This window comes from Nicrophorus vespilloides, unplaced genomic scaffold (genome assembly GCF_001412225.1).
Source record: "Nicrophorus vespilloides isolate i.1.1-1 unplaced genomic scaffold, Nicve_v1.0, whole genome shotgun sequence".
NCBI lineage: Eukaryota > Metazoa > Arthropoda > Insecta > Coleoptera > Silphidae > Nicrophorus > Nicrophorus vespilloides.
In genome coordinates, this window is record NW_017095946.1 from 79,569 (window position 1) to 151,170 (window position 71,602).

At 28.6% G+C, this 71,602-nt stretch overlaps 12 protein-coding genes and 3 non-coding genes across 15 annotated transcripts; 10 read left to right on the plus strand and 5 right to left on the minus strand.

Annotated features, from left to right (window-relative positions):
• Window positions 1-1,338: 1,338 nt before the first annotated feature.
• Window positions 1,339-2,785, plus strand: LOC108568930 (endocuticle structural glycoprotein SgAbd-2-like). The gene is made up of 3 exons (XM_017930281.1): window positions 1,339-1,401; window positions 2,163-2,320; window positions 2,377-2,785. Exons 1-3 carry the CDS (start codon window positions 1,360-1,362, stop codon window positions 2,678-2,680), a joined length of 504 nt encoding a protein of 167 aa, XP_017785770.1. The 5' UTR covers window positions 1,339-1,359; the 3' UTR covers window positions 2,681-2,785.
• Window positions 2,786-14,759: 11,974 nt separating this feature from the next.
• Window positions 14,760-17,403, minus strand: LOC108568938 (endocuticle structural glycoprotein ABD-5-like). The gene is made up of 2 exons (XM_017930288.1): window positions 17,211-17,403; window positions 14,760-15,070 (listed from the first exon to the last, which is right to left on the minus strand). The coding sequence occupies exons 1-2, from the start codon at window positions 17,342-17,344 to the stop codon at window positions 14,836-14,838; spliced, it is 369 nt and encodes a 122-aa protein (XP_017785777.1). The 5' UTR covers window positions 17,345-17,403; the 3' UTR covers window positions 14,760-14,835.
• A 3,340-nt stretch (window positions 17,404-20,743) lies between these two features.
• Window positions 20,744-25,029, plus strand: LOC108568892 (endocuticle structural glycoprotein SgAbd-5-like). Its single transcript, XM_017930240.1, has 3 exons — window positions 20,744-20,863; window positions 21,564-21,676; window positions 24,708-25,029. Exons 1-3 carry the CDS (start codon window positions 20,834-20,836, stop codon window positions 25,027-25,029), a joined length of 465 nt encoding a protein of 154 aa, XP_017785729.1. The 5' UTR covers window positions 20,744-20,833.
• Window positions 25,030-25,335: 306 nt separating this feature from the next.
• LOC108568893 lies at window positions 25,336-26,524 on the plus strand. Its single transcript, XM_017930241.1, has 3 exons — window positions 25,336-25,458; window positions 25,525-25,631; window positions 25,933-26,524. Exons 1-3 carry the CDS (start codon window positions 25,336-25,338, stop codon window positions 26,522-26,524), a joined length of 822 nt encoding a protein of 273 aa, XP_017785730.1.
• A 5,109-nt stretch (window positions 26,525-31,633) lies between these two features.
• Window positions 31,634-33,616, plus strand: LOC108568933 (endocuticle structural glycoprotein ABD-5-like). The gene is made up of 3 exons (XM_017930284.1): window positions 31,634-31,693; window positions 32,796-32,911; window positions 33,197-33,616. Exons 1-3 carry the CDS (start codon window positions 31,685-31,687, stop codon window positions 33,459-33,461), a joined length of 390 nt encoding a protein of 129 aa, XP_017785773.1. The 5' UTR covers window positions 31,634-31,684; the 3' UTR covers window positions 33,462-33,616.
• A 4,262-nt stretch (window positions 33,617-37,878) lies between these two features.
• Window positions 37,879-39,978, plus strand: LOC108568943 (flexible cuticle protein 12-like). Its single transcript, XM_017930294.1, has 3 exons — window positions 37,879-38,035; window positions 39,523-39,641; window positions 39,696-39,978. Exons 1-3 carry the CDS (start codon window positions 38,027-38,029, stop codon window positions 39,943-39,945), a joined length of 378 nt encoding a protein of 125 aa, XP_017785783.1. The 5' UTR covers window positions 37,879-38,026; the 3' UTR covers window positions 39,946-39,978.
• Window positions 39,979-40,309: 331 nt separating this feature from the next.
• Window positions 40,310-40,874, plus strand: LOC108568894 (flexible cuticle protein 12-like). Its single transcript, XM_017930242.1, has 3 exons — window positions 40,310-40,315; window positions 40,433-40,551; window positions 40,607-40,874. The coding sequence occupies exons 1-3, from the start codon at window positions 40,310-40,312 to the stop codon at window positions 40,872-40,874; spliced, it is 393 nt and encodes a 130-aa protein (XP_017785731.1).
• A 2,091-nt stretch (window positions 40,875-42,965) lies between these two features.
• Window positions 42,966-43,830, plus strand: LOC108568942 (flexible cuticle protein 12-like). The gene is made up of 3 exons (XM_017930293.1): window positions 42,966-42,990; window positions 43,345-43,463; window positions 43,521-43,830. The coding sequence occupies exons 1-3, from the start codon at window positions 42,985-42,987 to the stop codon at window positions 43,789-43,791; spliced, it is 396 nt and encodes a 131-aa protein (XP_017785782.1). The 5' UTR covers window positions 42,966-42,984; the 3' UTR covers window positions 43,792-43,830.
• Window positions 43,831-44,364: 534 nt separating this feature from the next.
• LOC108568895 (endocuticle structural glycoprotein SgAbd-5-like) lies at window positions 44,365-45,903 on the plus strand. The gene is made up of 3 exons (XM_017930243.1): window positions 44,365-44,487; window positions 45,518-45,657; window positions 45,714-45,903. Exons 1-3 carry the CDS (start codon window positions 44,365-44,367, stop codon window positions 45,901-45,903), a joined length of 453 nt encoding a protein of 150 aa, XP_017785732.1.
• A 1,632-nt stretch (window positions 45,904-47,535) lies between these two features.
• On the minus strand, window positions 47,536-48,294 carry LOC108568896 (endocuticle structural glycoprotein SgAbd-2-like; the record flags this gene model as incomplete). The annotated part of the gene is made up of 2 exons (XM_017930244.1): window positions 47,536-47,830; window positions 48,212-48,294. Coding segments are annotated over 2 exons (378 nt in total), but the record flags the coding sequence as incomplete, so codon positions are not given.
• Window positions 48,295-52,018: 3,724 nt separating this feature from the next.
• LOC108568926 (endocuticle structural glycoprotein SgAbd-8-like) lies at window positions 52,019-55,658 on the minus strand. The gene is made up of 3 exons (XM_017930276.1): window positions 55,563-55,658; window positions 52,454-52,578; window positions 52,019-52,399 (listed from the first exon to the last, which is right to left on the minus strand). The coding sequence occupies exons 1-3, from the start codon at window positions 55,569-55,571 to the stop codon at window positions 52,087-52,089; spliced, it is 447 nt and encodes a 148-aa protein (XP_017785765.1). The 5' UTR covers window positions 55,572-55,658; the 3' UTR covers window positions 52,019-52,086.
• Window positions 55,659-62,616: 6,958 nt separating this feature from the next.
• Window positions 62,617-62,688, minus strand: Trnah-gug. The gene has a single exon. It is a non-coding gene; the product is annotated as a tRNA-His (tRNA).
• A 187-nt stretch (window positions 62,689-62,875) lies between these two features.
• On the plus strand, window positions 62,876-62,947 carry Trnad-guc. The gene has a single exon. It is a non-coding gene; the product is annotated as a tRNA-Asp (tRNA).
• Window positions 62,948-63,659: 712 nt separating this feature from the next.
• On the plus strand, window positions 63,660-63,735 carry Trnaf-aaa. Its single transcript has one exon. It is a non-coding gene; the product is annotated as a tRNA-Phe (tRNA).
• Window positions 63,736-65,971: 2,236 nt separating this feature from the next.
• Window positions 65,972-68,307, minus strand: LOC108568927 (endocuticle structural glycoprotein SgAbd-8-like). Its single transcript, XM_017930277.1, has 4 exons — window positions 68,235-68,307; window positions 66,737-66,966; window positions 66,303-66,576; window positions 65,972-66,240 (listed from the first exon to the last, which is right to left on the minus strand). The coding sequence occupies exons 1-4, from the start codon at window positions 68,244-68,246 to the stop codon at window positions 66,154-66,156; spliced, it is 603 nt and encodes a 200-aa protein (XP_017785766.1). The 5' UTR covers window positions 68,247-68,307; the 3' UTR covers window positions 65,972-66,153.
• Window positions 68,308-71,602: the final 3,295 nt, after the last annotated feature.

The window sequence follows — 71,602 nt, forward strand, 5'->3', positions numbered from 1 at the left end:
CGATTAGGATGGTTAGTGAACAACCTACGTAAGTTCAATTTACATAAACTACTTAATAACGTCCCATAATTTCCATCCGCAGAAGTTATTCGAACGCAAATTACTCTGTTTATAGAAAACTGATGCAAAACGATTGCAATAAAATATATATTTTTTGCATTTTTTGTAGCAAGGCGACTGAGAAACATCCTTTTGTTCAAATGGTTTAATAATATTTCGATTGTACTTTCGATAGATCGATCGTTTGTTATTATTAATTGTTACGTAAATTTTAGCAAGCCGAATGTTTATGCAGGGAATGGGTTGAGTTCGAGACCACCCACGAGACACAAGCAATTTGTCAATCTTTGGACATACCAAACGAAGATATGTCAAGGATCAATATTACCTTCTTTCCCGTACATTTATTGGAAAATTTTACGTGTATGATCGTTTTTTTATTCATTTTTCATAGTTATATTATGTAAACTTTTTAAATAGATTGCCGGTTTTATGTCATAGTTGAATACATTTTTTGTTAGTCATTGAGAGAAGTACGCATTTACACATGTTATTCAGAATTAATCAATTTGATTTCTTTTATGAAAGCAATAACGTTGTTTTTAGAAGTATATTGTGCAAGTTATATAATACTAATGTATTTAAGTATAATAGTTAGAAATACACTAAAGAAATTATCTATCAGTTTAATATAAATTTCAGCAATAAAAATAGTTTGAAGAAAAGATGTGTACAAACAATAATATGACTTGAATTCTGAATACATGATGCAAACTTTTGATACAGTTTACTTTAAATTTTAGCTTAGTTTCATTTCTTTCAATTACATGTAAAATTGTGATAAGAAAAACTAATAGAAATTTAATATATAGAAATAAACATTTAAAAAAATCTAGCTGATATTCATGTACTTCTAGTTAAGCCTTTAGAATTATCCTTTTTAAACAATTTAATGAGTATTTTTAGTAAGGGATGAATGAAAACTATTTGTAAATTAAGTTTTCGTAATTACATAATCCTTTGAACTGTAAAACTTTCTAGTGTATTGGATGAGTGTGTTAGAAATTCGATGACTAAAAACTGTGTAACCTTTCTCATGCAGAGGATGTGATTGTTCTGATGTATAAAATCCCATTCCAGTTGGTTTTTATGAAATGTGATCGTGTTCCGTTTTGATGAATTCCCCGCTTCCATTCTAGATCGTAGTTTTACGGTAATGGATGTGATCCGAAGAAGAGTGAATCGTAATAGCGATGGATGCAACCCTGACCTCCGAACCGCAGAATTCGTGTTCGGGGTGGGTGTGACTCGCGGAGCGGGAGTATATAAACTCCTAGACCCCTGACACTCCACCGACAAATGTGCTCTGGATACTCACACAAAATCAACAAAATGAAATTGGTAAGTTATTATTATTATTCAATTGCACTGTTTTATTATAATGTTACTTATTATTGATCAATGTTTATTGGCCCTAATACGGGCCAAAAATCTTATTAACTAATTTAACTTGTATTATTTTGTTAAGGATATTACTATTATGAAAATATACCTTTTGCTCTATGAAAATGAAATATGCAATTTACCATATAAAATATCATTACATTTCTCTTGACTGGAAAACTTTTTGATCGATGCAAAGTTAGGACTAAAATGTTGTACAACTATATTTTTTTGTGTATTTAATTCATTGCAACTTATATATTCTATAGTTAATAATGATTGTAATTGTAATTAATTTGGAAACATGTAGAAAACGAGAATCATTATTTCATGAAGAATGTAAGTGTTTATAAGAAATATGATCTTCTATTCTATTTATTTTGAGTTAAAGATGTGCCTGAAAATAGAAAATACATTAATATAAATGTATGTTATAAAATATTGAAATTAATAATGCAAACTAATAATTATCATGACACGTCATCTCTTCGATTTAGTTACAAAATAGTAGATCGTGGAGAGTATTGCAGTTATCTCAAAGTTGTGGTAAATCAATTGTTTTGTTGGAATTGCCCAATGGGTGTTGGTAAAGCGCAGCAGAGATGATCAAAAGAAATGCGTGGGCAGGAAATTACCATTTACGTAGCGCCAATTAATTCAACGCAATTATCGAATTTCAAATTGTTGACTCAGCTACAATTAATTGCAACATCTTTCAGTTCATCGTATGCTGTTTGGTGGCCGGTGCCTTAGCCGCCCCTCAAAACTACTACCAAGGTAATTACAACCAAGGACAGTACCAATATCAATCCAAGAACATCGTACCAATTGTCTCCGAAACCAATGAAGTGAATCCAGATGGCTCCTACCGCTACAGGTATTTACTTTAAAATTGTTAATATGCATCTTCTAATACTATTGATTCTTTTTTAGTTACGTAACCGGTGATGGACAACAAGCCCAAGCTCAAGGATATCTGAAGAATGCAGGAAACCCTCAAACCGAAGCTCAGGTATCACAAGGTTCTTACTCTTACACCGCTTTGGACGGTACTCCCATCACCGTAAACTGGGTTGCCGATGAGAACGGTTTCAGGGCTGAAGGTGCCCATCTTCCAACTCCACCACCAATTCCAGAAGCCATCCAAAAGTCGCTCGGACTTGTCAGCCAAAACCAGAGGTTCCCAACCCACCATCAACCTCAATACAATCAATACAACCAAGGAAGATACTATTAGATATTATTATGTTTTTCGATAACATTCTCAACATAGTTAACATTCATGCTCAGGCTACGTACCGTAACAAATCTGAAATTTTGATACCAGTTTTTTTATATGTAAAACCGAGAAGAAAAGAAAAAATGAAATAAAAAAGCATTAATAACAAATTGTACATATGTATTATTACAAAAAGCATTTATAATCGTTATCTTCGTAAATATGTTTCTTCGTAGCTGGGAAAAATTCTAAAAGTCTTAGGAAATCTTTTCTTCGGATACTGATTAAAACCGAAATCGATTCGGCTTTGTAGGTGTAGTAATGCCCAATATTTGGGTATATCAATTGCTGATATCCAAAGTGATCACCGCTCCCCAATATATGCTCAATGGTTTCGATGTAAAGTCCGTCTTTGGACAGGGCATGAATAGTTCCTTCTTCAATAAAGTACATCGTCCCATCCGTATCGCCAATGGTCAAAATGTAATTTCCATAATACGTTTCGGATCTCATCGTGGTTGCCAATTGTCTCAAGAAATCGGAGTGGCATTTCTTCAAAACTGAATGTTTGTGCAGGTGATATCCAAACATAGAGTAAAGAACGGCTTCTTTCAAATAGTAAGGAGCATTGTCCAAGAGCGTTGGATAATTCAACATGCGATTGTAGCTTCTCAAATAGGTATTAATGTAGTTCATTTCAGGAGCCGATATATCGAGCACTCTCAGCAATCCCACAAACTTCGACACTATCTTATTGAAATCGGATTTAATTTGCATCACGATCTGCATTGTCGATAGGAATCTTCCGAGCAACCAAATCATGAAAACCGTGTCCAGAAGTATGCAGAAGAATATAAAAATTGCGGTATTATTGCGAAATTGTTTTTGTATTGTGTTCATTGTTAATATCTTAGCGGCCATGTCGATGTCTGCAATTAAATTAAGTAGATTTTTATTCCTATCTTTCGGAATTAAAAAATCCTCTTCGATGAAATACAGCAAGACACATTGGAACTCCAATAAGACAACAACTTGAACTATAATATCCACCAATCTTACGAGAAAAGAGTTTACATTCAACTTTTTCGATAAAGTATTCATATAATGTAGTAGGTAAAAAACTCGCAAGAATCTGTTCAATCGAAAGATATTGAACAGAAACATTTTGTATTGCTTTTTAAATATCAAGTGCGTGAATATATCAAGCGGTAAGTTTGCGCACACATCGAAATAAAATCCGAAGTTCATGTTCATATACCTTTTAACAATTTGCTTCTTATCAAAAATGAGCATTCCGTACTCATTCTCAAATGCTATATGAAATTTCATGTACATTCTAATAAACCATAATAAATCTCTAAAGTAGAAAGTGAGGTAATCGTAATTATCCACTCCGATCGCTAACGTTATGACTTCGAAGGGTGTAGCATAAATGAAGTCGTATATGAACAATGCGATTTCGCAGTAATACAATAAGTTTGTTGGTTTGTATACTTTAAAGTATTTATATTTCTTAATATCAACTTCGTTACGGTGAGTAGTTTCACTATCGAATTGCCTTTTATTGGTGCTCTGTATAAAATCTGTATAAAGTGCTATATATCTTTTATAAATCTTATTGAATTCTGGAAACTGCGATAAAACTTTGTAAAAGTTCTCACTCCTGATTACCAATACTTCCACGTGTCCATTTGCTACCATCGTTAGCGTTTGTCTAGTGTTTCTGCATTTGTCCAAACATCCGAAGAGACTTCCAGGATACAACGTTTGTAATTTGTTAGAATCTGGACCGACAACTTCCACCAATCCTTTCCATAAATAAAATATCTTGTTATGTATATCGTTCACCTTGTAAATAATTCCAGTTTTCAAATAGGTCTCTTGATCCGAAATAAGCAAGATCTGTTTGATAAAAGATTTACTGGCCCTTGAGAAAATACTTCTGTTTTCCATTGAAGGTCCATACAGTTTATAAAGAATATTTAATTTGAGGCTCAACGGAAAATCGCTTATTACATGCATCATTGTGACTCCCATTCTTTTATTCCACGTGTATTCAAAATATTTAATAACTTCGTTTTTCACGTTCTTGTCGATTGGTCGATACGATAGGTACTTTACCAATTCTTTCATACCGTGCTGAAATTTAGTGATTTCGTCGTTTTTGAAAAGCGTAAATGAAATCACTTTTCCAGTGATAATTGTCAATGTGATTAAGCCGAAAAGTGACCAGGTGCTCAAAGACGCCTTCAAATACCATTGTCTGACATAATACTTGTTGACACCCATATTGAAGAAGGCGCTGGTGATAAGTAGTAAACTATCGTAGTACGTGTGAGTAAGTCCCAATGGACTCTCATATTTGGAAGTAGGAAACCATCCTCTGCAGATTACTCCCTCTTGAAATAATTTATGTCTTGGAATTAGGTATTTCTTGTTGAACGAGTAATCGCATTCATAGTAAATAGTGATACTGGCAAAGCAAACAATAGATAACATAAATAATAAGAATATCACGAAATATAGGAGAAATCCAATTTTTTGTATTTTATTTTCTTGGTATTTAGCATAACCTACCAGTCGATACATGTGCAATACTCGATTCATTCTGGTATAAACCACTTGTCCAGACATCATCAAATCAAATGGTATGCTTCCCAACAAATCTATAACGAACGAATGAGTCAAGTAATGTTTTATGGTATATTTATAATTGGTAATTTCGATTCCATTTTCATTATAATACGTCGTCATCAGTCTAATACTCATATCCACAATGTTGACGGCATCGAGAATATGAAATATCGTCATAATATAAAAATTATTGCCATTACTGATGAAATAGTTTGTTGAGCTGATCAAGCAATTCAAGTAGGCTGCAGTACATCGAAATAGTTCCCAGTAGAAAATTAAATTGCTATCCATATGTAAAGTTCTCTGGTGCTCAGATTCGTGCACGATAATCATGTTTTTTGCTATTATTGTTTCTATAGCGTAAATTCCAAGGTTTCGTTTAATAGGATATCCGGCATAATCATAAACCTTTTCATTCAGAACTATTCTGGATATATGCGAATGTTCATTAGATTTTACGAACGTTGTACCATCCAAGCATTTATCCAACATTTCTTTGATTGATGGATAAAATAGTAAAAATTGAACAAGGTGAGACTTCTCGATGCACAGCAGAATGCAATCGGAAACTGTTACAACATCAAATTGAATTGGAGCATCTAGAAACGCTTCTATTATTGCTATATTATCGCATTCTCTGATAGTTGTAAATCCGTCTACGTATCTTAGTTGACACATACCTTTTTCAATTATATAAAATTCAGTTACTACTTCGCCGACGCTGCATACAAATTGATCAGCTGGCAATATTTTTCTCTTTATGTAAGTGTAAAACTTCTTGCGACATTCTTCAGGAAAATTTGAGAAAACGGCGTTCCTGTCGAATAATTTGGAATAGTGTATATTTCTGAAAGTTACCATCAGATCCTCGTGCAACGGTATATCCATTCCTCGCATAGTAGTAAAATGCTGAAGATTCCAACGGAATTTTAAATAGTTATAAACCGTTTCATCGTATCCTAAATCCACATGCTGCATCGACTTAAATATGTTGATAATTTTCTCTTGATCCCTCAATATGCTCAATTTCTTCAAAGCGCTAGTTACAATAACGCTGGTCATAAAAAGCAAGTTCAGTATGATTATCATGAATGCAAGTACAGTGTACAATATGTATTGGAAGCTTGCACCAATCACCGGCATTTCGTCGTAGTGCGTGTTGCTCAATGTATTCTGCGTGATACTGAATGTGCTCAAGAATATTGCGTACCAGTTTTTGCTTCCGGATCTATTCAGGAAATATGTGTAATTTTTATTGCATTCGTACCCGGAGCAATTCAAACGATAAATTGCAATGCACGTGTAATAGTAGAACATGCACAAATGGAAACAGTATCTGAAAATTTCAACTATATTCATTTGTCCTGTGCTGCGTGTATAAATCATCTTGAAGAATGTTTCAACTCTGTAATATTTTAACAATCTGTTTGCTTGCAGGAGAGGATATATGGTGGGTTCAATGAAACCTTCGATGAAAATGGTTATAATTTCAATGGGCAAAAATGACAAACAATCCAAGATGAAGGAGACCTGACTCAACCGATGTACTGCAATTTCCTTGAACGTTATGAAAGTCGCTCCACGCGTTTTCACCGCCGTAAACAGTTGAAAATATATATCCATTGCGTATAATATGGTCACGCTGATTATAAAAAAATATTCGTATAGATCAACGGTGACGGAAAACGTGCAGAATATTGGGTAGAATATTACAAATGCCAATGTCACAACTAGAACGATCATCTCCCAGAACAACAGCAACGGCGAATTCGGTTGCAATATAAAATGGAATGAAGTCTTTATGAAAACCTTATCTTCGATTAATTCGATATCATCGGAAACTACGATTTTATCCAAGTGCACAACGTAAAATGATAAATCATCCAAGGAAGCTCCGTATATTTCTTCAACTCGATCCGGACTGTTTTCCCATATTGCGCATTGGAAATCTTTAATTTTTGCCAGAATCATATTCTTCGAATTCTTATTACCTCTAATTTTATCAATTAGCACCGCTTGATTGATCCATCTCAAAACGCATCCTCTCAAGTATTTGTAATGGCACGGATAGATTTTGATCATCTTCCTGAAGTTACTTAATGGAAGTACCACCAATTCGCAGTACGTTTGACATACTATAGTACACGATGATGGATATTGAAAGAACAGTGTACTTTCTCCGATGCAACTTCCTCCGGATATGGATAGTACTGATGTTTCGTTATCTTCTTGAGAAAGTATTTGAAGAACACCGTGCGTTATGTAAATCATGTTTGAATTTAATTCGCCTTTCCTTAAGATAATTTGCCCGGGAACCGCAAAATCAAATCTCACCAATGTCGATAGGTAACGAAGTAAATGATTATCTTGATGTTGGAAAACATGAGAGTGTTTTAAAGCATTGTAAGCGACGTCCGCGAAGATGCTGATCATTTGTGATCTTGGTAGTAATCGAATGGCCGTTATATCCAGCAAAGATCCATTCCTTTTCTTCAGCAGATAAGAGTAATAGTTTTTTAAAACGTGATATACAGATTGATCCTCGTACGTCCACACGTTTTTGTATTTATGTTTCAAATATTTGAAAGTCGAACAGATGTGCCAATATTCGTTCACATACAAATAAATATTTTCCTTTTCTTCCATAATCAGACATGTTAAAACTGACACCAAATAGGTTAAGAACAGTTTGAATATGATGCTAAAGAAACATCTTAGGTGAGACAGGTAACTGACTTTGTATAGATCGAGGAATATGCCGCACGATATCACACTATTCAAGTTGATGTGAAACATTGCCAACAATTTATTCCAATCTCTGAATTTACATTCTTCACCCGTCGGATTTTCGCAATATATAAAGTAATGTAAAATCATCAGTGCTCTTGTAAATTCCATGGTGAGTAAAATTGCTCGAAAAAGTACGATGCTTTTCGTCATGTAATATTTGTTTAAATTCAATAGGTTCTTGTATAATCTCACTAACCTTAGCAAAGAACGCAGACGTGCAAATACGATTACTTTTCGGTTCGGGAATCTCACGACATTACTATACATAATTTCGTACGGTATTATAGATATTAGATCGAAAATCAAAATTTCGCAAGGTTCTGAAGTGTATTGTAGTTTTTGATTTTTAGAACCGAACTTGTTGAAGGCCGTTTTCATCAGTATATCCACCAAATACGTATAATCCAGAATATAAATATATACTGAAAAATATTGAAATTTATGCCATTATTAATACAAATATGGAGGACTTACTGGATAAGTTTTCTATATTTATTTTCTTGCGAATATCATCATTCGCGACTTCGTAGAACAACGCGTCGACTAGAACGAGTGTATTGCTGATGTAAATTTGCAACATCATTATTACAACATAGCAAATGTCAAATTGGTATATAAGCATCGCCCTCCAACTGGTCGTTTCCACCGAAAACTTCTGCAAATAATCGTCGTCCACATCACCTTCTTTCTTATATTCCCTTTGAAGTCTGGTGATATGCTTAAATTCTTTATGACGTGTATTTTTCATTTTCCAGTTAGTTTTTCAATATTATTTTGAACTATTTATTTGCACGTTGTTATAACAACTGTTTATATAGAAATACAATAATGACATTAAGGATATTCGAGGGGTCTAACAAAAGTTCGCTAAGTTGACATTAATTCATTTGTTTCTGAGAAAAAAAGAGCGGTTTGTCAATTTGCTAAAGTCTAACAATATTTCATGTCAAATATAGTTGAAAGATCGGTAAGAATGGATAGGAGAAAATGCAGGATTAGTGATGTAAGGTTGGTAGAAATTCCACCATCAACATAGCAATAAAAGTGAAGATGTCGATATTACCATTGTAAACGTGGTAGCTGCTATTTCACTCGAAACTGGTAAAATGGTAACTGCTAAGTAGTACTCAGAAATTTGCTTACCACAATTTTCAAGAAATAGTTGAGAAACTAGAAAAAAAGAGGAACTTTGTCGTTTCTTTTTACATCACGATCCAGCTCACACGACCACTCACACTAATGAAATAACCAACAACTTTCTTGCGTTATCTGGCATCAATGAAATTCGCCCAGCACCTTATTGTACCGACCTAGCGCCTTGTGATTTCTGGCTGTTTCCGAAAATTAAAAAAAAATGAAGTAAGAGTCTTCAGTTTCAAAGGAATGCTTTGTATGGTGGCTCTACTGTCTTAAGAAATGTATTGAAATAAATGGAAATTATGTTGAGCAATTACAAAAGGATGAAAGTTAAAAAAATTAAAATAAAATTGTTATTATTTTGTTCTTTTCTAGCCAACTTAGCGAAATTTTGTTAGACCCCATGTATATATAAATTAATATTAGTTGAAATAATGTTTGTGTATGTTAAATAAATAAACTTGTTTATTGTTTCTTATGTTATTGCATTATATTTTTTTATTTAATTCATTATTTACGGATCCTCTGCACCAAGCCTCAAATTCAATCGTCTCATATCGCCGTCTTCGCTTTTTATCAATATATCAGCCTGAACCACAGCATCTGGATTTTTCTCTAAAATTTCGTTCACAAATCTCTGCACATCGTTTTGTATATCACCGGCGTCATCTTTCCTGAAATTGCAATGTTTATTTTTTCAAAATTTAACTATTATCCGTAGTTACTTACGTGTGTTTAGCGGAAATCAGAGCTACTCCAACGAAAAGCACAGTTATCAACAGAAATCCTTTTTTATACATTGTTTCCAATGTACTAAACTATAGCTTATGCCGCAAAAACTCACTCCTATTTATACCATTTTTTAACTTTAATTAACCTTTGTTTTTTTTTTATGTCCTGGAAACAATGATTCGAATTATTGTTTACACGTTTCTAAATTGAAAACACATTATAGTTATTAATAATAATTGAAATATTAATTGTTGAGACAGGCACACAATTTATTGTTATATATGATTAATTGTTATTGTTTTTAAATACTCAAATTAAGACTTTTGGTAGTTTTCTTTGAGCCAAAACGGAACAAATTGTAAATAAATTTATAAATAATACTTAATTTATGTTATATAAGTGTCTGCTTTTTATATATAGCAATAAAAGACATATGAGAGATTAATTCATATCGTTTGAAAATAATTATAGTATTAAAATTTATGAGAAAGAACATATTTCATTAATTTAAAATGTATGTGATTCAAAAGCTTCCATTTATGTGTTTGTGCGACAGATTTCCTGACATTAATACTAAATACAGAAATGAATGAGTCTGAAAACTGGTTTTTAAGAATTTTAATTACCTAAAAGTGTTAAAATATGGTTTAAAACTGGTTTATGAATGACTAAGCACATTACTTATTCATTTTCATAATGAAATTATACTAAATAATAAATTTGTTTGAAATATATTTACTTCTCAACTATAAATGAAACCTAATAATCAAAGATTTCATGGAAAACATATGATTTGTTCTTGTGAAATTGGCTTTTTTTGCTTTTAAAAATAAGTTAATTAAAACATAATTATTTGACATATTTTCATTATAAAATCTTTAAAATCACTTAAAAAAAATTAAAATATAATAAATATTAATTAAAGGAGCGTTCCTTTTTTTATTATAATGATTTAAATACATCTTATTATTGGTTATTTATCTATGTTTAACTGTTTCAATAATATTATCATTATTAATTAAGTTAATTATCTAAAAATGGGATATTTGAAGAGGAAACAAATAATTATGGAAAATATATAAATTTTTAAAATATTTATTTTATTTTGGTTGTTTATGGATAAAATTATGGATTAAATAATTTTATAATAAATCTTCGCACAAGATCCACAAGAATGTTGAGAATGGCATCGCTGCCGCTTCCAGCTATGGCTTCTATGATACCAGTAATACTAGATATTCCACGATTGAAGCCCACATCTCTAAAATATTAAAGGATACAAATAAATCAATGTATAATATTATTAATAACTAATATTTACCCAAGACTTTGTACTTGTCGTGCTTCGGACAAGGCGAAGATTGTAGCGAAGACTACGAAGAAGATTGCTACAAATTTCATGTTGAAGTTGTGGTTACTTCTGCAAGCGATCTAACCTTTTTATACTTACTTTAGCTGTGTTATCAACATTTTTTAATTATTGTATTGCCATTATTTTTTTTATTGTCAAAAGTATCGATAGTGGTAATTAATAATGATATTTCGTTGTAATTGTTTAAGTAGTAAAATATGTTAGCGTTAATTTATATGCGACATTATTCTGATATAAAAAAATATTGGGAAATTCAGTGAAATTAGAGAAATTTTATTACCATTTTCAATTAAATTGAGAATAATTTAATCTAGATTAAAAAAACTTGGTGTTTTTTATTAGCCTACTTTTTAATTGAAATTAGGTGTAAATAAATTTAGATCTTTATCATTGAAATACAACATTTTCAAATATCTGTAAATAAAATTGGATTGAAATTATTGTATAGATTTTACCTATAATTATTATTAAGGAATTATTAATAAACGATTGTTGTGTATAACATTTTATATACAAAGAGTTAAATTATAGTTTTGGTTATATACTTTATGGATGAAGATAACTTATTTTCTTTGTGATATATGTCTGGTAAATGACCTTCGTACGCATGATTGCTTTTCTCACGTTCTTCCAGCAGATTCTCATCAAGAACCGGTCATACACATATATTATTATGCACTCCTAATGATAATTTAGATAAACAGCACCGATACCGATTTTAATTCTAATGTAACAAGGTAATTACTGTATTCAATTATAATTTGAGCTATTACTACCATTAATAACCGTATCTATGCTGACGGTTTTTTTTTCTTTACACTTGCATTATTGATGAAAAATATCTCTACATTTGTATTAAAACAAATTTAATGTTATATAATTTTGAAAATATTTCTTTTCATTGATTATTTTATTGCTTTTCACAAAATTACTTTGTTTATTCGTAAAAAGTTTTTTTTAAACAAAGAACATTTTTATTAAATAAAAAGTCAACATTTCAGAATATGACATTAAACTCATACACATAACAATACTTCTTACTAAATCAGGATCATTTTCACATTTTTTAATCTTTATTTTTATTTCTAAGAATTCTGAATTCAATAAATTTCTAACATCCTCTTCATCTTATGAAACCTATCGTTAGAGCCATTTTTTATGTTTTTATTTTGGTGTTGGCCTTAAATTGGAATAATTCATTCTCAAAGGTAACAAAGTTAATAATTTTGTTCTTCGTCAGAATTTTGACCAATAATTATGTTATATTTAGGTCGACTAATGGCCGAATGGCCCTATCCACGGTTCCTTGGACGCCGGTTCAAATACTGGCCATGCCAGGACCTTTGTGAGCTCCCTCGGTGCTTGCAGCAATAGGGCCATCATTCATTATGAAATGGACAGTCAAATGAATGAGGTTCAGCATATGAACTTCCAGCCAAGTCGATGGACAATGACAGTGATAAAGGATAGCAGCAGAAACACAGACAAAGGAATAATGGAATCGCAGAGCATCAATATACTACTGAAGTTAACCTACAAGACGATAGCCAACCAACAAAGTTAAAAAATAAAATAATGGTAAAAACTTCCATTGGAAAGTTTATCAAAAAAATAAATGTCTACCACCATTAGATTTAATTAATGTTCGCGGGAATAGATTGTAAAATAAATATACTATGACATAAAAAAAAACATGTTATATAAATAAAAAGAAGTTTTATAGTAAAATCGTGTATTTCAATTTAAGCATTGTTTCCTGCAAACAGTTTCACTATGAAACGTCGCACCAGATTCACTACGATATTCAGGACAGCTTCGCTTCCTTCTGATGCAATGAATTGAATAATTCCGGAAAATTTGGATACATTGCCAAGGAATGACACGTCGGAACTGCCAGAATCCAAACTGAAAAAGAAGCAATTAAAAAAAAACATTAGTTTGTGCTAATATCTATGTACATTTGCTTTGGATAAGCTGCACTTAAAGCGATGACAGCAAAGAAAATGGCAAATAGTACAATGGTCTTCATGTTGTAGATGATTGCTTTACACTGATTGAAGTATGATTTTTGTTGCTCTATATAAATCCATCACTTTTTGAAATTAAATTATTATCGTTTATTGTTTTTTTAATAATGTGATTTCAGAAATGATTGTTCATTGTAACTAAATTTGTAATAAAACTGTATTGGTTTTGGTCTGATGCACTAGAACGATAAGCGAAAACAGTGTAATATTTGGTACAGATCATTACTTTAAGATTAGTTTTGCAGTTGAATTCACCATTTTCTTAATAATCATAATTTAAGAATTTTATAAATGTAGACTAAAATTTATTTAGTATTACAGCAATACCTCATATAGTGCGGGTAATTGGTTTTCAGGCTGTTTAAAACCGGACTACTCCAGGATTTTAAAATAAAAACATACAATTTAACTGCATTAAAAGAGACTTGATTGTATAAAAAAATACAATAATTTATGTATAAAATAATATATTTTTTGAATTTGTCAATTAAACTTTACTTTCTTTGGAAACTTTCAAACCGGACTATAGTGTATCCGGGCAGATCGAGGCCGTACTAATCGAGGTATTGCTGTAAATGATTTCCAGAATACAATTTTATAGTTTAAAAATATGATTTATTGGAAATGTAATTTGTCTTGGTAAAATTATTAATTATGCACCATTTCTTCTAGTTAATTGCATATCTCAATATTTTATTTTGAACATTGCTATTTCTCAGTTGTTTTAATATATGCAACATTACATACGCTTATTACTTTACATTTAACCCATTTATAATATACCTATTTTCTATTGAAGATATATGAGCTTTCAAATATTTATGTGTTGCAATTAATTTAATGTTTTATATAAAAAAATAAACGTTTTATTTAATTTGTGTATAATAATATGAAAAGGATGAATTCAAAAGAAATACATATATATTAATACATATGAAAGAATTTTTTTAATTATAATATATTATAAATTTTTTATTTGGTAAAAGTTGTATAAAATATGATGGATTTATTTATTTTATTAATATGTACATATTAACCTAAAATCTAGTGTTGTAATTAGAATTATAATTGGATACACCACGTGAAAATTTGTTTCCATCGAATTTATTTCCATCTGTAAAATCGCGGCTAAAAAATAACAGAAAAAATAGATATTAATAGTTAAAATCAACTGAATAAAACTATACTCACTTATACGTGTATATGGTTAAACGGTCTTTGTGAAAGACTTTAAGTTCATCCCGAGGTACGGCAGGAAATCCGAGACACATGAAAACTCCAATTAAACTCATTAAAACTATAAGGAAAAGTTTCGTCATGTTGAAACAAAAGCCAACTGGCAATCAATTTTTATAGAACAATGTATTTATTTGGTAATTCGCAATTTCACGATTAAATAAATAAATATAATAAATTATGATTGTAACATTAATTGAATGTTCCCTCCAATCCTAGGAACAGCAGTACTTTTGTTTTATCACTTAGATGCCTCCTCCACCCAAGGAGTTTAAAAGTGGAGTGTTTATTTTTGAACCTATGACAGGAATCTCACTTATATGGAATCCGTTCTTATCAGCCGTGTATAAGTAACTATGGACAACACCGTCAGGTGTTCGGAATGCATATGCACCTTTAACTACTAATTCGGCATCTTCGGAATCCGGATTTTGCACCTGGCCTTCCTCATGACGTGCAATTCCATCATTCGACTCGAAGCTGAAAGCATTTTGTAATTATATAAACCATTATAATTATATATTTTTTGATGATAGATAAATGTAAAAATGCATTTTGTATGTGTCATAATAACATGAGCAACGAAAAAATTCACTATAATAAATCATATTTAACACAGATTCGTTCGTGTTTATCGTGATTAATATAAAATACGTGTAACATGTCTTAAGATTGCAAAAATTAGATGTACAAGGTGAGGTGAATTATTACATATTACCGATGTACACGACGCAAAGTGTTTTATTATTATTACTCTTTGTAAACGAAGCTGTGATGTGTTTTTAAACGATTTGCTACATTAATATTGTATTAACTATAAAATGCTTTGTCTACAAACGTACAAGCTTCTGCTTTAAAACTGAATAGGATTTAAATTGGTAATACGCATTTTTGTTTGTTCATTATTGAAATGAAGACGTCAATAGGAAGATGCGAGATGAGAAACGTCTTTACGTAAGTTATCGGACCTCTGACTTATTTTGTCCGCTCTTGCATAACGTCTCCAAAGGAATTTAGAAAGCCTCCGCTCAGGATTAATTTTGACCGGAAGATACTAAAATGAATAGCACAAAAAAATAAATAATAATGAGCGAATAAAACTACGCCCTTTGTGTTGTTATTTTTTGGTGTCGAAACGGTTTCTTAATGCAAAAGGATGTGACATTCATCACGCGTTCGTGGTCTCCCATAATTGTGGAAAATGTTGGAACAATATCTTATAGTGTTATTTTTTATAATTGAAGCAAGTCACTCTTGATAGTGCAGTTATGTTGGATTTCGTGACTAAAGATCAAGAGAAAGATATAGCGACCCGGTGATTTCGCAATTGGGATATTCCCCAACAAAGAAAATGTCGGTACAAAAAGAAGCTAGTAACGTGCAATCATTTCTGTTCAATAGCGATGAATGATTCGTATAATTTGATCGCGTTATTGTGCTTACATAATGAAATAAGTATGTGTACTAATATTTAAGAATAGCAGATCAATTTGTTTTTATTTTCTTATTATGTTATTTTGTTGAGTTTGTAGTATAGTGATTTGTTGCAATATATGTTATTATTATTAATTTTTGAATATATGGATTTAATAGACAATTTAAATAGGTCATATCTCTATCGTTGTATACTTTGCAACTATTTCTGATTATAAATTATTGCGCAGAATTTTTGTCCAAATTACTGAAAAATCATGAATAACTGACTTCTGGTAAAATTTGTATAAATACTCTCCAAAATATGAATACTAATGGTTTTATTCTTTAGTTACATACTTTTAAATGTCAGATATTAAATGTCATTAGATAATATGAGTAAACTATTTGTTCTAACCGAAAATACCTGATGTATTGTAAATGGTTTTAAAATATTAATGAAAACATTATTTAAGTAGATTTAAAATATACTCAGCAATAAGTATCAATAGATATTGTTGTAAAAGTTGATTTTCTTATTTTATTTAATGACCAAATTTAAAAATTGAGTTTATTTCTAATTGTAGTTGATAAAGCTTTGATAAAACATGAATAAACTATGTGTGCTAATATTAATTAATTGATATATTAATTAATATTACTTACATAAAGAATCGTAATTAAAATTGTCATAACCAATTTTGTTCATAATTATAGTATTTAAAAACTCATTAATAAATACAGTATGCAAACATTGTTACTACAGCCAACGTTAAATAAATATGGTGTGAAAATACTTAACCGACTTTACAGAAGTTTCTGAATTTATACGTAATATTGAAATACTTTCAATAACAATTATTTTTTATAACGACAATTAGTAAGTGATTTTTTTATTACACGTTAATATTTAAAGAATATTGAGATTGATAAATTATTAATGACATAAAAGTTGAAAATTTTGTATTAAACATTATCCAAAATTTGTTAAAAAGTTTTAAATTTAAGTAATATAAAAGATATTTTTTTGTACTAATTTTTTAGATTATATTTTAATTTGTCAATTAATATTTTATAAATCCGCACTGATCGAATATATGAAAAACGATAATGAAACATGAATTATCATTCAAAGCTAACATTAAATATGCAATGAAGTAATGCCATTAATAAAATCTTGAATGAAAGTCTACAATGATAAACTTACCTAAATTTATAGGATCCCATCCCGTTTTCATCCACATGATATTGATCATATTGAAAAGATACCAAATCTGAATTCTCTATGGGTAACGCAATTCCATATACAATAAAGCAAAGCAATAATATGATTGCGTACATTTTTCAACGAGTGTTAGCTCAACGCGAATGCAATAGTAAAACTGATCCAAGATCCCTTCTCTTCGGCAATTTATTATTACAGCAATTGTCCGAATTTACAATTATTATAATATAAATGCACCTGAAATCTTACGCAATCCGCGCGAGATTTCCCACACGCGTAATTCGAACACTGTATTTCCATTGATATTTTATAAGTAATATCAATTTTCTTCGAGGATTTTCCTGTATTGTATTATCGCAGGGTTTTTACCTTTAAGATACTTGAATCGATTCAAAGAAAATAAAAATATCGTTTGATTTTTGTATTATAGATGCAATTGGCTTTTAGATAATTGCATACTTGATATTTACTTTATCGTGTGCATCGCTTCTTTTGGATATGCCAATTACGAAATTAGGAACAAACAAAGGTTAATAATGTTAAGTTTATACACATAATTAAATTTCAATTATTTAGTATACGAAACGAGAACGATTATATTGATTCATTACTATGATAATGTTCTTCATTTGAAATGTCGTTTGTTTTTAATATAAGTGGTGAAAATGCATATGAAATTCAAGAATAAATATAACAGATAAAGAAAATGTGTTAGAATAGTATTAATAATTTAATTTTTAGATATTTCCTAATGAAATTAATGGATGTATTAAACACGGATTTTCGAAGATTTTGTCATATTTTCATTTCTATTTATTAATAAAGGTTATAGTAATAAAATTATTCTGATTATGAATGGTAAGTAAAAACAACTATATATTATGATTAGCAGACGTGACTTGAACGGAATGTCAATAATTATGCATCCCATGGTACTTGTAATAACAATGCTTAGGAACAAAACACAATATCTAATTGCGTAATTAGTATTATTTGTAAAGGTTATACAGAAATATTGTACACAAATATCTAACAAAGTGCGGGTCATCGGCAATCTGTTTGAAACAGGACAAATCAAGAAACTACATACAAAAAATAACCGCACATAACGAGACTTGACAGTATTGGTAATTGAATAAAATTATAAAAAATGTAGATAAATAATAGGAAGTTGATGAGTAACTAGTTCGAATGGCGTTTGGTAGATTAGTAACCTTGAATATGTTCATCAATCAATCATTTGTGGTATTGAATGAGTTTATTAAACATAAAAACGCGGAATTTCTTTCGTGAAATAAATATATCACAATTATTGTTGAAGTTAATTATCATAAAGTAAGACGCAAATAACTGAAGAAAAAAGAAATGGTGTTATTTATAATTGCATATATAGTGCATAATTAATTATTATTGCATTATAAATAATATTATAATTGGGTATTTTTAAAGAATGTAGTTGACAGATATATTCAAGAGTGTAAATTCTACTCTTCATTTAGTTAATAAAATACATGCATATATTAAATGAAATTATAAATTTAATTAGTAGTAATTATATTTGTTTTCTGTAATAATAAAAGACATTGAAGAAGAAAACTGACAGGCGAAGTAATTTCATGAGATAACACCTCAATCAATAAGTTCGTAGGATGACATATGCATGGAGCTTCTGTCGATATGATTTTTAGGATTTACCAACCTTCAGACGACACCTGTCAAAATTTCATGATAATCTGACGATTAGTTCACAAGCTACAGTGGTTTTAGTGACGCTACTTTTGTAATTTTCAAAACAATGGAAAAATCTGAATTTCGTATATTGATAAAACATTACATTTTGATGGGAAAAAATACTGTTCAAGCAGACTCTTCTCCGTGGTTTGTTGATTTTAATCGCGGTTGTACAGACACACGTAATGGTGAACGCCCAAAATGCCCAATTTCGGCAATTGTTGTACAAAATGGTTTTGACCGATCGTAAATTGATGTTGCCTAATATAGTTAATACCCTGAAGATATCAGAAGGCAGTGTATTCACCATTTTGCATGAACATTTGATCATGAGAAAGCTTTGTTTCAAATGGGTACCACATTCAAGCTCAAAGTGGACCAAAAACAACAACGAGGTAATGATTCCGAGTGCTGTTTGGAGCTGTTCAAGCAAAATAAAAATGATTTTTTCATGCGATATGTAACAATGGATGAAACCTGGATCCACCACTATATATCAGAGTCAAATCGGTCGACAGCTGAGTGGACAGCAAAGGGCCAATAATAAATTGTTGGCCAAGAAAGGTATCGAAATATTAGAGAATAGTTGGTATGAATGTGTCACTCGTGACTATGTTCATGAATAAAGTCGAATATTGCCTAAAAGTTGTTGTTTTATTGGACATCCTACGAACTTATTAAGTGAGGTGTTACTAGTCACCAAATCACCAAATTTTTATTTATTAATATTAATGTACATATTTTCATTGGCCCTAATATGGTTCAAAGTCTATCGACTTAAGTATTTTGTATTAATAATTACATATTATTTGATCAGAATTATATTATAAGTCAAGTTTCTATATATTACCATGATGTAAATATTTCATGTTCATCTGTTGATATATGGTTCACTAAATTTACTATTTATGAATTTTCTTGTAAGGAACTTCATTCAATTACAGATATCAATTTAAGTAGTAAAATTCCAATCAAAAAATTATTAATTGTATTAATATTCTTTTAGTTTTATGAGAAATACATTTGTTCTAATATTTTGATTTTGGTAATATACATTTTATTAATAAATTGATATTCTTGCTGTTGCATTAATTTAATTAGAATTTAATTAGAATCTATATAACTTGTTGAATTGTTAAATAATTATAAAATGTAATACATTCAGTATTAGTTAGAAAAGCAACTTAATTAGAGAAATTATAACTTATTATAGTGCAAAAAAAAACTATTTTATTGGGTTTTTTAATTTAGTAAGATTAATAAAATTTGTATACATTCAGTTATTAATTAGAAAAGCATAACATTTTAATAAATTGTGGTTTTGGTTTGAAACTATTTTATTAATTAATTGAAACAATTTTATCAATCAATTAATTTAATTTACTTTAGTTAGACATTATTTTTTTCTTTAATGAGTTATAGTAATTAAATAAAAAAATGATATAATTTTAATATAATAGATAATTAATAGATTTATAAAGACATTAAATTTTGTTTAAAATGATTTTGAATTTATTGAAATTATTAAGTGATTACTTAAAATATTAATGTCAGGGTAATAAATACTTAAATACGTATCTTTCGAAAATGACCACTTTCGATTCTAAGTAATCTTTAAAAGCTATATTAATATCGAAAAACCAAATAGAAAAAAAATATTGTGACGCAGATATCAAGAGGGTAATAAATTTGAATGCACTCCGCCGGCGAAAAGGACTGCAGCATATTTCAAGCTTAATATACGACATAAATTACAAGATGAACCTGAAGTCCAAATAAAAGTATAAGAAGTAATTATACATAAGAACAACGACGTTAAAACAAGTTCAGTATTGTTCCAGTAGTAGTCCTTAAAGGCACTTCGATCTCTTGAAATGTTACTGAACTCACCGCCACAGAAAACTGTAAGCAACACATTTTGTTTTTCTACATATATAAATTTTGCCTCAAAATTTCAACGACATTTCCATAATTCCAATTAAAACTGTAATTAATTGCCGCTCCGCTCATCAATTTTTCTTCTTCTTTCGTTTTGTCATCGATATGAAAGTTATTATTAATTAGCATGCATTTATTAGACAATATTTATTTTAAAAAAAAGTATCTGACAGGCCGTGCTTCCATAAACAAACATATTTGCGTTTCTACAAGCAATTAATATTCTCGAAGCACCATAAATCACAAATATTAACATAGCATTTTTTAATTTTAGTGCGCTAATTAAAATTAGTTTTTTTTTTAATACTAACAAAACAACTTAATTAAAGAAGTGATAGCTTTTCGCATCGAAATTTTGGTATTTGGAATGAATGCAACAGCAATAAGGTTATTTTTATACCAATTTTTACGAAGGCAAGGTCATCGGGTCGAGTCGAGAAGAGTAAGACATTTTCTGGGAAAGTTGTAGGGAATTTGCGTAGCCTTCGATCATATCACATTTTAACAACAACAACAAAAATAAAATGGATCAGACTTAGTAATTTGCGAACGCTGAAACCTGTTTTTCTCGTGGAAAATGCGTACGACTCTCTCATTAAGAGCAATTGTTATTTTTTTTTCTCTTGTTGTTGTTGTTGAATTATCATTGTTGTTTCTTCTTTTTAGCTCTGCGCACTTTTGTTAATTGCTTGCGTCCATGGGAGACCCCAAGGCGATAAAGATGCAAAGGTATTGACGAGCGAGTATAAACAGGAGATTCCAGGCTCTTACCGTTACAAGTATGTATTTCTTTTTTATTTACAAGTCTTCAAGGTTTTGTTTACTTACGTTAGAAACATGCAAAACGATATTTACAATTTATTCAAAACGCAATGTAATCATTTACAATTATCTATTTAATTATGCTACGTTCACACCCAATAAATAAAAAAATAAACGATTCTTTCATGAAAAACAATTCGAAAAAACAAGATTGACACAAATATCGAATAACTTGAAGATATCGTATTACGATTTTACAATTCTTTAGTATAATTATATAGTTATTTATTGGAAAATTAAAATCAATTTATTAGGTTTTTAAACTTGAAAGAATTTGTAGCGAAAAAATAGAGATTTATATTCATTATTTTTTTTTGTAAAATTTATTTGTAGAAAATCTCTTAGAAAATAATATATAAAGACAGAATTTTCCACAAAGGTCAATTTACTATCTATTGAGTTTTACATGTAAGAATAATTACGCCAATTTACTAAAATTAACTAAATAAATATACAGCAATACCTCTCATTATACGGGTAATCGATTCTGCCAATATCTCGGACTCTTTGAAACCGGACTAATCGAAGACCTAAATAAAATCTGTACAATTTTTTAGAATTTAGTTTTGCTTTGTTCACTTAAAATTTAATTTGTTTTGAGAATTTCAAACCGGACTATGGTGAATCCGAACTGATTGCAGCCGTAATATATTTAAATTTGTTCCTTTATACAAAAACACAAAATAATATATTAATTTTCAAACTTCTGTTAGCTTCAGAATAAATTTAAATTAAACTTTTTATTCAGTTTACTAAGTACTAGATGTTATTTATCTTCTTATTAAATAATATAGATAAGATGATGTATGAGTGTGACTATTGTGGGAAGTAGAAGGAATAGACTTCTATCCGAAGAATCCTGCGTTTTTATAACGAATGCCACCCCACTACATTATTCGGAAATGATTACTTCCTTATCTAATAAATCTTAACCACTTAATTTATGTAGACCGTTACAAAGATTTCTACTTATTGCTAGAAGAATACATAAAACATAGTTTATAGTCAAATAACTTCACCTAACAAGGCGCATTCTTCTTTGTTAGAAAATTAATATTTAAATGATTAGAAATTAAATTTATTGATCGCAGCCACATTAAAGCAAATTCTTTTTTTATATAATTTTTTTATACAACCTAAAGTTACGTGTTTTGTTTTTGTTTTGTACAGTACTGTAGTAATAAATTTTATTTCTTGACATAGAAATTTGTATTTAAAAAAAATGAGTCTATTAGATTTACTTCCTAATTGATTCAAAATTTTGATTTTATTATTTTAATGCGATGACAGAATATAATAAAATTGATTTAAGAATTTATTATATAATAATCAAAGTGTTTATCAATAATTTATACTGTTTAATTTATACACATTAATTTATATTTTCATTATTTTAATGTAATGACACAAAACATTAATTGTTTTTTTTTACAATTATGTAATAGTCAATGTATACGTCAATTCCTTACAATTTTTTTACTAAATATGAAATTAATTAATTTTAAAATTTGTATTTAAAATATATAAATAAATGTATTATTCTATTTTTAATGTGATGACAGGAATTTAAAATTATAAATAAAGATTAATGCGTTTCGTTTTGATTATAATTTATTAGCGAATCTCATGTGGTCGACGAATTGATCGATTGATTATTGTAAAATATTCAAAAAGATGTAAATGCAGAAAATTACATTTAGAACAGTTAGAAATTGAAATCGATAACAAAAAAATGCAAAATTCCTAACTGTTGAGGTGAATGCATATATTCATTCAGGAAATTATTACTATTGGATAGAAAACTTTCCGGGAATGAACAGATCATTATATATTCGGTGGTTGCATCATTGGATATTAAATTTATTTCCTTATTAATTAAAATTCATTACTTTGAAAAGAAATTGAATTGAAGAGATTTCTATAAGTGAATTATTGTATTCGGTGCGGCTAATTTATTAGAAATCAATAGATATTTAAATGAAAAAGTATGTCAATTTTTTTTTGAGTAAAAATTATAACTTTTAAGTTAATTTTTATGTATTTATCAATTGGTATTAAAATGAAAAATGTTTCAAATTTAGAAAAAGACGTCGAGAATAATATGTTTTGGGTGAAAGATTTGTATTGAACACTGGAAATGAATAAATTAAATGAATTCTCATGTCTTTTATATATTTTTTTTAAGTGTTTGATTTATTATAAATCAATTGGTATTAAAATGAAAATCTATCAAATTTTAGGAAAAATGCTTTGAAATTTATTGCATATTTCTATAAATTAATGTTTTATATTTAAATGTGTTTGATTTATTAGATATCAATAAGTATTAAAATGAAAGTCTATCAAAGTTTTGAGTAAAAAAAACTTTGAAATTAATAAATATTAATTATTATATGTTTTATATTTTTTAAGTAAAACAGAAAAAAAATCAAAATTAATTGCGAAGTTCTATAAATAAAGTTATCTATTATATTTTTTGAAAAGTAATTGATTTATTAGAATTTAAACTGTAAAATGAAATAATAATAAGAATATTTGTTGCAACAATTTCACATATATATATCAATTACACTAGGTGTTGAAAACAATACTTGGCATTGTACGGGTCTGTTAATATTCCGGACTGTTTTAATCCGTACCAATCAATGAACTAAAAACAGCGCAAAATAAGATAAATAAAAAAATATTAATTTTTGCAATTGTAATCACTGTACATTCATTTTTAATTAAAGAGAAACTTTTTAATTGCCGTACGCGTTTTGATAAATTAATGTGTCTTGTATATTTTTTTAACTTGATTGATTTATTAAAACATGGTATGTTTTAAGTCTAATAAATTTTATGTATCTGATTTATTTGAAATTCTTGATAAAATTGTTCGAATTGCTTTGAACAGTTCTATGAATTAATTATTTAAAAAAATGTAATTAACGCGTCTCATTTATTAGAAATCAATAGACATTCAAATTAATGATTATGATTTTTTAGGTATGAGACTTCGAATGGAATTGAGCACTCGGAAATTGGGGAAATGCAGCAGACCAATCTTAACCAAAAGTCGTTAAGCAAGAAGGGCTATTTTTCGTACAGAGGATTGGATAACATCTTGTATACCATAACTTATGTAGCTGATGATAAAGGATTTCGTCCTACGACTCACATCGGTGGTCCAGTCGATCCTGTCCAATCATCCTACACTACCGTCCTTCCATCTGATAAGAATGCCCTAGGATCGGATGATGAGGACGACGACGACGATCGCATTGGGTCAACCCTGATCATTTCGTTAGGCGGCGGAGGAGTCGGATAAGAGATCTGAAAATGTAATGCTTTTTTTGTGTTGGATTCTAATAAAATTGATGTTTCGTAAACGTTTCGTTTAAGTGAATTTCCGTGTTACCATCATCATATAATTCACGGATGTGCACGCGTTGAAAGTCCGTTTGTCTGTATTTCTACAATAAATATTCAAATAACATCATGTAAAAAAATCTTATTTAACATATAAATGTGACTGTTGGCGGCGCGGACAAGAACAGAACAAGGGGATTATGATAATAAGAGAGATTTCAATTACAAATCGATACCAATTTGATACCCGGAAGGTGGGGAAGAAATGGGCCATCGAATTCCGTATAAAAGGTTTTTAATTTTGGAAGCTAATCAGTTCCGACTACGCTCAACAACCAACAACAACATCAACAACATCCATTTTAAAATGAACAAGTTGGTCATTTGCGTAAGTAATTCGTTCAGCGGTGCGAAACGAACAGTGATTTATATAAAATTTTATTTGAAATTTCAGTGCATTTCGCTCGCTGTAGCTTCCTGCTTAGGATTGGACAGTAGCCGTGATGCCAAATTGTTGAAGTACGAATTCCAAAACGACGGATCTGGACCTTATCACTTCAAGTGAGTATTGAGCATTAACCAATTATCCTATTTGAAATGCGAGAGAGAAGTGATAGGTTTTATGTAAATGCGCGTACACATATTTATGTTAATTCGTTTCCGAAGAAATGCAGCCCATGTCAGAGTTCACGTATCTTTTTTTCTTCTAATACGTAACTGCGAATTGAGATTTATCTACTGGCTTTCTTTGACCGCAATTTGGATAAAATCTTAATCATCTAATCGTATTATTTTGCAAAACCACAACAAGCTAATTCCTCGTACACATCAACAATTAATCAACTTCTTTATTTATTTTTAGGTATGAACAAAGTGATGGTCAGTATCGTGAGGAAGAAGCGGAACTGGTATCAAAAGAAGTTGTTGTAAAGGGATCTTTCTCCTTCACTGCTCAAGATGGAAAAGTCTACACCGTTCGTTATACCGCTGATAAAGACGGATTCCATCCAGAGGGTGATCACATTAAAGTACCACCGTACACCCCGTGGCCCACCAACCGTTACATCCAAGAGCACGAAGACGAAGTCCCTCAAATCGAAACTAGATCTAAGCTCACAAACATTTACCTTCCTTCCAGTGAAAAGCCTCCAATCTCTAGCACCATTGACCCGGTCATCTTCAATGAAGATTTCTTAAGGAAAACGAACACGAACGTCAACCATCTGGGAACCAGTGGCAACATCATTAACCAAGATACTATTTCTAACACTTACATTCCTTCAACTTCAATCCCGAAAGTCCAAGCGGTGACCATCTCACCCTTAAGCCACATCGCCGAAGGTTCTAGCCCGATTCCCAAATACAGGAAAATCAATGGCGACATCTCTAATCAGTTGTTCGAGGTCATTCAAAACAATCATTCTAGTGGAGGAGTTTTCAATCAGAGGAAGTAATATTTGTGATATATTTTTTGCTATGATCTTGTTATATTCTTTTTAAAATTCTATTTGTTATATTGTTATATAGTTTAATCCAAGAGATATTTTTTATAATAAAAATTATTAAAACATATTTATATCTTCTATTAATTTATATCCCACCATTTATAACCCACATAGTCCGCTTTCAAAACTTAAAAACAAATTAATTAAAGAAAAAGAATAAATTCTAAATACTTTGAACACAAAATAAATATAGTAACAGTTTTAATTATTCATATTTCACAAACAAGATTGTCATTAATTATTGATTTAATTGAATAATTATTGCAATAAAAATTGTTTTTATTATAGAACTAAGAGTAATAAGGAGTAGAAAACTATTTATGAAAGTTTAAAAAAATGCTATACGTTGATGGCCAAATTAAATGAAAACTTCCTATAACTCTTTGAACGGCGATGGGACAGCATTATCCCATCTTCTGAACAAGCCTATTGAGGCATTAGTATAATTTTCTAGGAAATTTCCAGGAAAGAGGAATTATTCCTTAATTTAGTTGGTATGTCAATGGATGAATCTCGATAGGCTATACCATCCAATTTTGATTCAGTTGACAAAGCTGTCTTATTTACTTGTCTATAAATTAGCTGGGACTAGAAATATTTGGAATTTTTGCTGCCTCAAAGAGTTACAGAACAATTAATCTCGGCAGCCAAATTTACAGTAAAAAGTACGTAATTGATAGTTTTTTTTATCTGAATGATAAATTTAATAAAGCTTCTACAATAACCGTTATTGAATATATTTAATTATTTTTTAATAATTTAATTAATTAATGTAATTTACTTTCATTATAAATTTTATTTATTTATTTTTAAATTTGTTAAATGCAAAGTGTAAATTAAGTTGCCTATAATAAAATTTACCTAACTATTTTATATTGTAATATACAGTGGAACTTTGCTTAACGAGTTTAATTCGTTCCAGAATTTCCGGATCTTTACTCGTATAGTGAAACATATTCAAAAATACACACAATATTATATAGCAGGCGCGCAATTCGGGACTTCTCTTCTCATCGTCACTTACATCTCATTTTTCTTACAATTCATTTTGCTCGTTAAGCGAAATGTTCGTTATGCGAGGTGCTCGTTAAGCGAGGTTCCACTGTATTGTGAAATAATTGACTCCAGAAAAAAAAAATACATATTGACCTTGCTAAATAGTTTTAATTGAGAATTTCAAATAAAGTCAACTGCAGCAAAAGGGTTATTGACCATACGAAACCACAGAAATAAATCATATTTATTTAATTGCTATGATGAGTATTACAAATCAGATTTAATAAAAAAAAATACAGCACAATACCTCACATAGTGAGGGTAATCAGATCCGTCATAATGCTGGACTGTTTGAAACCAGACTAATGGTAGAAATTAACACAAACAAAAGACTTGATTATATAAAGAAAACACTGCTAATTTATTTTGCTTAATTAAAATTAAGTGTGTTTTAAAATATTGAAAAAAGATTATATTGAAAAATCATAAATACAAAATTTAATAATAAATTGTAAACTGATCAAAAGAAAAAAATGAGTAACTAAGAAATTAATTAAATATATTAACACACACAAGCATAATAAAATATTTATAAAATGTATCTTTCTTCAACTTACTACTACAATTAAGTGGGACAAACTTTCTTCCAATGAACATAATAATATATTTTATATTTCAATGTAAATGCAGAATTATTTAACATTTTGATAATAGTCATGATACGAATAATATAAAGGTTTATATGCAAGATAGACACAATAATAAACATTAAATTGAGAAAGATGTTTACACAAAAGTTGGATTGGCTTGATAAAACACGTTTATTAGTTAAGTAAAGATTGGATAAAGGAAATGCATAAAATGAATAAAAATCTTTTGTTCTGCTTTATTTGAAATACACTGAGTATTTTTTTTTTATTATATGGTGCATAAACTATACCATTTTCCTAAGTACCATTTTTTTTTCGCATATAACGTAATACAATGAGAGATAATTCACAAAGCAAGTTAAAATTAAAATAATTATTTTTGAGGCACGATCTCTCACTAGATTGCAGTCAAACAAGTGGTAAAATGACTTAAATCTAAGATTCACACTTGCTGAATTAACTTCCATTACGACACAGATTTCCCAATTCCCTGCGCTTAATCTACCGGTTTCTAATTTACATAATAACTGAAACTGATTATTAATTAGGTCACTATTTCATCATTGATTTAAAATATATTAATTTCTATTCTTATTTGCTTTATAGTATGTTAATGCATTTATCTGATAATAGGTTTCTGTTCTAACCGAGCATTGAAGTTCTTACAAAATCTCTCAAATTTGGATTATTTTAATAATTTCAAATACAAAATCTATCATAAAAATTTCAATATTATTATAAACACATTAAGTCTATCAATATTCATAAATTGTTAGAAAAAATATTAATAAAATTAATATATTCAAAGTTACGTTTATATGAAGCATTTTTTTTATGTTGTGTAATTTTTATTTACAATCTGTGAACATTGAATAAATTTAAGATCGCGGTTGACATTAAGTAGGTAATCTTTCCCGGTGGACAGTTACCATTATAATGATTTTTAATTGATGATGATTTTAAGTTAAATTCAGTAGTATATTGATGCTCTGCGATTCCTTTGATTGTGAGTCTGCTGCTATCATTAACACTGTCATTGTCCATCGACTTAGCTGAAAGTCCATAAGGCATTTTTTTAAATTTATTTAGTTGAAGTGATGTATCAAAAATAACTTAAATTAATTAGTTTTATTATTTAATACTTTCTAATTTAAGTATTGAAATTCTTTTCTACCACGTTTGATAGTCCGAATTATGTTCAATATATTTTTTAATAAAAATAAATAAATAAAATAAATAGTAATTTTTATAAAATATTATATAAAAGATGATTGATAAATGATATTAATTTGGTAATAAAAATAAAATTTTATTTTATTTTTGGAATTGTAGTTTTAAAAAAAATATGTTTTGCGGTATGAAAAAAGTTGGAGAATGTTGCTGTTATTTTAAGCATGCGTTTGTGACATTTGCAATTGTTGTTTTATAGTTCTTATAATAACCAATTACGATGTATCTTCTTCAACAGGTTTGTGCTTATTATTTAACTTGATTTTTTTTTACTATTATTTGCGTTTAGTGTACATTAGCATTAATGTTGCGGATATTAGAAATCACAACTAATGACCGAGGTCGATTATTTTTTCTCGGGGATTTTTTACTTTAAGCTAGGGCAAATTCTACAAATTATCGCATCAATGGGATTTCTTAATTCAATTTTAATGGGTGCTCAGTGAAGAATGTTCTCATCTCTTGGTCAATATCCATAATAAGGTAATTAATGAAGACATTTTACAATTCTATCTATAATCCCATAAGATTTATTAATATGATTTCGTAAAGTAACAAGTTGATCCCAAAAATAATTCTAATAGTAAGCAGAAAAAGGTATAATTCTATGCACAATTTGCTAATAAACGCATATTTTAAATATTTTCAGATATAAACAAAATTTAATGTTACAGAGTTTTAAGAATGTACAAATTGTTATGTTATGAATAAAAGTCCATATAAGCAATTTCATAAATTTCAAATTGTACATTGTTTACATACAAGTATTAAAAAACTCATAAATTTATCACTCAATCATATTTTACTATTTTCTTTTACTACAAGAAGATCATTAATGTAATTTAAGAAAATATTTGATATACAAAAAGTATATAATGTTTATTTGTAATTGTAATTTAAAATTTGGTTAAGTTTTTATAATCGATAAAGAAGAATAACCTTGACATAGTTCACATATGCTTGAGGAATTGATAGCTTAATTATTAGTTTAAACATACATTTGGCGTATTTAGAAATTGCTTTTAATTTGTATATCTATAAATAATATCTAAATACTTTATTAATTATTCAAACCTTATTAGACAAATTTATTTAAGAAACAAAGAAACATAAACATTTATAGCATAGTTATAAATTATTTTAAGAACAATATTCTGAAATTACTAGGTAAGGTGAAAAATATTGTACAGCAATACCTCGTATAGTGAAAGAAACCGAATCCCGGCTGTATGGTACCGGGCTAATTGAAGACGAAGGATGCAAGTTATTATATACATAGAAAAGTTCCAAACTATTGACCATAGTCTTTTTGACCTGAAATTTATATTAATTAATACTTATAAGTATTATATACTTATTATTTATGTAACTTCAGTTATTATGTATCCATTTTTTATATTTCGTTCCTTGAAATAAATCAAATATATAATAATTTTTTGAAATTGACAGTGATAAAATATGATTTTCAATGAATTAATTAAAATAAACTTCTATAAATGTGTGTTGTTATTTTAAATTTAGCAAACAATTATTTTAATAATTAAATAGTAATATAGTCAGTTAAAAGTTAAAAGTGTCCATGTTAAGGAAATAATATTAAACAGGAATACATTGGAACCTTGCTTAACGAGTACCTCGTATAACGAGCGTTTCGCTTACGAGCAAAATTATATAACAATAACTCGCTTAACGAGCGACGTTTTGCATAACGATGAGAAGAGATGTCCAGGATTGCGCGCCTGCTACATCATTTTTAAAACTTGTGTACACATATTATGTGTAATTTTGAATATGTTTCACTATACGAGTAAAAATCCGGAAATTTTGGAACGGATTAACCGTATTTATAAAATTTTATATAAATGGCTGCTAAAACTGAATTTTTTATTTTAGAGTGAACAAAATAATTGATTTTAATAAAAAAAATATCTACTTATCCTACACCTACACAATAAGATTCACCATAAAATAATATTTGTTATTATTCATGTTTAATAAGTGTGTGTCGAATGAATTGCATTGAAACGATTGTTAATAATTAAATATTACAAGAACTGTTTATCAAAAGGTTTATTGTGGTCTATTGACAAAACTGCAAAAAAAAAAAACACTTATAAGTGACAAAATGGTAAAATGCGTATTTTGGTGGGATTGCTTAGGTGAGCATATAAAAGGATTACGGACTGGAGACTGTACATCAGTTAGTTAGATTCTACACAAACACAACACCAACATGAAAGTGGTAAGTCCAGATAATAATTTAGCATCTTGTCCTTGATTTTGGCCACACAAAAAATATAGTTTTGATCAAACATTTATTAATAGATGATCACTAAAAATTCGAAGAAATCATTAAAGAAAATTAAATTAATAAAATATATTATAAAGGATAATGACCTTTCGGTTTTCGCTATTAATTTGAGATATTTTACAGTTATAATTTAGTATTTATGGAATTGTTGTATTATCGACAAATAATTTAAACATATTTTAAGCTTATTTTTTGTTGGTATTAATAACTTAATTAATCGTTTGCTTAAAATGTCAAAGTTAAGGATTAAATACATTTCAGTATATTGTCGAAACACCTTTCCACTAATTACTATTGCTATACTACCTTGACGTTTAAAAGAGTCTCATCTTCATCTTTTATTAGCGGCGAATGAGGTATTGCGTAATAGAGCATATAGCGTGCGCAATTTTCCTCTCATATTGTTTAGATTACGTGATTATTACTCGAGATGCTTCATTTGTTTGATATTCTTTATTTTTTTTTACATTAATCTAAAAGGAAATTTATAAATATTTGCTTTTGCAATCTTAGAAATTATTATCTAGAATTGTTTAGATTAATATTATTAATGATAGTAATTATATTTTTTTCCGTATTAATTATTGATTTTTCTATTAATTAGAAAATTATATAAACAATTACAAAAAAACATTTGTAATAAAACCATTTATTGGCTAATTTCATTAATAATACTAATTAATTTATTTGTTTGATATTTTATGCACTAATCTACTAAAAACTGAATACTTAATCCATTATGTCGAAATCTTAGAATTAATTATCTAGGATTTGTTCAGATTACTTTTATTATTAGTAATATTAAAAAAGTATATTTCCTAATAATAACAGACACGAGAAAAAAAGTAGGCAGTTGACTTTTTGTCTAAATAATTACAGAAAAAAATTCAATTAAAACTTCTTTGTAATGTTTTATTTTAACTAAACCAGAGGTGTTTGCATCAGTTACATAAATAACTGCAGAAAATTAAAACAGTATGAAAAACTCATTATTTTTTGTAAAAGTTTAATAATTTTATTTGTTTTTTTTTAGGTCATTTTATTATTTGCGTTATTTGCAATTGCAAGTGCGAGGCCCAATCCCCAAATAATCCCAAAGATTATAAACTACGTATCGGAAAGCATTGGACTTGGAGGTTACCGATACGCGTAAGTAAAATATAATTTTGTATTTTATGTGAAAATGATTTGTCTTGCGAAATTTCAATTTATTGTTCTATTATATAATGTGAATGAGCATTGACGTTTCATAAGAAAGCGCTGCAGGCAAAAAGTCACACATTTCTGGCTCATTTATCTTCAGATGCAAATCGACTTGTCGTGGTACGAGGAAATGATGTTAATGAATGCGTGCTTGTCGTAACGCAAATTACACGAATTAAATAATATCTCAATGAGTTATGTATTATTACTTAATAATGTGTTGCTTTTCAGTTTCGAGACTGACGATGGAACAAAAAAGGAGGAAGTCGCTGAGATTGTTAACGAGGGTCGCGATGATGAATCGCTGAAGGTGAAGGGATCTTATTCATACGTTGGAGACGATGGTCAAACCTACACCGTGGAATACATAGCCGATGAAAATGGTTTCCAACCAAAGGGTGAACATATACCGGCATCTGCTGGGGTCCAGAAACCACAACTCGGTGTACCCTCAGCGGCGTTGGCTTCCCTCGCCGGTGGCGGCATTGGAAAGTAAATAAACCGTCTGGATTTTTTTTAATACCACCTACGTTTTTTGGTAAATATTTGCTTATCAAATTTAGTGTAAACTTAACATGAATACGACTACTAAATATTTTAGAGATCGATCATCAAACAAACGTACTGTACATACTTGTAAATAAAAACACTGAATTGTATGAAAAGAAGCAAATAATATATTTTTCTGTAATATATCAATTTGGTGTGAATAAAGCAGTTTCCAGATAAAACATTTTTCTTTTATTTAATTAAACACTATTTTGGTAAATTGAACTTTTCAAATGCGCAATCGTAACGCAACCTCTTGAACTTTCATACGTAAGTGAAATTCTAGGTAATTGTATTTGATGTACATTTATTACATCACAGTGAACTTTATAATATCTATTATATTCATTTACATTTTTTTTAAATTATATACTGTTAATAGATTTGAACCAATCCATTCAAATATAATAAACATTTGTGTATTGATTATTTTGTTACGTTAAGATAAATTTACAAGGTTGAAAAGTATTGACTAAGGAAGTATAAAAAATAGACAGAAAGACTTCAGACTTTGACCCAAATTAGCATCAAAAATTGTAAATTAATTAAAAATTAAAATATTTTTCAAAATAACTAAATTTTAATTCTGCAAAATGAAAATAAATTCTAAAAAAAATGTTTTTTTCTCAAAACACTTAAGATAATTTATGTGAAGCTTATTTTGATGCGGATTTAACCCATAAGTACTACGGATGGGTCAAAGTGACCCATTTGATTCGCATTCTATTGTAATTTAATTGTGGGGGTTGATTTTATGGCTATTTTAGTATTTACTACTGCTCTTTTCAATAGGATCAAAGCAGTGGTGACTAGAGGTACTTATTTTATTGTAGAGTGTATTTCGGGTCAAAGCGACTCATCAATATTTGGATTTCAAAGTGGAACAAATTTGGTTTTCCATGTACTAAAACGGGCTTAAATTAAACAGGGCATTTTGACCCATATGCAGTATTGGTGTATATGCGTATATATTTCTAAAGTTTGCACATAATTGACGCCCTATTGAAGCTAACACAAAGAATACAGTTATATTGTTGCATAGAAATAATCAACTTTGATATTTTAGAAAAGCATATTTCATATAAATATTGTTTAAAGGTTCCATTACAAAACTTTTTAACTTGTTTACATGCCATTTTTTGTGCTAAATAAGATTATACCACTTTTACTCAAACCAAATACGACCATGACATAACTTATATAAAAATTATCAAATTCTACCGCTCTCTTTAATTGGATTTAGATGACCCAATAAAATTATGTTTTGGAAACTTTCAATTTGCTTAACGAAGAATTTTAAAATATTGATTATCCAAGAATGTTATACAAATAATATTAAATAACATAGTTATGCAAAGTAATTAAACTCTAATATATTAACTTATCAAAAAAATAAATAAAATTCACTTTTGGAAATAAATTGATGATATGAATAATTTGTTTAAATTATTGTTTACAAAATATATTATAATAAACAAAACAGGTATTTTATTGTTTTTTTTTGTGTGTAAGATAATTATTGATTGATTGATTGATATTTTGGATAAAGATACAAATGTTGGTGGGATTTCTATAAAAGCTGGATCTAGAGACATACATTATTCAGTTTGTGAAAAAGACCCAGTTGAAAGCTTTAATATGAATATCGTAAGTACTAAATTCTTGGATATTTCCATAAAATTCCAAAAAAATTAAAATGCAAGTGTTTGCATAAAAATCTATTAACCTGTTTTAATATTGATGCAGATCAAGGTAGTTTAGTGATATTTTGTTGGATGTTTCGAACTTGACATTGAACGCTTCGAAAGTATGATTTTTTTATACAATAATTTAATAATATTAATTATTAAATATAAAACAACAACTTATTTATATTAGTTGAAGAATCATCATTTATAATTAAGACCATTTAAACTAAATCAGTAAACAGAGAAATATGAAATTTTACTTAGGAATAGTTGACATTGAAAATTATGTAACTTCTTTTTGTTAAAATGAATATAAAGTTCAAAAACTCTTAAATTATCTGCGTTTTATTTGTATTTTATGCAACAAATATTTATTAATAAAGAAACAACAAACAAGTTTAATTACAACTTTAATTTATGCGAAAATATAATAAAATTTTAAAAAATGCTGAAAATGCTATAATCAACCCTTTAATTAAGTTTATAGTTATAATATGAATTATAAATACGTATTTATTTTTGTTTACATTTTGTGATTGTTGCAATAAACGTTATTATTTATATTTAGGGAATTTTAGTTTTGTTTATATTAGCTTTAGCTAGTACTAATGCAAAATATAATCCAAAACTTGTTGATATGTCAAACAGCAAGGAAGTTGGAGGTGGTTATAAATATTCGTAAGTATAGTTGCAAATTGTAGATAATAAATATAATGCTTAAAAAAAAACAACTAATAGACTTTTCAATTAACAAATTAACATAGTTAAGAACACTTAATCCCTCGATCCTTTTAAATAAAAAAATTTAATTTTTCAATAAAATTTATTGAAAATACTATACTAATTTCTAATTTCAGACGTACTAACTGTTATTATGTAGCGAATAGTAAGGTTGCATCATTATTTAATTATTAAACTTAATTTTGCTTGGATTAATTTTGGAAAATAATATCACTCATGAAATCAAGAATTATGAGTTAAATGTTAATTCCTAATCTCAGATGAAAATTGAAATTGAAATTGGTAACACTTTTCTAATATATTTACATAATTGTTAATAAACCTAACATACATTTGCATAACCATTTAACTTAATTTTACTAGATATGTATGATGTGAAAATAATTTCACTATAGAAATCGAGATTATCTGCAATTCTATTAATCTATCTAATTGTAGGTTTAAATTTGATGATGGTACGATTAAAGAAGAAGAGGCCGAAGTAGTGAATAAAGGTTTTGCGGATGAGCATCTGATAGTAACGGGTTCATACTCCTACGTCGGAGATGACGGTCGTCTTTACTCTGTAGAATATACGGCCGACAAAGACGGTTTCCATCCATCCGGGAATCATTTACCACAATCAGCGGGGGTCAATATACGTGCCCCGCCGGTCTTTCTTCGAGGCGGAATTCCAAGGACTGTGCTGAATTCACTTTCCGGAGGAGGAATTGGAAAATAATTATGTAACGAGCCACATCTTATAAATTCTTTTTAATTATCATCAATTGGCATATTTTATTTTTATAAACATATTTTTTAGCCAAAAATGCAATTAAAGCCCAAATTCTGCCCGCAATTCATTACTAATTTTATTACCTATATCAATTAATTCCAGTACAGTGGAACCTCGTTTGATTCAATCGTATAGTGAAACATACTCAAAAATACACATAATATGTGTACACAAGTTTTAAAAATGATGTAGCAGACGCACAATCCAAGACTTCTCATCGTCACTCGTTTTGCGAAACGTCGCTCGTTAAGCTATATTTCCATTATCTTTATTGACAATTATTAATAATAATAATATTTCTGGGAACAGTCATACACTAATTAATTTAAAATCAATGCTAAATGCATAAAATTGATAATTATTATTTAAGCTAAAGCTAAAAATAGACATCTTCTTTACGTGTTACTTCTTTAAATTGATTAACCTTTAGACAGGATGCTTGCCATTTAATTTGAGAAGTACATTTAGTGTGTTGGCATTTTCCTATATACTGGTTTTAGTTTAGATCAGAGGCGTATCGATATTAAGAATAAAAAGGTAAGTTCATTTGAAAAAAATCATGATTATTGAAAGTAATATTTAAGTATGTAAACAATATATATTAATTATTTAAACTTTTTTTTTTCTAAATTATTATATAATAACGTTATTTTATCTATAAAACCAAAACAATTTATTTTACACTCCGCCGCTGTTCCACCAATCACGATTCTTGCATTCATTGCAAAAAAAAACAGTATATCTCTTCAGATCATCATTAACATTCTAGTGTTTCTGTAAAGCAGTATACAAATGTCTGTTTTCTATGTGCTTCTTTAATATAATTGTAGTGATATTTAGGAAATTAATAATTTACATGAAAATTTCATAATTTTATATATTAACAATTGAACATTTATGATTAATTATTGTGTGATTGTATTAAATTTTATGTTTATTATATTGAATTGTTCAAAAGCAATATAAATAATAACTTATGACTAAATTCATTCGACTTTTCAACATTGTTAGTAAACCTTTGTTAATTATTTAAATATCAAATTTATAAAGAAATATTGAAGAGCAATAACGTATAAGACTTTCATATACTTTTATTATTACGTGACAAATATTATATATATGTTTTTTTATATATAGATTGCTATTGTTTGTGTATGAAAGTTTCTTCAAAGAGTTATTGGATTATCCAATAAAGCATTACATCTAAATAGTGTATTATGTATTTGAGTGGGATGTGCTCTCTGTGCATATAAGTTGATTCATGTTGTGAGAAAATCTCAGTTTGCGAATTTGTATAAACATACAACAATGAAAGTGGTAAGTTCGATTATCTTTAACATCAAAATTATTAATATAATAAATATTACAAAATTAATTTATCTTATCGATCGAATTCATATAGTAATCGGTTCCGCAATAAAATTAATGATCATAAAATGAATCAATCATTTGTTTATAAAAAAAAGTAATGATGTGTACCTACATATTAGAAATTAATTTTAGTTTGCTTAATTAAAATTTAGATTGTTTTGAAATTTTTAAGCAAGATTATAGAAAATCCGGACTGATCGAAGCCGGACTATGTGAGGTATTGCTTTATATTATGAAGACAAATATAACAGCTATTTTAAATTTATAAAGAGTAAAACAAAAGTACGTTTTTATTTTCATTTTTTTTTATGAGAATAACAATAAATCATTTTCATGAGTTTACCAAGCGGTTTATTCTCATTATTTAAACGACGTTGCTTAAGAATGTAGGTAGGTATATTCATATCTTACAAAATACTTTTCTGACTGTTGCGTGATTCTTTAAGTTGTTGAAACTGTAATCAAATCCATTCAATAATGTCACGAGGTTACAGTAACTTAACATATTTACTTTTCGAATCTTGATTTAAAATAATAAAATTAATAAATTTTATGAATTATGCAATAGTTTCATTGAAAAATTATTAGACTTTTCCTTAATATATTTGCTTCAGGGATTGAAAGGTCAAGTTTGACTGGGGTGTTGGAGTTGCACGTATCTCTATGTGTGTGAACGTGAAATTGGTAAGGGTGGTGTAGTCATTCGTTCCTGTCCTCATGAATTATTCTTTTTCTTTTCTTCACCCACTATATTTTCTATCGTATTGTTATAATTGGTTCCGGTTGGTTATTCCCAAAACAAAACAAATCCCTATGATGTAATACACTATTAAAATTAATGATGTATCATTATCTAAAACAAGAAACATTTATATAACTAGATAAAAAAAACAGTCAAAAAACACATCTTTACTGTCTAGATTCCAGTTAAGTAGGTGATATAGTGAGGGCGAGTGTCGGCATCTTAGCAACTGATCTAAATGTAAATTCTTGAATCCTCCTGAGCTTCAGTTTCGAAATGTCTATTATTGACATCGATTATTTTATCCTTTCATATTTTATTTACTATATAACAACGCATGCCATATTTAATATTAAGATAAAACTATGGCCTTTCCGATGAGCCTATAATTAAATAAGTGGTATATATCGTTCTTTTTTTATAAACTGTTAAATTTGGTAATTAAAAAAGGAGCTCCAAGAAAGTGTCTTCACCTTTTAATATATTTCTTTAAGATGAAATTGTTCTCTTTTGATTTGATTATTTTCCATATTTCTTTATATTAATTAAAGTTAAATTTATATATTTAAACCAAATTCTATAACAATTTATAATTAAAAAAGACTGTTATAGCGTAATATATAAACAGGAAATTATAAAAACAATAGTGTTTAGAATCAATATATTTTACTGATTATTATTGGTTGTTTAGGTAATTTTGCTATTAGTACTATTAACAATTGTTAATGGTATGCCAAAACCTGAGGCGAATTCGAAAATTATCAACTACGAATACAACACAATGTATCTTGGAGGAGGTTATAAATATGCGTTAGTTGAATGTAAAATATAAATTATCCATTATTATATTATTATTTTTTGTAGGTTTGAGTCTGATGATGGTATCAAAAAGGAAGAAACCGGAGAGATCGTGAACGAGGGTCGTGATGATCAATTTATTAAAGTCACGGGTTCATACTCTTACATAGGAGACGATGGTAAAATGTACATGGTGGTGTATACAGCCGATGAGAACGGCTTCCATCCATCACCACCAAAACCTTTTGCAATGAGCATAAGTTTTGCCTCACCTGCAATACTAAATTCGTTAATTGGTGGTGGGATCGGAAAATAAAACAAATTATACACATTTGAATTTTTTTGTAAATTTAGAAATATAAAAACACAAAATGTATATAGTAATATAATAATAAATATAATTTCTTATATATTTAACTTTTTTAAAATCATAAATATTAATATTAACAAAAAAAAGTTACTAAAATAAAGATTTTACAAGAATATAAAATAAAACTTCAATTTCATCAAATATAACTATCAGTGATATGTAGTTACGAAAAATACTATCTTTTGAATTTCTTATGAAAATAATGTATTATGTAATAGAGTGGGATGGGTTCGGTGTAGATATAAAAGATTTTTTGCAGTGAAAAAAAAATAACAGTTTGTAAATTTATATAAACAGAAATCGTTGCAACATGAAGGTAAGCTTCAATATGTTTCACATTGCTAATTTAAGATAATATAGCTGAAAATAATACTACTTTTTTTTACTTGTCAACGAAATCTTCTATTAAAATATATTAATTAATATTTTTAAGGCAATTTTGTTATTGGTACTATTAGGAATTGCTGAAGGTATGCCAAATCCTCAGGCGACTTCCAAAATCATCAACTACGAATACAACACTATGTACCTTGGAGGAGGTTATACATATACGTAAGTTATGAATGTAAAGTATAAATTATCAATTCTTATATTAAAATTTTTGTAGTTTTGAGTCTGAGGATGGTATCGAAAAGGAAGAAACTGCAGAGATCGTAAATGAGGGACGTGATGATCAATTTATTAAAGTCATTGGTTCATACTCTTACATAGGTGATGATGGTAAAACATACTTGGTTACATATACTGCTGATGAGAACGGCTTCCATCCATATTTTCCCAAACCATCGGGACTAGGTAAAAGTAATATACCACATCCTGATAGTGCACCTGTTGAATTATTATTTTCACTAATCGGTGGCGGCATCAGAAGATAAATTAAAGAAAATAAAAAAAAACATATTGTATATAAAGAGCGTAAAATAAATTCATAATTTCAACACCAATTTTGTTTTTATTTTGAATATTAATAAAATCAATAATTGTTATTTTAAAATAAATAATACAACCTAATATTGACTTTAAATAATAGGTATGTAATAGTTAATAACTGCATTCATCAAAACAAATGTTCATTATTCCAAATGTTCAACTAATTTTACATAAAAAATGCAGTATATCTTCTATTCCTCATTGTTATTCTAGTGACTGTAAAATTTCATACAATTTTTTTAAATTGCTGTTACCTTTTTTTGTAAGTTTACAACCAGCATTATTCAGTATATTATATTAATAATTCAAAATGCTGAAATTAATTATTAAATAGTAGCCTTTTTAAAAAAAATTTGTTTTATTTGTCTTAAAAAAACGTATTCATTTATGTGCAACTATTGACATTAGTATTAATAAGATATTATTAAAGATATTAATACAGAAAAATAATATTTATAAAAAAATTTCTTCATATTTGAATAAATCAGCGTATCTATAAAGAAAAATTGCGCAAATCTATAGCTATCATTCAAAACAGTTTTACATTTATTATTACAAAGTACTTATATAGTTTTATCAAATAGATTTAAATGATTATGTAATTTTTTTTCTACATTATTGCTTTTTAGATGGTATATTGTGTAATTGAGTGAGATACATTTAGTGTGCATATAAAAGGATTCTTATAGTGAAAAGACACAATTTTTATATATTTGTAAACGAACACTACTGTAGAATGAAGGTAAGCTCCAACATAATATAATTAATAGAACATTTTATAGAAAAAATAAAACTTCGCTTTGCGCCGGTTCAATTTACGCAGCGAAATAACGATTATTAATTGTAGATTTTACACTTATATAGAACTAACCCTATAAATAATGGATCATTTTACGCCGATTCGATTTGCGATGGCTTTCGTAGAAAAGAAAAACTTATTAAACTATTTTACTTTAATTAAATCAATTGAAAATAATAATTTATTCACAATTTTTGAGTCATACGATTTTATCAGAAAAAATCTTTTGATTCCTCTATGACATAAGAGTCTATGTAGTCTTATCATAAATTCATAAAAGCGTATATAATATTATTTTGTGCCCATCGCATTAAACTTATAACTACTTAAAAATTTAATAATTTGAGATTCTTTATTAAAAATAATTTAAAAAATGTTGACATCTTTATTAGTTGAAATCTATTGTGTCAAAGAATTAATATTATCGTACCATAATTGGATGATTATATTATTAACTTCTGTACATTTGTTAATATCTATTATTACCAATAAAAAACATTTGTAGACTTTCACTAAATTACAGAATACTTTACGAATGTGTTCTTTACTTTTAATACTTACAATTTTCATTCATAAAGTGACCCAGACGAACTGGTTGATTACATAATATTATTTAATCGCTTTATTAGAAATTAAAAATCATAAAAAGAAAAATATAACAATTTTGTAATGAATATTAATATTATAGAAAATTGTTGTTGTAAAAATAAATATTTTATAAGAGTTTAAGACATTAACGAACTAGTCTTTCAATACTAAGTCCTTATTAAATAAATAAAATTACATTTTATTCTACTGAAATGTTCAACTAATTGTACAGAAAAAATCTGTATATCCTCATTGTTATTCCAGTAACTAACATTACATACAAAATTTTGAATTGTTGGTACTTTTTTTTTAAACGTATGTATAACTAAAGTATTACAATTACAATTTATACAATTATGTTATTATTAAAAATAATAAAAAATAAATAAATGTATTAAAAACTTACTAAAACAGTAAGACTAGAATATTTTGATTTTTTTATATTTGAATATAATTTCAAAATGTTTATAAATAAATATTGCGTAAATCTAAATATATCGTTCAAAACAGTTTTATATTTATTATTACAAAGAATCATTACGTAATTTTGTTTGTATTTTCTACATCGATTGTATAATTGAGTAGTATAGGTTTAGTGTGCATATAAAAGGATTCATGTAGTGAGAAGACACAGTTTGTAAATATTTGTAAGCGTACACTGCAGCAACATGAAGGTAAACACCTTTAACATTGACATGAATAATAGAAAATTTCTATAAGAAATTACTTAATTTATTATTATTTAAAATTATAAAAAGTAACAAATAATTATTTCCATTATAAAATGAAGAGTAATTTACAATTTTTAAGTTATTTTTATAAGATTTTTTGGAACAGGTATACATATAATACATTTGATTGTTTGCTCGTAATATTGTTTGTATATGGTTTCAATATATATCATTTCAACTTATAAAAATTAGAGATTTTTCAAATTATTTATTGTTTCTTTAATTCATCTTTACAAATATTGTACGAATTGTTTCTCAATATATGGATGAAACATATTAATTAATAATGGTTTTAAGGTAAATATTCTATTGCTAATATTAGCAATTGCTGAGGGTATTCCAAATCCTCAGGTGACATCCAAAATCATCAAATACGAATACAACACAATGTATCTTGGAGCAGGTTATAAATATGCGTAAGTTATTAATATAATATATAAATTATCAATTGTTATATTAATATTTTTTTATAGTTTTGAATCTGATGATGGTATCAAAAAGGAAGAAACTGGAGAGATCGTGAATGAGGGTCGTGATGATGAATTTATTAAAGTCATGGGTTCATACTCTTACATTAAAGACGATGGTAAAACTTACATTGTGGTGTATACAGCCGATGAAAACGGCTTCCATCCATCTTTTCCAAAATCATCTATTACTATTGGACATAAGACACCAACTGGTCCTCCTTTCGCTGCGCCTCCTAATTTATTAATTTCACTGATCGGAAACGGAATCAGATAAAAAGTTTACGTTTTATTGAAAAATATATATATTGTGTATAAAGAGCGTTAATAAAATAAATTAATAATTTTTATAAATATTCTGTTATGATTATGAATAAAATAATGATAAATATTATAGAAATTTTTTGTTAGAAAATAAAGATTTTATATGAGTTAAAGAGGTAAAAGTAATGTAAGATAATGAACCATTTACAAAGTCGCAGTTAGTAAAATAGAAAACAAATAACAAGTTCACTCACAACACCAGTTCTAAGGAACGTGCCGAAAGAACTGAAGCTGAGGAGCAACAATATTGTAAAGTATAATAAAAATGTATATAGTTGATGTATAAATTGTGTATATAAATAAATTTAAAAAAAATTCAATTGAAATATTTTTTTCAAATTCAATTATATCAAAACAATGATGCATAAGAAAATTAGTATATGTTTTTTTTACTTCTATACACGAGCTTAATCAATGCATTAAAGTAATATAAATAAAGCAGTTTAAGAATCTGCTGTTATCCTTAACACTGTCATTGTCCATCAACTTGGCTGAAGGTCCATATGCTGAACCTCATCCATTTATGATGAATGATGGCCCTATTGCTACAAGCACCGAGAGGGCCCACAAAAGGCCTGGCTTGACCAGGATTCGAATCGGCGCTCACGAAATCGTGCTTAACCATTCGGCTATTATACTGGTTCCACATGTAACGTCTAGATATAAATACTACCAAAACAAACCTTCGTGTTCCAACCATCGCATTTCTCCCACGTTTACCCATGTTATCATCCCATATTTAAATTTCCCTTTGTAACATACGTATACATATTATCAATTATTAATACAAAACTATGCAACTTTGAGTTATTAAATATGCGTAACTTATGAATGTGAAATACAAATTATCACTTGTTATATTCTTACTTTAGTAGCTTTAAATTAGACGATGCTACCAACAATTCATATCATATGACTTCTGCTCACAAATGAAAGTAATCTCAACACAAATTGGGTCTAATTTACTTAAGAATATTTTAACCTTCACTGAATATTAATTTTTATCCGAAATTTTTATCCAAAAACTAAAAAGTACAAATAACATAAATATTGAAATAATTTCGTTTCCATATTGAATGAATATTATTATAAATTATTATTTTTTCTTTCATTACACACTTATTATTTCAAGCAAACTATAGGTCTTTCCTCTCATTAATTAATATTAATTTTATTAAAGCATCTGAGAAAGTAATTGCTTTGTAAATGCAAAACAACAATAAAAATTGTAATAAAAATATTTAAACTGAAGTTTAGTAATTGTATCAAAATTAATATTCGCAGATTCACAGTTAGCGAACCGAGTTTTTTTGTTGTTGTTCTTGTTACAAAATGCCGCTTGTATTTCGAATTAATAACAATACATTATATGCAAATGGGGGTTCAGTGTTTTGATGAAAGTGTCGAAAGGATTTACGAAAACAATGACGGCCCAAACCAAGCCGCCCAGGATTTCCGTTCGGCATTCGGCACTATTTAAGGCAAAATCTCCGTTACGGATTTATCACAATCCAAATTCACATACATCAATACAGATCATTTCGTGCTCTGCAAAAAACAACTTTAATAAATCGCAATGAAAACCGTAAGTACAGCTTTTTAATTAATAATGATTAATTTAATTATGAAATGTGTTTTTTTTTCATATAATATATTGATTTTTATTGTTGTTATTTCAGGAAATCTTAGTACTGTGTTTTGTTACGATCTGTTACGCTTTGCCGCCATCACCCTTCAGATCTCCTCAGCCAGATTCATCTAAAACCGCGACGATTCTGCAAAATGATTTTATAAACGCTGCTAATGGATACAACTTTGCGTAATTAATTAAATTCATTAGTTAATTAAGGGTAGTAATTACTGTTTTAATTGTAGTTATCAAACAAGCGATGGGGTTCAGAGGGAGGAAAAGGCTGAATTGAAGAATGCCGGAGCTAAAGATGAGTCTTTGGTGGTGAGCGGATCGTATTCTTACGTTGGTGCGGATGGAGTTACATACACTGTTACTTACATCGCCGACGAAAATGGTTACAGACCAACTGGCGAACACATTCCAAGCTTATAAAAANATAAATGAACTGAATTTAATAAATATATATTTTTTGAGCAAATTTATGTTTTCTTTATTTATGGTTATTAAAAGTATTTGAGTACTAATTTCACTACATTTTTCATAGACTAAAGTCCTTCTGCCTTTACTAATTGTTAAAATGTATACATTTAAATAAATGAATCGATGCAAATTTTAAAACAAGTGAATTTTAAATATAACATAACAATAACAAAGTAAAAAAACTAATCAAAATTTAAAAAAACAGCCATTGTAAAAGGGACATGATTATAAGGGCATAATGAAATGGAATAAAGTACACGAGAAAGAGAAGAATTATTGAAATCTTTAAAACTGAATTTAAGGAAAAAGGAAGGAATCTGTTAAGGAGAGGAACAATCTTAGATTTAGAGTAAAGCAGATCACTAGGAGGGTTGTAGTAATAACGATTTCAAATTTTGGTAAAGATGCGAAGGGCAGAACGTTCGGATACGGACAGATTTTTTAGGACGTGAACCGGAAGAAAAGATTGGACGGCAAATTGATTTATGGATGTTTAACATTAGATGAATATTTTGGAAGTACGGAAGGTCAGGGAACTGAAATGACGGAATCTGGATTTTATTTTGGACTTAGTTGTTTTGAATTGGAGTCAATTTAAATATTTTTATTGATAATGAAAAAATGATTACATTTATAAAAAAAAAATACATATTTACTTATCAGTTTATGTAGTTTTATTAATTAATATTTGTAATTTTATATATTGTAAAATTAAACTACACTTTTAACGAAAGATTTCATATTCTCTTCTTTCAAGTGGAATTCAATGTTCTTACTGCTTATTTTGTTTTATTACTATTTTTACTTAAATCTAATTTCGAAAAGTAGGAGCTTGTTTTCACAGCATATGCTTCCATGAATAATACTTAAGCACCAAACTGTTGCGAAAGGTTGTTAAAGAGAAAGCCCAATAAAGTAGGCATTTCCAGATGTTTGACGCTCATATGTAATTATTAGTTATTACTACTTATTTGATTATATTTTGGGTGAAAAAGTTGCATTTTTTTTATTAACTTAATTCATAAATCCTTATAATTCATATTTATGTGAATAAAACTTATTTTCTAAAATGTTCAATGATCTTTTTATACATAGGTAAATTTTAAAAGAATTACAATTTATTAGAAATTATCTTTATAGTTCTAATATTTCCACTTTAATACAATAAATAAGAAATGGATTTTGTCGTTAATAATTAGTTCCTAGCTCTTTTTTGTCCCATTAGATTTTGTGTAAAATTAGGCATAAACCGTATTATTGATATAATTTGCTTTTTGTTGAAGATCCGATTTTATTTTTTTTACTTATTTTAAAAGAAAGAAGCCATAAGACGATTTCAAATTCCATTTTTTTTTAATAAATCAATTGAAGATTATTATTTAATATTAGAAAAATAAAGTTATAGAATACATTAAAATAATTATATTTATTCGATTATACACGCAACTTAATTAATAACAAATTTAATTTAATTTTTAACAATTTTTATGTAATAACAATGGTTTAATGACTGGGCGAGTGACAGTTTAATTAATATAAAAGAATTGACTATATATATATACATGCACTCTGATAATTTAAATATTAGTAATGCTCATATTGATGTTGGTAGTCATCTTGCGACGGTTGCTGGTAGGATTGATGGGCTTTTTCCTCAAGAGCTTTGGCGATTTCAGCTGGAATTGGAGGTGGAGTCGGCAGATGAGATCCTTGTGGTTGGAAACCGTGTTCGTCGGCGATGTAGGTGAGAGTGATTGGATGACCATGCTCATCATGGTAAGTGATGGATCCTTGCTGCACTAAAGTCTCGTGCTTCTTGTCACCCTTGTTCTTAATGTATCCCTGCTCCTGCCGGGAAATCCCATTGCCCGTCTCGTAACTGCAATTGCGGTATAAATGACCGATCAATTCCGAATGGAAACATTTTCTTTTGTACTTTGTGAAACCGTGAATAAAATAAAACGCGGAAGAAACTGATATAAGAATAAAACTATTTAAACGGGAATGGCTGCATCGCTAATAAATGCATTCGATTGCATAAATGATACAATTAGAAGTAAAAAAATAATATATATAGAACTGAGCACTTTCTACGCGCATTTTTGATACCCTGCAGATGCCGAGAAAGCAAACGCTTCGCAAGCCCAAGACTTTCTTTCTTCAAAATCGACACCGACCAAATGGCTTTAATTACATTTACATTTTCACTTGTTCAAAACATAGTTTAATGAGTTACTCTGAAACAATTGAATTTTAATACCTGAATTGATATCCTTCGTGGTGCTGCTCAAAGTCCTGTTTCAGGATTGGTATCTGCTTCTTGTGTTCAGTGTCCTGGATTTCATGGTAACCATGGTAATCGCCAATCGGATTTGCCAAGCAACAGGAAACCAGAGCAAAAGCAGCAGCCAAGATGCACTATAAATACAATAAAAACAATATATTTAAAATTATACGCACTCTTATCCAATACGCACGCTCGATTTAGTTAACGCGCTAAATTGAGATAAATTTCGTATATAATACGCATCTATAACTTTTCATAACTTTATTTTAAATTACATAAAACGGTTCATAACAAATCTTGAACTTTTTAAAAGAAACATGTCAATATTCATCTTCATCACCATAATTAGATAAAAGTTAAATTAACATTAATTTTCCCCATTTGGGCAATAGGTTTATCTGATTTCTGCCAAATAATAATTATATTTCAATAGAAACGAAGAAGTAAATAATTTAAATATTAGTTATATTTGTGTTTAAATTTGATATTAGAAGAATTAATTATATTGTGATTATATTTATTTAATAAAATGAATTGAAAATGACGTTTTTCTTAATACTCACCCCTATTTTGACTATTTAAAATAAGTATAAATATTATACACAAGATTTTATAGTATTTATTATTAGTGTTATAGATTTAATTGTTATTTTACTTACAAATTTAGACATTTTATTTGTTATGTGTTGGAGCTGCTTTGGCTGTGAGAAGTTGGTTGTTTTTGATATCATTTGAAGTTTGCGAGTCTCCTTATATACGAAACCCTCTTCTTGCGCTTCCGTTGGATCGCACCATCGATTTCCGTCTCTATTCTCTGTGGCCATTAGGCCTGACCAGTCCAGTTTCTTTTGCCCCATTCAACTTGACCGCTAACTGAGCGACTCTCATTAGATTAGGTTTGATTTCAAATTAAACACATCTTGCTGAATGATTAGTAAGTTTACGACATGTGTAGAATTTTTTTATATTATTGTCCAGATACACTTTCTCATAAGAAATCAACGGAAATAATATTTTCCTGTAACATATCAATATTACAAAAGAAATATATGTACATTCTTTAACTGTCAAAATCACATATTCTTGTTGATGAACTATTATGCATGTATCTGTTGATTTTGTTATAAAATGTATTAATATTAACAAAATTTGTTCATGTTTTATTTATTGTAACATAATTAAACACAAATAACACGATAAATGTTATATAATTTTCATTGAATGTAATTAAATAAACTTAAATTAGGTATATATCAATCTAAGCTTACATAAACTAAGTAAATTATTTGTGTATTATTTGCTATATTGTTTATATTGCTAAACTATCATTTAGAAAACAATCCTATTTTTTTTTGTAAAAAGAAGCAAGTTTTTCTGAATAAAAATTATTTTAAAGTGAATTGAGGTTAATTGAACTTAACCTAATCTTCTTTTGTAGCTAGGAAATCGTGTATTTATACCATATGTGAAATAAGATTTTTGATTCACTGTAAGACAACTATACAATTAAAATCTTCTAACTTTATTCAACCTTTTAAAATACTGGTATGCAGAGAATAAATATCCGTCGACATTTTCATTTTAATTCAGTGCTTCAAAGAGTTAAGTTAATTTAACTCAATCTTATTCTATTTAACACAATTTAATCTAACATAATTTAGCTTCACCAATATATGTTGTGAAGAAATAAAGAGTAAAATCAAGAAATTTTGTAAGTCAATCAAATAATATTTCGTGTATCCAATCTTGTTTTATCAGATTTAATTGTGTAAATATAATTTTTTTCAATCATTATTACTATATAAACATGAATGTATTTTATATAATTAGTTATTACAAAATGTGGCACAAAAACATTTAACAATAAATTCTACAATTTCGGAAAGATCATAAAGCAATAACAATTCATGGAATGTACTTAAATTCCTCCAAGTGTTATTCAATTATTATAACCATTGCCTGCTAATATTTTGCAATTAGAAACGAAAGAGGTTCGCGTCATTATTTTTTTCTCTATTTGTAATTAAGCGCAACCAATGAAAACTAATTGCTTCTGATAATAATGCGCGAATTCAAGCGTCCCGAAAAAAAAAGTTACATAAATCATTTTCACTGCATACAAATGAACCCTGGAATTCTAAATACATTACTATGCTTTTGTTTTCATCCAGCCTATGAAAGATCTTAAAGAAAGCAAATCCAAGATTCTGCAAATCTAAATTGAATATCTTCGTGCGTTTGCTCTGGCTCATACAATTCTATTAATTGGATTTTATTGTTTGAACTTTCTCCAGATATTCTTCCTATTGCTGCTGTCCATGTCGAGTGCGTAAACGGAAGACGTACAAAATAAATTTTATAAAATTATTTATCGATTTCTGTTATGATTGTGCAAAACTTTTTCGCATCAATATTGATTTATTTTCTATTGTTATGTAGAAGTGAAATAAAATAACTGCTCTATTGTGCAATTTCCTTATACTAAAGATTATAAAAGTAATGAGTTTACGTGCATTTATTAACTTACTGTAATAAAACGTTCATTGTTTTTGATTATTATTTGACATTTAACGAACTGTCATAAGCAAAATAAATTTAGTTTTTACAATGCGGAAACTATATAGAAACTATCACTGTATTAATCCTATTTAATGTTTATATTTCAATCTCGTTAGTATTGAAGATTTTGAAGATCAATTTAATAAATTATAAATATATTGATATACTTTCATATAAAGTGGAACCTTGCTTAACGAGCACCTCGCATATCAAGCATTTCACTTAGCGAGCAAAATGAATTAAAAAATGACTCTCTTAACGAGCGAAGTTTCGCATAACGAGTGACGATGGGAAGAGATGTCCCTGATTTCGCGCCTTCTACATCATTTTTAAAACTTGTGTACACATATTAGTGTATTTTTGAATATGTTTCGCTATACGAGTAAAAAAATACGTAATAAATGTTAAATAAGAAATTAATCGCATTACTTAAAAAATATTTAAATTATACAAATTATTTGTTCAAGAAAAATACCAATGAGCATACCAAACATATAATTATTTACACTTTAGTAAACTAAATACCGCACAAGAAGAAACTTGATCAATTTTTTTTTCAAAAAATATAATGAAATCGGACTATAGTGAAATCAAACTAATCGAATCTGTATTATGTGAGATATTGATGTATTTGTATATAATTTTAACAATATTAGTTAGTCAATAAATATTCTAATAGTTTACTCTAATGAGTATATGCAGCCCAAGTTACATAATGCTTTCTTGTTGGAAATAGTTCAGAGTTGTTTCGTCACTTTTATATTATACATTTTCTACATCCGAAGCCATAAGCACTCTCACTCTTACATCCAACAATTTGCTGTATACATCAGGTCTCTACATTCGTTATAACTCACAAAACTTGTATTTAAATCCATTAAAGAATATTTTAAATTAAAAATTGATTAGTTTATATAAATTTGTTATGGAAATTATTCCACAAGTAAGCTAAGATACGTTTATATACTAGTTTTATAATAATGGAAATGAACTAGGGAAAAATAAGGAAATTTAGTTAATTAAAAATAGATGGTTTCTAAATTTGTATTTTATATAAAATAATTTATAAAAATATTAGACATATGACTATTGCTAATAACAAAATCCCATGTAAAATGTTAATCATAATGACATATAGCAATCCATTCAATTATTGTGTATTTGTTAATTAATGAAGTCTATCTATTTTACAATTTATTAAAAGTACTTGTATATACAAAATAATATAAAAAAAACATGTTTTTTATCTTAACGTAGGCGTTCTATAACTATTTGATACTTGTCGATGTTTAAAATCTCCTGTTGTTAGTTTTATAGACGGGCTGTTGGTTTGAAGCGGCTCCAGCTTGCTCTTCTTCAGGATGAGCGGCGTTCCATTCGAGTGCGCGCATGATGGCAGCTGGGATTGGTGGAGGAGTTGGAAGATGATCTCCTTGCGGTTGGAAACCTTCTTCGTTTGCGATGTACTGGATGGCGATGTTTGTTCCATCAGGTGCTTGGTACGAGTACGATCCCTGAGCTTGCATAGCTTCAGTTTCTGGATTTCCCAAATTCTTAACCTGACCTTCTTCCTGAGCGTTGATACCATTTCCGGTTTCATAACTGAAAAAATTAACATTAAAAAAAATGATATTGGAACATAATTAAATAACTAACAGCCATTTGTAAGATCCATCCGGGTTGACTCCTTCATTTTCATAACGAATGATAGGAATAGGATCTCCGTGAGGTTGCTGTTGGGCTTTAGTTAAAGCTACTAAAGCCAACACGGACAGAATAATCTGGAATAAGTAAAAAATATTTCATTAAAGTACAGTGTATTTCATGATTAACAATTATTCGCTGAAACCGGGCCCAACGTCCCTAAATTCAAATTTGAAGAGACCCATAAATTAAAAATTGCCTGAGACCTTCAAATTCAAAAAATTTCATTCAACTAAAGAAGAAAGCTAGAAGAAATATAAGAATGGAACGAAATACAACTAACATAATGAACAGGAGTTTGATGGTACAGGGCGTTGCACAGTACAACATGGTTCCAGAGGAAATAAGAATAGAAAATGACATAAAGAAGTTCAAAATAAAAATGATGTGTTAGATGCAGGGTCACGAAACAAAGACATAGAACATGGAAAACCAATAAGCCCGCTCTGGTTCCAAGGAGTGTACTGAAAGAACAGAACCTGACGGGCATACACATAAAGAAAATAATAATAAAAATGTATAATAAATAGTGTACAAATTGTATATAAATAATAATAAAAAAAACTTTGTTCACACACGAAACCATCCATTTCTTGTTAAATGTCATGTAGATTTTACTTCCAATATTTCATAAACCTCTCACTCGATTGATCGTAGAAGAGATTGACGCGTAATTGCATTACGCAACACGATTTATTTGCGTATTGTCGCAAGTATATGCGCGTGATGCGGAATTAATATGTATTTTGGTTATTTATTTATATATTTTTTGAGATAGTCAAATAAATTTCCTTTCACGGAATTCTTTATGAAGTAACGAATATTAATAATTATAATTGCATCAGGATCTTCTCTCGTTAATGCGGCTTTGATTTGCGGTCAACAAATTATTAAATGAATCATGAATACATAATTGAACATATTACGCAATTGCTTATTTTATAATTAACATTTTTTATTAATATTCGAAAGTACGCCGATAGTTTTAACTGTTACAAGAAAATTATTATTTAATATTTACTTTTATAGATAAAATTCGAAGTTCTTTGATGATTAATAAACTATTTCATTTAATAACATCAATTTTTAGATATTATGAATAACGTGTTTGATTTTACGATAAAAATCAGTGTATAAATGTAATTAGTAATTATATAAGATATATCATGGAACAATGAGGATAATTACTGAATAATTAAACAGCAGTTGAAGTGATAATTGAAGTAATGTACGACGTGTTAATTATATTTTTCTGTAGAAAAAAATACACAGTTAAACTAATTTAAATTGATTGTTTTTCAGTCTTAATTATACAGATTGATGTGTAAACTAAAAACAAATTATCATTGTTTTTTTATGGGATAGTAAAATAATCTGAAACAATAATTGTTTTTATAATTAATACATTATAAACTTAGTAATTGAGTGTTTTATTTCATTGATGTGTTCATTTAGGAAGAATAATTTCTAATAAATTAAGAACATTTTTAAATATTCTTATGTATTAAGAATTTGTATTTAACAATTATAATTAAAATAAAATAATAAGATAATAATTTGATAATGTAATATTTAAATAAAAATAGTGTGCAAAATATGGTTTCTCAGAACGGTACTCTTGCTTACTTTCAGTTTACTTAAGTACGTTTTAGACTTTTCATTGGAAACTTTGTTCTTTGTATCTCTTCTGGTTTAAATTTTCATGATTATTGTTTCCTTAGTTTACACTAATTTAGAATTCTCAAACTTTTGATCTTTTCCTGCTATTAGATGTATCCAATGTAGATTACTGATATTGGTTAAAACTAGGCCTTTTTTTTTTAAATATAATTGAAAATATTTAACGCAAATAAATAACAACATTATTTTTAAGTAAATTTTATAATCATTGCTCTATATGAAACAATTATATTAAAATTTATAGCTACAGAATTACATAATTATGATAAAATCTAATTGATAAATAATATAACTTTAAGCTTTAACTCGTATATATTTACAACGTAATATAAACGTAAGTGTTGTCAAACAAATAACAATAGTTACTTAACGCAATGCTATTAAGAGGTGTAAATACATTAAAAGTAAATAAAAAATTGAAAGGAAAGTGATATGACAATACATAAGCTAAAATATAAGTAATAATAAAGGTTTGTCGTTAAGAGAGAAAGTGTGTAAATGTATAAATTAACTTGGAAATGTATCGAGTATTATTTCATATAGATATTACAAAATTCAATAAAATAATTAATCTTGCGTAAATTATAATTACATGTTGACATTTCGGAAGAAATCATGAATGAGTTGCAAGTGACAGACAGGCATCATTGTAGTAACTTCAGTTTGATTGTTTTTAAATCTATTTTGTTTTATACACGTTTTACTCATTAATAGATGAATTTAATCCAAGACGTGTAAATTAATAAATTAACTTCTGAATTCTTAAGATATGAAATCAAGTTTTATTAGATTCATCAAAATCGAATAAAATAATTAATCTTGCATTTAAATTAAAATTAAAAGTTTTGAAGGAAATCATGAATGAACGGAAAAGTGACAGCAGTTTTGTAATAACTTTAATTTTATTATTTTTAATTAATTTTTACGTTAACTCATTAATAAATAAATTTAATACTAAATCTAAAATTAACAGTTTAATTCCTATTAAATTAATCAAGTATTATTCTACATAGATTCATCAAAATCGAACAAAATAATTAATTTTGCGTTAATATTAATTACATGTTACATTTCGAAAAAAACTCATAAACTTAATTAACTCATTTTATAAGTTTTATCAGAAATTTTGTTTTAAGTTCTAGAAATTTAACATATTTTTAATCGAATAAATAATGTTATTATTGAAATATATTTTGCATTTAACAAATTAAGACATGATTATATATGTGCATTGATTGTAATTACGTGATTTTTAAAACGCAATTCTAATTAATTCCATTCGATTATCCAGGCTTTGTAATTGTACGTAATTATCACTGACTAATTGTAATTATCACGTCGTATAATTTTGTGTTTCTTAAGATTCTATGGCTGTACATACCAATTTCATGATGTTGTTTGGTCGCACTGTAATTCACAACTGATGATAGAACTAACCCTATCCGGATGAAAATTTGTTATTTATAGTTGTGGCCGGGCCGAGTAATCCCTACTTCATCCACATTACCCATCAGCTCATGCAGCATCCCATTGTGGCGGAGGATCAACGATGTTGTTGATGATGATGATGATTGCACATGTGAACTTTTCGTCTTGTCGTGTCGAAATTCACGTGCCGGCACAACGACACATCTCTGTGGATCCCCTTACCTTTCGGATAGCGCGAAGACATCACAAGAATCTGCTTCAATTGTTATTATAGAAGATGAAAGACACACACTTTAATTATTCAACCTAACGCCCCATTGTTCATCCATCGAACATAATTGTTATTTCCAAGCTTCAAACGAAAAATCGGTAATTGCGAAGAACATAATTAGGTGACAGTTATTATACAATCATTTCTGGATAGAAATTTCAATCAATTTAAGTCAATCATAATTGGATAGAATATTAATACAATGAAATTTTCTAAATTTATTATGATATTCAATTTCAATCTTAATTTTACCTAAATTTTATTTACTAACAAAAATTGTGTAAATTCACAAAATAAAAGAATATAAATTATATTTAAGTTTATAATATAGTAAAATTCAAATTTAATTAGAACTCTATGTACTTAAGAAAATTCACAAATTCACAAATATATAATTAGTTTAACATTATTCAAGTATTTCTATTTAAAATAAAATTTTAACAAAAAAAAAACAGTTTACTTCCATTTTTTACTGAAATATACTCATGTGACATTTAAGTAAGAATTTCTTCTTTCTCCGAAATGCCTTTGACCCGGAGGTGACTTCTTATTACAGAACAATAAAGATACGATCATATATTTATGAAACTGTATATAACCGCACGTATCGTTAATTTATTACATAAAACAAACAATATTTCTCATATTTCGTCAACAGATTCAATCAATTTTCATAATTCAATTATGAATATTGCAGAATTATAATTGTGCAAGAAAGACAATCTTAATCAAACGGTATAATAGGTATAAAATTCTTCTAAACGGGTCATAACATGCGTTAGGTCCTACTTCCCCACATATTAAATGTCAGTATGTTAAGACGACTTAGGAGAAAAAAATTCAATAGGTTTTCTATAGTCAATAATGTCAGCAGTTTTATTTTCTTATATTTCCAACGTTTAATTAATTCATTTTGTAAATAATAATTAAATAATTTCTTTAATCCATTGTTTTAATTCTCAATATTTATATTTTTTTAGATAATTAATTAATTTATGATTAAATGTTACAATCTTAATTGATTATAAAAAATAAATAAGATTCTTTATTTGGTATAATATATCACCCATTAGCAATGTAAACTGTCAACTGCTTTAAACTCTATTTTCTTATATCTTTAGATCAGTTTTTCTACTACATAAGTATTTTTTTTTTAATTTTTAACAAATAAAATGAAAAATTGTTATATTTTTTTTATCCCAATTGATTATAAACAAATTTATTATTTTATAATCTTAAGACTAAATTTTTAAAATAACACTGGTCACCCATTAGAAAGAATATTTGCTTAACTTTCTGAAGCTGTCAAATATTAATTATTCAACAAACGTCAACTCTTTGTCTAAAGATATATATTGTTTTTAAGGATGTGGAAATCATTATGAAAATGATTGACGTTTGTTTTATTCAACTTTTAATTGCTTATTAATATATTCATTGTGTAAGCTTGTCGTGATTAGCTAATCACGACCAAAAAGTAATACCTGTGCATGAGCTGCTTTTTCTGTCCGCTAAAAATTACGTAAAAGACTCATTACGAATTATTGTTAATTTCAACTTGCAATTATACGTTTTTCATTTTTTTAATATATTACTTCATACATCTGGAGACTGCCGATTGTAAATGTCGAATAACTCAAACGTAGGACACATAAATGTAATAAAGCATTGTTTATGATTTTAACGCGTCAATAGTTCACTTAATTTCCATAATTACTTATTATAATACAATAATTCATCTAACATAAAATATGTGACAAAATTTGAAGTCGTACAAAATGCAAGAGTTAAAAAACAAATGTTATTATAGAAAACTATAAAAAATAGTGTATAATATTAATAGCAATTAATAGTATAAACTTTGAACTCGAGGTTAATTTCTATTTTTATTAAAAGAAACTTTATGATTTATGAGGCAAGTGTATATTTTCTTTGATTAAAGTTATTGTGTAAAGGTTGTATTTAATTACTCTAAGAAAACGTTTATTTCTTTTATGAAAACATCTTTTCTAACATTTAAGCATTTAGTTATAGTCACCTCTTAATGAATTATTAAAATATTATTGTTTTTTTTTATTAAAATTATTTGCAACAAATTACATAAGTAGTAGTTTATTTTAAAACATTTGTTCATAATATTCAAGAATATAGAGGATTAAAATATTATACGCAATAATATTAAATTACAAAATATTTTTTGTTTTTTTTTTTCATTTGTATTGTAAGCCTTGAAAATATATTGGTTTTCGCATCGTTTTCTATAATAATTTATTTGATAACCTTTCAGTTGTCTTTATTTTTTCCGATCCATCATCATTAGCTCCACCAAGGATATACTTATTATAATATATACAGTAAATCAATTTGTCTTATGGTAGTTGATTCACGCAATTCGTTAATAATATAACAATAATTGAGTATTATCTTGTTAAAATTTTATTGATATTTCAAATACTTTATAGAAAGAAATATATAAATTTAAAGGATTTTACAATTTGTAAAATAAAAGATGACCTAATATATAAAGAAATACAATTTCAGGAAACAGGAAACTTAAATGAACTGTTGCTCTTAACACGACTTTATCTAGCCAAGAAAAAGTATTTGATAGTCATGACAATAGAAAATTAATTGTAAAAACGTAGCAAAAAAACGTTGGTTTTTGATTTTTATTAACTATATTAATGATTAGGATCACATTTGTATTTTGGATTTGGTAAGAATTTCATACTCAGCATATTCCGGATTTTGTAGTAAAGACGGCCATATGACTAATTTAAAATACTTTGGTTATTCAAGATAACTTATATATATACGCTTTATATAAGTTCATTCTAAGTATCGCATTTCGTGTGTCAAATGATTATGTGAAATAATAACATATATTTCAGATATTAACATAAATGTATTAATATTTTTTACTGTTCTAATGTCATGTCAGTGACAGTGCAAATGCATTTCATATAACTGCAAAGAGGCCGACTGATGGCCGAATGATTAAGCCCTATTCACGGTCCCGCGAACGCCGGATCGAATCCTGGCCATGCCAGGCCCCTAGTGAGCTCCCTCGGTGGTTGCAGCAATAGGGCCATCGTTTATCATCATAAATGCACAGTCAAATGAATGAAGTTCTGCATCAGCCAAATCGATGGGAATCAATGGGAATAGTTGATTTGCAGAGCATCAATATACTACTGAAGTTAACCTACAAGACGACAGTCAATCAATAAATTAAAGAGAAGAAAATAATGGTAATAATTTCCATTGGAAAGTTTACCAAAAACAATTTGTCCTAGAAAATAGATTTGTGAATATAATACACTCAGGTATGATTTGTAACCAGAAATTGAATTTTGGTAAGTTAAAGATCATTAGTAATATATTTATGTATGTTATTGTATTACATTAAATATCCAACAATATGTTATAAAACAGTTAGGTTATGATAATTTTTAGTATTTGGAACTGTCCGAAACTAATTGCTTTTAATTGAACGATCTGTTGATAAAAGGTCTCAATTTATTCTTGTATATAGATGGTATATAAATTGTGTAAACAACGGTCAGATTGCGTTATGCGCAAACAATAGCCGGCAGCGTTTTCGGTGATTTATCAGTAATTCAAAATGTGTCGTAATTAGCGAATGATTACAAGGTTTATTAAACCTGAGTAATTGAACGTCGCTTGAAAATGAAAATGTCGAATGGATCGAGCAGTCGTTTGTTACGAGCGGTGGCAATTCGAAACAACAAATTTAGTGTATGATTATGAACTTTGTTTAAGAGGATGGGATGAGATGGGATTGGGATGCTGTGTGCGGGTTTTGCAACAGCCGCTTTCTCCACACCATTGCGCCTTCCTCCAAAGCAGTTGCACTCTTCACCAATATATTTATGAGTTCCACCGCGGAATCCGCTGTATTCCGATATTTATTGTGACCTCATCTGAGCGCACAAAGGACGTTATTGTCTTTTTTAGCACGCCGCCACAACCGGGAATTATATAATCGGCGGCTGGCGGGATTTCGAACATTGTTCAATAGGTGATTAGGCTTTGAACCCGATTCATCTTATAGAATCGAGACGGGATGATTCGTTCATTCTTTGAAATACCACCGGAGGCACCTCAACACCTCAAAGTGACATTTATTATTACGCTTTCGCATGAGGAATACGCGTCGTTAACCTTTAGCCAAATTGATTTTGGATTTCAGTTGAATTTGAGTTCTGTCGAATTGCGTGAGCCGGACAACTGGAAGCGCTAATGCTCTATGTTCGAAGCATGGCGCAACTCGATCAATCAATTGTCAGGCAATTTGTGCAATTATCGGAAAACCGCGACGTGCAACTTCTTCTACACTTTAATGTCAAGGATGTCATTATTCAACGCAAATAAATATTTAATTGTACTCGCACATTAATACAATCTAAAAATAAACGCGAAATGTCGAAAACTGAAAATTTGCATTCATCGCAAAGAGTTTACAGCTTTGTAGCAAGTACGTGCATGTGCGTACATTCATTACCGTTTACATGATCAAATTATGGATTAGCTCAAGATTATCTATAATAACGTGCATACGTACACGGATTCCGCTGAAAGTTATATAACTATACAGTTTATAATATCGTCATATTTTTTTATTGCGAAACTTTAATAACAATATTTATTTTAAACGTTTCAATCGTAAGTTTGATGGATTACTATTTTATTGATATATGTTACGAAACGTTAACGAACTTCGCATCCATCCATAAAATATAATAATACAAATACAAAATTAATAACGGTTTATATAACAATTTTAATTACTTAACATAAATATATTCTTGATTTGGTCATGCAATACAAAAATATTTTTTAATAATATTTTTTATTTATTAAAGTAAGTAAATTAAAAAAAAATAAACAATTTATTTTAATATTTATATAAAAAATATATTCTAATATTTTTTTTCTGAATCTTTGACCGTCTTTTTAACTCGTCAGGGGTCAGAATTTTTAGATTTCTAGACCGCTGAATCAGAGGTCAACTGAATTAATATTAGATAGTATGAATTATCAAAATTCATCCTTTGATATACCAATCAAATTAGAGGATAATTCCTCTTTCCTGGACATTCCCTAGAAAATTATAATAATACCCCAGTAGGCATGTTCAAAAGATAATGTACCATCTTATACTATCGCTCCTCAAAGAGTTAACAAATTTTTATTCAGAATGCAAATGATATATTAAAACAAATTTATACATCCAAACAATTCAATTGCACAACTATTATGCAAAGATTATATAAGAAGAAATACTATATATGAAGAAATACTACAATATTTGTTCTTCTAAAAGCATCATTTACAAACACTTATCTATGACATGTAGTAAATTTATAACCAAAAAATAGATTTCGAATCTTAATTTAATGCAGCATCCATAAATATTTCAAAATACAATTTAGATATTTTAAACTGAAAGCATATCAAATTGATGTTAATTTAAAGAAATAACATATACATATACAAAAAGAAACTTTTTGATTTTCATTCAAACAGCCTGGAAATCAAATATAATCAAATTTGATACATAGTCTGTAAAATAAATGAAATTTAAGTACAGTGGAACCTCGTTTTACGAGTTTAATCCTTTCCAAAATTTCCGGATTGTTTCTCGTATTGTGAAATACTCGTATAGTGAAACATATTAAAAAATACACATAATATGTGTACACCGTTAGCAATCGCAAACTGGACAACCGAAATACCGTCAATCAAATTCCCGACTTTCAAAATCCCGACTGTAACGAAATTCCGAAAAACATAATCCCGACTATATCAAAATCCTGACTGTATCAAAATCTTGACTATATTAAAATACCGACAACCATAATTCCGACTGTATCAAAATCCGGACTATATCGAAAATGTCTACAATAACAATTTTAAATTATTACGGAGCGTAGTGACATTCAAACTGTTAACCGATTCATTTTTCTTACAATTCATTTTACTTATTTAACGAAATGCTCGTTCTGCGAGGTATTTAAATCACTATGGTGACATTAAAGCATTTCTGACATTTACAATTTATTATTGTATATAATAATATATATAAAGACATTTTATTGAAGGTGTGAATGTAAAATAATAAGTTGGCGACAGATTTATTACTTGTTATTTGTATAATATTTTAAGAACTTAAATTCTATTTCACTTTCTAACTCGACTAACCCTGCATTCTATTATTTTCAACACGTTCACTGTTTTAGTTTATAAAATTAAAGAACATCCTCATTCAATACCTTTCTCAACTTTCTACTGCTTTATATTTTTTGTTCACCCTCTCAAAGAACTACAGTTGTAAAAGCACTACAAATATACAAAATTAATTAATTCTATTTCATAAGAAATATTACAATAATTAATGTTGTTAGTGAATAGTTTATTTTTATATTGGTTTCATAAATGAATAGTATCGGCAACTTAAGTTACTCTATAATTTGTTTTTACTTTATTTAATAATATATAAAGTAATATTAATTATACATTAATTATCAAGAATTAATTTAATTCAAAAGTAATTAAAAAATATATTTTCTTAATTTTAATATTATATTTTATTTTGAAAAATAATAACACTAAGAAATATGTAAAATTAGAATGAAATATTCTTTTCTTCAATAATTATAATATATTCAAAAAGAAACAAAAATATTCCTCTACCGTGACAATGTTTACACATTGCCGTGACCAGGATTCGAACCTGGGTTACTACGGCCACAACGTAGGGTCCTAACCACTAGACGATCACGGCTATTAGAGGTTATGTAAACAATGTAAAAAATTCTATATATTAACGAGAATCTGAGAATCTGTTAAACTTTAATATTTCATGGGAATATTCAAAATAAATATGAATTTTAACTATTAAAAATTAATAATTAAAAATTAGAATTCGTCGCTCTATATAATTACAACCTCTGTATATAACAACCTATAAGTCCTCGGTAGTATAGTGGTCAGTATCCCCGCCTGTCACGCGGGAGACCGGGGTTCGATTCCCCGCCGGGGAGGATTTTTTTTTAAATTATTATAATAATTTCGCTTATTTCATTGTTGTATAACGTATGCTGACTGTTAATCATAAATAATATAAATTGAAGCCTATATCCTCGGTAGTATAGTGGTCAGTATCCCCGTATACAAAATATTTGTTGGGAGACCGGGGTTCGATTCCCCGCTGAGGAGTTTTTTATTAAATATTAATAATACGTCATTATCAGAAAACTTTAAAATTTTTAATAATTACTGGTCAAGCGACTTCTTTCTAAATGCTCTTACATGAAGGATTCTTTTATTGTACCGTGGTTCGATTCCCCGCCGGCGAAGATTTTTTTAAATTTTTTATAATAATTTCGCTTATTTCATTGTCGTATAATGTATGCTTATTGTTAATCATAAATAATATAGAAATAAAGATATATCCTCGGTAGTATAGTGGTTAGTATCCGCAAATACCAGAAATGTTGGGAGACCGGGGTTTGATTTCCCGCTGAGGAGGTTTATTTTTAAATATTAATGCGTTATTATCAGAAAAAAATTAATAATAACTAGACAAGCGACTTCTTTTTAGATGCTGTTACATTATAGTTTCTTTTATAGTACCGTGGTTCGATTCCCTGCCGGCGAGGATTCTTTTTAAATTTTTATACTAATTTTGTTTATTTCATTGTCAAATAATGTATGCTTATTGTTAATAATAAATAATATAGAAATAAACATATATCCTCGGTAGTATAGTGGTTAGTATCCCCACATAAAACGATCGTGGGAGACCGGGGTTCGAATCCCCGCTGAGGAGGTTTATTTTTAAATATTAATAATGCATAATTATCAGAAAACTTTCAAAATTTTAATAATAACTGGACAAGCGGCTTCTTTCTAGATGCTATTACATAAGGGATTCTTTTTTAATACCGCCACTGATTGTCCAAATGCTCCAAGTGTCTTGGTCCTTACCTCACCCTTCAAAGATTCCTCCCAGGAAACCTACTGCAGCGGATGCAGCTCCTTTGAAAACTTCAATGTCTAGATCAGAGGTTCCCAAACTTATTTGTGTCGTAGACCCCTTGCCATGTTTTTCGGTTTTGGGTAGACCCCCTACTTACCTGATATTGATTTTTTTGTAAATTTCTAACTGTAATGAAGTTTAGTGCTTAAAGTAAAAACACATGTTAAGTTTTATACATTAATTAATTGAATTTACATTAAAACTACTCTAAATAAAATTTTGTATCTGTTATATAAAATATACGTAACATAAAATAAACTAAGCACTAAATAAATGTTTTTAGTGAGAAGGATGAAGCTGATGCTTTAATAATAAATTATCATCATTTGGCGTCAATTTTGTAAGGTTTAATCCTAAATCTCCTCGGCTAATAATGTACAGTCTGTTTCTTTTTTTCGTTAGGAGATTGGTAACAGCGCTGAACCCCCGTTCCACTAGGTATGACTATATTCCAGGTTTTTACAAGTTTAAAAAGTATTGCGACCACAAAGCGAATGTCTACATCCTACAACTTACACAATTTTATAAACATATATAATATTTTTTTTTACTTTATGGGTACTTTTATAAATAATGTATGTCTTTATATTATAAGATAGTATAATGTAAGTAAATAGGTACTATCAGTGTATGTTGAGATCCACTGTCGTGGACCCCCATTTTCATTTCATGGACCCCCAAAATTTTTTTTTCGCTGACGTAGACTCCTTGCAGGTTGTCATAGACCCCTGGGGGTCGATATAGACCACTTTGGGAATCACTAGTCTACATACTCAAAATTTGTTAGCAACTAGCAAATTTTTATTTGAGGCTACACTTGATTTGAAATAGAGAATATCATAGAGTCCTAAATAACAGTGAAACAATTGATGACGAGAACGTGGAATGTCGGATCTCGGAGGACCACATTGAAAAAGTCGTTTGCCCTAAAATTTAGTAAGTTTTAGTATTTGAGGACCCTAAGCAAGTTTTTATTAGGGCCCTCCACGCATTGAATGTTATCGGATTGACTGTATATCAATATTTTGTCAAAATTTAATAAATTAAGGATTTCATAATATATAATTAATTGTATATCTAATATAATTGAAATTACAGTATTCAATTGTTGAACTGATTATTTCCTGTCGAAAATGGAAATACAGTTAAACGTCGTTTTACGCCGGGGTTCAGTTCCTACAAAAGCCGTCGCAATCTGCGTAAAATAAACCCATATTTACAGTGAGTTAACTATAGGGTTTAGTTCTATATAAGTGTAAAATCAGCAATTAATAAGCGTTATCTCACAGCGGCGTTATTGTGTATCGGCGTAAATCGAACCGGCGCAAAACGACGTTTACCTGTATTTGTACTACGTATTTTTAATTTCGTTACTTACGTTTTTTTTGTTCTACAAATTCAAATTTCACTATAATTATTTGTCATGTCACATGAATTTTACATAATATTCATAATGTGCTAAATAAATGTTGATTATCTACCGTCTATAAATTTTAAATTAATTCACTTTTACATTTGTTGCTTTAGATAATTGAAAGTAATTAAAATACGATATACATTTCGTGATTAAAAACTTATTAAAACAAATAAAAGTATTTCTTGCTAAAATTTCATTATTGCAATAATGAAGGAAGGGAATTAGTTATGAACGTTTTTTCAGTTTGATAATAGTATTTCAGAAAATAATGAAACCAAATTATGTAAACATATTTGTTTATACTTACTTAATGTGATTATCAATGAATGTATTTATTTTTTGTATTAATTTTAATTAAATTATTATGTTTTGCTAGTATGGTTGCCTACCAATTTAGTGTTAGAACAATTTTTAATCATAAAGTTTTATTTTAAGAAAATCAAACTTTCGATTTTCTAATAAAATGTTAATATTAGTAGGAACAAAGGGATCTCGAAGATAAAATAAAACTCAATTAGTTACAGAAATCAATCAGTGTATTCCATAAAAAAGTATTATAGTAAAATTCAATTGTACAAAATAAAGTTCATTATCTACACAGTTCAAAAAAATAGTTTCCATTCGAAACCAGGTGTTTTCTACTTTTATTTTCACACGTGTGATTGTCAGTCTATAAAGGCTTAGTGTAAAGAAGTAAACTAGATGGATTTAGTAAGCCTCGAAAAGTGATCACGTTAATTATAAGAATTTCATAGACATAGGAAAGAGTGTAAATAAAAAAGAAACTTGACTTATTGGCGGTATTGGCCGTTGTGGTCTTGTGGGATTTGGTTTTCCCTTCTCAATTGTGGGTTGGCGGCATCGCGTTCAGCGGCTTCCTAAAATTGAAAGAATATTTTATAAGTATTATGTAATTCTTTAAAACATGTTGACAACAAACCTGTTGGGCCTTGATTCCGGCGTAGATGAGGTCGAGTCCCTTTTGTACTTCTGGGCTGACTGGTGGTGGGGTTGGCAAATGGTCACCGGTGGCGTGGAAACCTTTCTCGTCAGCGGTGTAGGTGACAGTGATGAGTTGACCTTCGGGGGAGGTGTAAGAGTAAGATCCTTGTTGGACTTGGGCGTTCAAGTCTTCACCTGGATCTTCAGGGTTTGGTCCCAAGTTCTTCAAGAAACCTTCCTCTTGGGCCAAAATGTTGTTACCAGTTTCCCAACTGCAAAAAAATCAATTAATCAGCGTTTATATAACACACTCATTGAAGAGAAAAAGTCTTGACAAAAGTAGATAGTTTATCTCGTTACACCCAGTTGCCTTTTAAAGAAGAAACCGGTCGTAATTTTTATCGATTTCCTTGTTGAATGAGCACAACTTACGATGATTTGTAGCTGCCGTCGTTTCCTTGTTCTTTATCGAAACGGATAATTGGGATGAATGTGGTGGATTCGTGCCTGCCTTTGGATTCCTGTTGGTAGACTTGTTGGGCTTGCTTGCCTTGGAATTGATCTTGGTTTTGCTCATCTTGGTATTGATCAGCTTGGTATTGGGCCGGTTGGCGCCTCTGTTGTTGGGCCAAAGCGGCACCGAACAAAACGGTTGCTACAATCTACAATAAAAAAAACAAACAAACATATAATTACAGTTTTCAATGCAACAAAACAACAAACAAATCAAAAGTTTAATTCACTATTCGTTTGTTAAATTTCTAAAATTTAAACATTTTTGTACACTCAGTCAAAATTAAATTATAAATTCCAATTGGGAATAAATCATTTCGCAGAGATAAATCACGCGTGATTGGAGAAAGCTGATAGTTGATTAGTTTGCGGAATGCCAATTTACTGAATAAAAAAAATGCAAGAACGTGCTCAACCACAAATCTATCTAATTTTACAAATAACTTAAGTTAAGAAATAACAATTTACTATTGAAAATTTAAAGATATTTTTTATGTAATACCCGTGCATTAATATAGCATAAACATATTGATTACTCAATTGATGATATGAAACATTATATAAAGATGATGTTGTTTATTTTGGTATTCGAAACTACAGTGGTTAATACAGTTAAAGCTTCGCATTTCTATTATGCAACAGTTTCAAATACTTGTTTTTAAGAAATAGCTCTTATAAAATATTTCATTTTACACGTTTAAAGTAAAATTGTTATAACGAGGTATTGATAATGGTTTATTATCAAGAGTTTGGCAGTGCGAATACAATTATAGAAAAACATTTAAAAACTATCAGCTAAAGTATGATTTACTGTTAATGTAATATACATTTTTATCTATTTCTATTTTACTAAATAATAGAATGTTCCGAGTCGAGAAAATGTGAGTGATAGTAACGTTCGGTCAGACGAGAAACCCGGAGCCGTCTAAAATGATTTCTGTGCGTTATCTAATAGTTAATTTCGATCGGCTTTTACTTATTATTAACGTGAATTACAATTTCGATTCGGACGTTGGTTGTTCATTTAATCAAAATTTACATAAGGCAAGGTGAAAGATAGGTACATATCCTGTATTAATTATCGCTTAAAATATGCTGAATACACACCATAAAGAGCAATATTTATAGAAGAGTTAAATGTCAAATATGAGCGCTTTCGCTTATTGCACAAAACACACAAATTGATTCTCATCCCATCTTCCCACACCGAAGAAATCCGTTCGCGTTTTCACTCTTCCCCCGAACGTCGAAATGTCAGAGGCCGAAGCATCTGAAGAGTGAAAGGTAACTTCGTGTTCTTCGCCTTTATTTTTTTTTCCGACTTCCATTCTTTCTCGTTCGCTCTCTCTTTTTCCCGCGAAATGATGAGGATCTTAAGTAATAATGGAATATATATGGATTGATTGAGGGAACTCACCAAAAACTTCATGTTGCTCTCTGCGTGCGTCCGTTCTGAGTTCACGTCTATTACACAGAGACACGTGCAGTGAATTCTGTATTTATACCACTTCTACTCCGATCCAACCACACCACTTCGATCCATCCACCGGTTCATAATCGTTTTTGTGATACAGTTTCGTAATTTGATACATTAAGAAGACGAATACGAAAAGACGTCGGAAAAAAGAATATATGGTATAAAGAATGCCGAGCATCGCGTCTTCTTCTTCTTCTTCTTGGACGATCATTGCACAGACCTTTCGATAGCCAATATTTAGTTAACAATTATGCATTGCCATTCGTTTTGGCATGCAGCCATCAAATAATTGTTCAGTAACTGTTGCGTTACGTAATTTCCGTAAAATTCTGTCCGAAATGCTTATATAAATTAAATGCTAAGGTCCTGCAAATATTTGCATTGAGATAACTTGATTTACAACTAAATGCATCAGAGTACAGATACATCCTCATTCCAGACTACTAATTATTAAAGCATTATAAATTATCACTGAATCCTCAATTTTTACTTGAAAAATAAAGTTGGTTACAATATAAAATATTATATAAATAATATTATAGTATCCTATATTTGAATATAAAATTTATTTCGAATACATTTTTATTCATTCCAAAATTTCCGGATATTTACTCGTATAGTGAAATACTCGTATTGTGAAACATACTCAAAAATACACATAATATGTAACGAAACGTCGCTCGTTAAGCGAGTCATTTTCCTTACTATTAATTTTGCTCATTAATCGAAATGCTCATTATGCGAGGTGTTCGTTAAGCGAGGTTCCACTGTAAATAACAATGTATGTTTATTACATTTTTTTCTATGGTTTAAAATATATTCTTAAACATGAAATCTTACTAGAATATTTCAAAAGGTCAAATTTAATATAAATGATTTAACTTATGACAATAGACAATAAATTAGTATATATAATAGGTATATTTAAAAGGATAATTAGAAATATAAAGAAAATGTAATTATAATTTAATATACGTTATTTTCAACAATAATTATACATTATAATACATTATTGCTCTCCAACTGATTTTGATTATAGTTTATTAATATTCTCACTTTCTTTTCGAAACTCCATTTTTGCATAACATCTTTTTTTTCTTAAACATTCGATACGTTTAGATTGTCTCTCAACTTTTTTTTTGCTTCCGATCATTTCCATATTTTTTTATCATCATTTAAATACCAAACTTTTATAACACATTTAATTTTCAGATGAAAAAATAATGAAAGTAACTTTTATTTGCATTGCTTATATTTTTTACATATTTTGTTACAATAACAAAAAAATATTTGTACTTTTCTGCAGCAGTCGTCCGTTTTCCCTGGGGTTGGTATTGCATGTAAGATTGTTCTTATCTTTTTATTTAATTTTTATAGTGTTTGTATATAATTTTCGTATTCCTGTATTTCTTTTACCTTAATGGTTTTAAGGGCATTAATTTTTCCTTTTTTTAATAGAATATTGTCTCTGCTATGTTTGTCATATGTTTGTGTCTTTCGATGCGTGTGTAGTTTAATATTATATTATATCATTTTTTATTTTATGTATTTGTATGTTACATCCCCAACAGATTAATTTATATGAAAATGTTGGTTATATGAATACTTACGTAATTTATATTTAGATTTAACTGAATATATATAATAATGTATTTGTAACAGCTAATTGTGTTTTCTTTTCTTATTATTATAGAAATACGTTTTCTATTTTTAATGTATATTATTTGAATTTTCGGATTACATTTTTTCAGAATATTGTAGTAATGCAATGTTTATTCCTATATATTTTATTTATATTAGTTTGCCTGATTTTTTTCTATATGTTTAAATTATTTCAAATTTTACTCAATGTAAAATAAAAGTGCATATTAGAATATTTGAATACATTAAATTTGTTCTAAATGGCGCTACCTTGAAAAATATGAGACAGATAAAAATGTTAACTTAATTTCGTCATATTTTTTATATCTTCTTTCGGTTAAAACACGAAACGGAGAATTTAGATCAGGCATCAGAATCGAAAGTGTTTGAGGTCAGAACGACTGCGAAACAAATTCATTTCGTTGTAGCAGATGATCCGAGATGAGTGTTTTCTTTTCTTCATTTCGCAAATTTCGGTAAAAGATTAAAAGTGAAACTGTGAAAAATGAGCGAGTGAGTGTATATAACACAAATGTTAATAAATACAACAACAAAAAAATATGCATTTTGCATGTTGTTGAGAAGGATTGCGGAGATAATGACGCGGAATCTTAATGCCGTTTCCGTTCGACACGTTTATAGCATAATAATTGCAATTGGCATTACGAAACTGCAGGATGTTCGTTGCCATCTTAATTTGTACCTTTTGCTGAACGTGTAATTGCCACGATTCGTGCCAATATTTGAATAACAAATAATATTTTTTTCTCGCATCATTCTTCTTTCGCCCGTTTCGAGAGCTCTAATAACAACTTCTATTGTTCTCAATTGCGAGCCGAATTTCAGATGAAATCACACCTCAAATTTCGTAACAAACTTTTCCAATTTTTTTTCCTGTTACGCTCCATATTTGCATAGATCAAAATACTTAATTAATACTTCTTGCTATTCCAATTCCAGGTACTCGAATTTCGTTTTTTTTTTTAATGGTTTTACCGATGTGCACGAAAATGCGTTACGCAACGACAATCGATGTTTCGCTTTCTTATTATATCGATGCATCTTCTTCGTGCTTCGCGTATCGAATGTATTATATTCTTTCTTTTTTTGTTCTCTCGAATCTTCGTTGCTTCAGGTGTCATGGCCAATTACTTCTCTTCGATTTTCTTCTCGTTTCGATGGAGAAAGTTACATTTAATGTACGTTAAGCGAACGCACGTAAGTGCATTGAAATTGTCAACCTTGAAACTTGAATTATATATTCTTCCTGCACCCGAATATAGCGTAGTCATCTTATAAATAATTTCTTGATCATCGCTTAATTTTGTTTTCTTATTAGTTTTTGTTTTCTTCGGCTCGCCCAAATGGATTCATCGACCAAACTCTCTAAATGACATTTGGATTTAATGAATAATGCAGACATTTAAATATTCTCTGATGTTTTATAACTGCTGTATAAAATTGTCATTAACGATTGCCTTTAATGATTGCAGATGTAAATATCTGTTTGTCCCATTGTGTTTATTTCAGAAATTTACGTAACGCTCCATGCAGTTTTTACCAAAAGAAACGGTAATACTCTACGATAGACAAAAAAATAGAGTTGCCTCTTTTCTTTTTATTACTCGTTATTATCTAACATTTATGAACGTTTCGCAATAACTGCT

Excerpts from the sequence above, each read along its gene's own strand:
- LOC108568893 (XM_017930241.1), top strand. The coding sequence starts at position 25,336 with ATGGGCCATCGAATTCCGTATAAAAGGTTTTTAATTTTGGAAGCTAAT. Across the intron at positions 25,459-25,524 it reads TGAACAAGTTGGTCATTTGC|TGCATTTCGCTCGCTGTAGC; the intron begins GTAAGTAATTCG and ends TTGAAATTTCAG. Across the intron at positions 25,632-25,932 it reads TCTGGACCTTATCACTTCAA|GTATGAACAAAGTGATGGTC; the intron begins GTGAGTATTGAG and ends ATTTATTTTTAG.
- LOC108568894 (XM_017930242.1), top strand. Across the intron at positions 40,552-40,606 it reads GGAGGAGGTTATACATATAC|TTTTGAGTCTGAGGATGGTA; the intron begins GTAAGTTATGAA and ends AAATTTTTGTAG.
- LOC108568933 (XM_017930284.1), top strand. Across the intron at positions 32,912-33,196 it reads CTTGGAGGTTACCGATACGC|TTTCGAGACTGACGATGGAA; the intron begins GTAAGTAAAATA and ends GTTGCTTTTCAG.
- LOC108568942 (XM_017930293.1), top strand. Across the intron at positions 43,464-43,520 it reads GGAGCAGGTTATAAATATGC|TTTTGAATCTGATGATGGTA; the intron begins GTAAGTTATTAA and ends ATTTTTTTATAG.
- LOC108568892 (XM_017930240.1), top strand. The coding sequence starts at position 20,834 with ATGTTACTGAACTCACCGCCACAGAAAACT. Across the intron at positions 20,864-21,563 it reads ACTCACCGCCACAGAAAACT|CTCTGCGCACTTTTGTTAAT; the intron begins GTAAGCAACACA and ends TCTTCTTTTTAG. Across the intron at positions 21,677-24,707 it reads CCAGGCTCTTACCGTTACAA|GTATGAGACTTCGAATGGAA; the intron begins GTATGTATTTCT and ends ATGATTTTTTAG.
- LOC108568926 (XM_017930276.1), bottom strand. Across the intron at positions 52,400-52,453 it reads GATGGATCTTACAAATGGCT|TTATGAAACCGGAAATGGTA; the intron begins GTTAGTTATTTA and ends TAATTTTTTCAG.
- LOC108568938 (XM_017930288.1), bottom strand. The coding sequence starts at position 17,344 with ATGTACGCAATCATATTATTGCTTTGCTTTATTGTATATGGAATTGCG. Across the intron at positions 15,071-17,210 it reads ATGGGATCCTATAAATTTAG|CTTCGAGTCGAATGATGGAA; the intron begins GTAAGTTTATCA and ends AAATGCTTTCAG.
- LOC108568930 (XM_017930281.1), top strand. The coding sequence starts at position 1,360 with ATGTGCTCTGGATACTCACACAAAATCAACAAAATGAAATTG. Across the intron at positions 1,402-2,162 it reads AAATCAACAAAATGAAATTG|TTCATCGTATGCTGTTTGGT; the intron begins GTAAGTTATTAT and ends AACATCTTTCAG. Across the intron at positions 2,321-2,376 it reads GATGGCTCCTACCGCTACAG|TTACGTAACCGGTGATGGAC; the intron begins GTATTTACTTTA and ends ATTCTTTTTTAG.
- LOC108568927 (XM_017930277.1), bottom strand. Across the intron at positions 66,577-66,736 it reads GACGGCAGCTACAAATCATC|TTGGGAAACTGGTAACAACA; the intron begins GTAAGTTGTGCT and ends ATTTTTTTGCAG. Across the intron at positions 66,241-66,302 it reads CCGGAATCAAGGCCCAACAG|GAAGCCGCTGAACGCGATGC; the intron begins GTTTGTTGTCAA and ends TTTCAATTTTAG.
- LOC108568895 (XM_017930243.1), top strand. The coding sequence starts at position 44,365 with ATGAATGATGGCCCTATTGCTACAAGCACCGAGAGGGCCCACAAAAGG. Across the intron at positions 44,488-45,517 it reads CTATTATACTGGTTCCACAT|GAAATCTTAGTACTGTGTTT; the intron begins GTAACGTCTAGA and ends TTGTTATTTCAG. Across the intron at positions 45,658-45,713 it reads GCTAATGGATACAACTTTGC|TTATCAAACAAGCGATGGGG; the intron begins GTAATTAATTAA and ends TTTTAATTGTAG.
- LOC108568943 (XM_017930294.1), top strand. Across the intron at positions 39,642-39,695 it reads GGAGGAGGTTATAAATATGC|GTTTGAGTCTGATGATGGTA; the intron begins GTTAGTTGAATG and ends TATTTTTTGTAG.